General features: G+C 37.0%; 5 protein-coding genes and 1 long non-coding RNA gene across 9 annotated transcripts; 4 read left to right on the top strand and 2 right to left on the bottom strand.

Moving 5' to 3' along the window:
• The first annotated feature begins 1022 nt into the window (after positions 1 to 1022).
• cry1a (cryptochrome circadian regulator 1a) lies at positions 1023 to 16226 on the top strand. The gene is made up of 14 exons (XM_083527830.1): positions 1023 to 2036; positions 7525 to 7633; positions 9049 to 9191; positions 9344 to 9528; positions 9822 to 9910; positions 10061 to 10201; positions 10324 to 10635; positions 11687 to 11838; positions 11957 to 12159; positions 12831 to 12944; positions 13279 to 13359; positions 14428 to 14505; positions 14647 to 14754; positions 16128 to 16226. Exons 1-13 carry the CDS (start codon positions 1879 to 1881, stop codon positions 14748 to 14750), a joined length of 1869 nt encoding a protein of 622 aa, XP_083383956.1. The 5' UTR covers positions 1023 to 1878; the 3' UTR covers positions 14751 to 14754; positions 16128 to 16226.
• Positions 16227 to 18990: 2764 nt separating this feature from the next.
• On the top strand, positions 18991 to 20759 carry tnnt2c (troponin T2c, cardiac). Its single transcript, XM_083528157.1, has one exon. It carries the CDS (start codon positions 18993 to 18995, stop codon positions 19938 to 19940), a length of 948 nt encoding a protein of 315 aa, XP_083384283.1. The 5' UTR covers positions 18991 to 18992; the 3' UTR covers positions 19941 to 20759.
• A 406-nt stretch (positions 20760 to 21165) lies between these two features.
• LOC310718987 (uridylate-specific endoribonuclease C) lies at positions 21166 to 27491 on the bottom strand. Its single transcript, XM_083528160.1, has 7 exons — positions 27396 to 27491; positions 25926 to 26025; positions 24937 to 25048; positions 23387 to 23508; positions 23178 to 23290; positions 22400 to 22550; positions 21166 to 22026 (listed from the first exon to the last, which is right to left on the bottom strand). The coding sequence occupies exons 1-7, from the start codon at positions 27404 to 27406 to the stop codon at positions 21766 to 21768; spliced, it is 870 nt and encodes a 289-aa protein (XP_083384286.1). The 5' UTR covers positions 27407 to 27491; the 3' UTR covers positions 21166 to 21765.
• A 775-nt stretch (positions 27492 to 28266) lies between these two features.
• Positions 28267 to 35073, top strand: cyb5r3 (cytochrome b5 reductase 3). The gene is made up of 9 exons (XM_083528158.1): positions 28267 to 28447; positions 28814 to 28939; positions 29018 to 29090; positions 31348 to 31454; positions 31917 to 32046; positions 32253 to 32336; positions 32508 to 32593; positions 32698 to 32797; positions 34215 to 35073. The coding sequence occupies exons 1-9, from the start codon at positions 28427 to 28429 to the stop codon at positions 34388 to 34390; spliced, it is 903 nt and encodes a 300-aa protein (XP_083384284.1). The 5' UTR covers positions 28267 to 28426; the 3' UTR covers positions 34391 to 35073.
• LOC310718999 lies at positions 29115 to 31341 on the top strand. The gene is made up of 3 exons (XR_014531329.1): positions 29115 to 29586; positions 29791 to 30212; positions 30274 to 31341. It is a non-coding gene; the product is annotated as an uncharacterized lncRNA (long non-coding RNA).
• A 435-nt stretch (positions 35074 to 35508) lies between the features above and the next one.
• ppfibp1a (PPFIA binding protein 1a) lies at positions 35509 to 57900 on the bottom strand. 4 transcript variants are annotated; one of them, XM_083528113.1, is made up of 25 exons: positions 57674 to 57900; positions 51608 to 51680; positions 50131 to 50336; positions 48486 to 48575; positions 48269 to 48382; positions 46995 to 47105; positions 46067 to 46159; positions 45529 to 45646; positions 44389 to 44450; positions 43890 to 43974; positions 43623 to 43735; positions 43297 to 43382; positions 43024 to 43069; positions 42461 to 42632; positions 40065 to 40194; positions 39774 to 39899; positions 38462 to 38612; positions 38247 to 38358; positions 38075 to 38163; positions 37702 to 37824; positions 37500 to 37625; positions 37234 to 37422; positions 36700 to 36840; positions 36491 to 36556; positions 35509 to 36212 (listed from the first exon to the last, which is right to left on the bottom strand). In XM_083528113.1, exons 2-25 carry the CDS (start codon positions 51669 to 51671, stop codon positions 36132 to 36134), a joined length of 2694 nt encoding a protein of 897 aa, XP_083384239.1. In that variant the 5' UTR covers positions 51672 to 51680; positions 57674 to 57900; the 3' UTR covers positions 35509 to 36131. The 4 variants fall into 4 exon arrangements, with proteins under 4 accessions (XP_083384239.1, XP_083384241.1, XP_083384242.1 ...); XM_083528115.1 differs by having other exon boundaries at positions 46067 to 46147; XM_083528116.1 differs by having other exon boundaries at positions 40065 to 40191; positions 46067 to 46147.
• Positions 57901 to 60948: the final 3048 nt, after the last annotated feature.

Raw genomic sequence — 60948 nt, 5'->3', positions numbered from 1 at the left:
GTGCCTGAGCTCTTACTTGTATGCCAGTGAAAATGCAGCCTACTTGTCCCTGGAGAAGCGAGTGAATACATGCAAATAACGCCAATGCCAACCGTGTCTAAAACACTCATCTATTCATTATTAATATTTAATAAACTTAATAAAGACTATTATTACCAATCGACTGCAGCTCATTTGAAGCAAGAAAAGAAAGCCTGGCATTGAAACTAAATGAGATGAGGCAGGGTTGTAAACATTAAAGGAGCAATTCGAGATGAAAACGATGTCAATAACTTAACAAACCTTAAAAATAAAACAAGGAGTAAAACATTCACTTAATGTGAACCTGCTTAACTTCTCCAGGGAAACACGGCTAAAAATAATGTTCAGATGACAAATAAGTTTGGAAACGTCGCTGAAAAGAAGTACGATATTTACAGTATATTTAGAAATTAGCATAGAGCTAGTTGATGCCTCGTGGTCTTGTTCAGCAAGAAGAAACTGGAGCCTTGATTTATTTACATTTATGGCATTTGGCAGACGGCCTTATTCATAGTGACCTACAATCTTAGTTATACAACTTTGCGATGAGGGTTAGGGGCCTTTCTGAAGGGTCCAAAAGGAGCAGCTCGGTGGGTGGTGCTGAGATTTAAACTCAATACTTTCCAGTCGTGTTTTAGCACGACATAATACTATTATTATACTCTGTGATGAAACGTTAACCTTGAGAATAAAGTCACATAAACTAGACAAACTCTTCACACTGACGCGTAAACGTAAACGCGTAACGCGCAACTCGTCGTTTACGAGCGCAGAGAACGCGCACGTCGCTCCAGCGCATGCGCAGCACGGCGCTTCCTTCTTCGTTCATGCCTGATGGCATGTGCTCATCCGGGGACTTTGGCTACAGCCTATCAACGTCGAGAGAGCTCGCGCAACCATTTGTTGAAAGAGCGTTAAAACGCGTATATTAATCAATTGTAATATGTGAAATAAGTTGTATTATTCATATTTGTTATATGAGTTGTTTTAGGGGCGGGTTAATCATTAAAGTGGGAAAATACAACAGACTATTACAATCACACTAGAAGAACGTGACTTTGGGATTAGTGACGTCAGGGTGCGGAGTAGCCAATTAGAAGCCGTGTGGTCCACGTGCGCGTTAGTCTGGGTGGAGCGAGGGAGTTACGTGGGCAAAAAGTGCGCTCTAGCGTCAACGTAGGAGAGACAAATACAACGTTTTACAGCTGGATGCAGTAAATAGAAATACACGCCGAGATTGATTCGGAGGATTTTTCTATATTTTTTCGTGCCTCACTGGACACCGACTTCATCCGTTTAGGGCGTCGGAACTGAGTCTTCTGCGACTATTACTATTTACGTAACCGTTACCGTTTCGGAGAGCGTGCTGGCGTAGCAAGGGAAAGAGTGTGAGGATTTGATTTTAATCAACTAAACACACACGATTCATTATTTTGTCCAAAAGCAGCTACTGGTAACAGAACTGATCGCCTGTTACCTTATTTTATTATCTTATTTGTATGGTTTAGAAATAATAATAATAAAAAAAAACAAGTTATACAACAGGGGAGTACAGCGTACAGCTCGGTCCTAAAGCCTGCCGTGTATACAGCTGCGCGCCTGTTCTACGCACTCTCGTATCCCAATGGTTCAGCTGAGGCCAGTGTCTAAAAGCTTTGACATAATGGCGAGTGTTTTGTTAGAGCAAGGATAATTTTATTTTTCAACAATTTACACTTTTTACACATTTTTACTTTTTAGGGCGATTTGCATAAACCGTTATTAAACCATCCATTTTTTTTTTTGCACTGCACAGACTTTTTTGAGAAGTTTTGACACCTCGAATATTAACATTTAAAGAGATTGTCCGGTGAAGTAATGGTCGTAAATACAATCCACTGGTTCAGGAAGGGCTTGCGGCTCCACGACAATCCTTCCCTCCAAGAATCCATCCGGGGAGCGGACAGTGTGCGCTGTGTGTACATCCTCGACCCCTGGTTTGCTGGATCGTCTAACGTCGGAATCAACAGGTGGAGGTATGGGAGCTGTGTGTACACTCTAACTGCGTTACTATGGGTCATTTTAGACCACTGTAGGTCACTCTAGGTCTTTATGAGTCCCTATAGGCCACTATAAGCTACTGTAGGCCCCTATAGGTTAGTATAGGTCACTATAAGCTAATGTGGGCCCCTATAGGTTAGTATAGGTCACTACTAGTCACGATTATCTAATGTGGGCCCCCTATAGGTTATTATAGGTCACTACTAGTCACTATAGGCCAATATTAGCTACTATAGGCCCCTATATGTTAGTATAGGTCACTACTAGTCCTTATAAGCTAATGTGGGCCCCCTATAGGTTAGTATAGATCACTATAAACTACTGTAGGCCCCTATAGGTTAGTATAGGTCACTATAAGTCTTCATAGGTCACTATAGATCACTATGGGTCACTTGAGGGTCACTGTAGGTTACTTACTGATTTGCATATCTACTGAATCTTCATAGATGAGTTGCATTTCAAAATGTGTTACATAAACTACTATAAAGTTTTATAATAATGTAAAATTATAAATTATACCTTGGTTTTTAAAGAATGAGTTTGTCTTTGGTCCACCAGAGTGATAACATTTGAAGTATAGAGCAACAAGTGACCACCTGTAAACAGATTGAATAAATCAGTTTTATTTATTATATATAAAACAGAAAAAAATAATTTTATAGCAAAGATGTCTGTGAATAAGACTTACAATGATCAATAATTGGTTCTTGGAAACAGTGGTAAATAGTGATTGGAGGTTGGGAAACAATAGAGATAAGTTATTAGTTGTAGAAGACATTATAATGATAGATAGATAGATAGATAGATAGATAGATAGATAGATAGATAGATAGATAGATAGATCTCTTTATTTTCCTAGAAATAAAATCTATTGTTATTACTTATTGGTCAGTGGCAAACAATGTTGCACAGAGATCTTAGTATTTGGTTGTTGGGAATAATGACCAGCCCAATTGCAACTCAGTTTTGGTATTGCACAAATAGTGGTTAGTTAACAGTGTGTGTTTACTCAACTCATATCAGCTCCACAATGAGGTAGAGAGTTATATATCGACTGCAGTAATCTGTTCAGAAAGTCATTACATTTGCTACTTGGAAAAATAATGATAAAGTATAGCAGCAAAGTCAATGACATGAAAATATTGATCATTTGACTGCATTCAGGCATTGCAATTTCACTGCAACCAAAACAACACCCGGTCTGGGTCCTTGGAATCGTTTGGGACAAATTTCACTAGAAATGTCCAATGTACTGATTCAGACAATCGTGATAGGAGCCACATAAGAACAATATCACTGATCATTTTACTGTTTTTTTTTTTTTTTATCACCTGGTCTGGGTTTTTAAAACATGCTTTTCCAGAAGCTTCCAGAGAGTTTGTTTGGTCACATGTGAGTGTGGGTGTGGCTGATGAGTCTTATGTATCTTGGTTATATAACATCATGATCTGTAGTATCGTCACCTTGTGTATCTATTGTACAACCTGTAGAAGTGGGTCAGTGTGACATGAAGGGGCAATAGTAATGGAAGTGACTGATTCCCCCAGTGACCTACTTACTGTTCAGCATTCACTGATCAGTCTGATCTCACTGTACAAAACAGGGATCTTTTCTATAACAGTAAGTAGAGATACTTTATGCTCTCTTTTTCCACAAACTTTCTAATTCCTAAGAATTGTACTAATAATTTTTTTATTATATCATATATTTAATGGGGGGTTCCCTGGTGGTCTAGTGGTTAGGATGCGGCGCTCTCACCGCTGCGGCCCGGGTTCGATCCCCGGTCAGGGAACCAACTCCAGCCACTCTTAGTGCTGGTCCCAAGCCCGGATAAATTGGGGAGGGTTGCGTTAGGAAGGGCATCCAGCGTAAAAACATGTGCCGAATCTAACATGCGGAGGATCCGCTGTGGCGACCCCTAATGGGAGAAGCGGAAAGTAAGTTTATATCATATATTTAATGAACGAGCCAAAAGTGTAATCAAAACTAATGCCATGTACATGAACAGTTTTATTCACTGTTGATGAAAACTGTTAAGGACTGCTGACACACAATCTGTACTTTGAATTTTTTTATTTTTTTTATTTATTTTTTTTTAACATGTATTCATGTGCATTCTACATGTGGTGATTAATGTCTCTCTAATATCCTGAACATGCTAGTGATCTCTTCTTAATCATAGTATATAAGCTTTAAATGAGCAGTGTGTAGACGGCCTTTAAATCACTGAAACTACCACAAGATTTGACATGTTGAACTGTTTTTAAGAAAGTTTTACCAGTCTAATTGGTCTAATCTGGTATTGCGTGTCGTGTGTATGAAGCTATCCGTTCGTAATTGGCAAATTGTTCAATTGCGTGGGTTGAGAAATCTACCTATAAATAAGTAAACCTAATGGTACTTCAAACAAATGCAATAAAATTGTTATCCGTCTATAAAATGAATGATAAAATCAGTTCTTTTGACTTTGACTTGTGTCTCAGCTTCTTGGAAAAGGCCATTAATATAAGATTGTGGGAATCCAAAGCTCCACTATAAAAGAAACAGATGCCTCATAATACCCAGTTATTGCTGTAATAAAAAGTAGAAAAGTTTGAAACAGTTTGCATTTCTCCCAGTAGTGGACACACAAGCAAATAAAACCTGATTACCTCTGCCCAGAGTTTGAGACATGGCTGTAGTTTAGAGCCTTTTCTGAGAAATCACACGTTTGAATCCTAAAACTCTCACAGCCATTTGTTTAATGGGCAGATTATTTTGTTGCAGTTCGGTATATTTCTCTGTGGCACATTCTGGCAGCCGGTTTCACAGAAGCATGCGTTAGCCTTCATCTTGTTTTATGATCGGGATTGAAGAGGGATTGTTCACAAAACGAAATGTGGGAAAGACATCTTAATAGTCTTCTATAGCTTTCTCAACATTTTACAGTGCATTTATTTTTCTTCTATGGGAGGCTTCAGATATACAGCGCTTATATATTATAGTAGAATATGAAGTGTACAGTAGTGCACAGTTAATATTAGTTGCTGCTCATTCTCACACAGGGTGCCAATAAATACTGTAGAATAATGTAGATATGATTGAAATGTTTTACTGTTGTACTTCAGATTTGGTTTGAAAAATTGAGTAATATGTGCAAGAAAGACATGGATTTTCTGGTTTACTCTCACCCACCATGTACCCTGTTATTACCAGGATAATACAGACCACTACTGAGCTCGTTACCTGGCAACAGCAATAATTCATGTCTCTGACTTGTGTCTGTGGGTGTGACTCGGTTAGAAAATACTCTTCGGTTAATGTGGGCAACAGGAGTTCGAACCATCAGTCCTCTTGTTTGTGTTCATGTTTGTGTATGTATGTGGGTTTAATAATCCAGAACCTTAAAGCAGCAAGTTAGAAATGCATTTCCAAGCTTTTGACTATTTAAAAAAAAACAAAAAAAAAAACAGTTAGGATACATTAGGATACATGCCATTTATATAAACCTGCCATTTAGATTCTGTCAGAAGTGCTATTATATAAAATAAATTTTCTAACCAATCAGATTTGAGAATTTAAGCCATGCTGTCGTGTAATATAATGTAGCGAGTGCAATCTCACCAAATTGCACTAAATAGGAAAGAAAGAAGAGAACTACTTGTCACATATACACTACAGCGCAGTGCAATGAATTCTTTGCATATCCCATCTTGTTGTTTTATTTTGTTTTGTTTTCTATTTAAGACTCTTTTATTGTCATTTTAACCATATATATAGCTGATTCAGATTAGTTTTATTTTCAATGCACTGACTGCTTCTTCTCGCTACCCTGCTTTTTTAGTTTCACTCGCTTCTTTTTTAAATATAAATGAAAAAGAAACAAAGAGTATTTTACCGCCCGCAACTGCCTGAATTGAAGAGTAAAGGGGCGGAGTTTAGCAACCGGACAGGACTATCCTGAAGCAACGATGTATATGAACATATTCTGGATTACAGACGGTTTCTGTTATATTATTGAAATATTTATATTCGCATCTATCACAGTATAACATTTTGGTTTTAATTTAAAAAATGCAAAATCCATTTGTATGTTTAGTATTACAGAAGATTTTGCTATAATTTAGAGTAGTTCTAGCAGCTATAAACGGTCATTCAATGGCAAGTGTGTAGTCTATAAACTATTTACTAAATTTGTGAATGCAAACTCCTCATGTAATGAAATATTGATTTTAGGAATCTCCTAAAACATTACTGATTATGCTAGATCAGTTAAAATTTGGTCAGAAGCCATTATGGGATATGACCTAAAGGGGCCATCTTAGTTCATGGTGATATAATCATTTGCTTTATGAAGGTCCATTGCTATTAACAGTTTGGTCAAATATCAGCATTCCCCCCAAAAATGCTAATTTGAATCTGAAACTGAGTCTGAAGGCTGTTGTCAAGTCAAGTGGCTTTTGTCATTTCTACTATACACAGTGGTACACAGTAAAAACGAGACAACGTTTCTCCAGAACCCGGTGCTACACTAAACAACATAGAGCTACAACACACAACATGAAGCTACATAACAAAAAGCTACATAAAGTGCATTGAGTGCAACCTAGTGCAAACAGTGCAGACGAAAAACGGTACAGACAGACAACACAAGACAAAACACATAACCCAAGATAGCGCTGTTCAGTAAACCTACTGTATACTGAATATACAGTACTGTGCAACGAGAACTGTAAAAACTATAACTGAGAGTAAATATAAACAAACACAATGCAGTGCAAAAAACAGCATGTAAACAGTGTAATATGGTCAATTATAAATAATTATAAATAAATGATGGTGGACTGGATTGTGATGAGTAATGTGTGTGTTAAATGTGTGGAGAAGTGGAGAACTGTGTTAAATTTAAATGTCATGTGTGTTCACCAGGTACCTAAATAGTACAGGTAAAACCCTTCTGCTTTACAAAAGCCAGTTATTTAGTAGATTGTATATTAAATGCTGAAAATGTCCAGGGAAGTGATATGCAGGACTTGGGCATGGAATAAAAACATGGAATACAGGGTTCAGTGTGTTTAAATCTACTTTAAGATTTAAAACAGTAAATGAAAATAAATAAGGCACATTTGTGCAAATACCTTTTAAGGCATTGCTGAAACAAAAGAGTGTGATGTCAAAGTTTTTTTGTTCAGGTCCGGGTCTGTGAAAAGCAGAGAGATGTTTCACTGACCTTTATATAAGAATGGTTTGCTTACATAACACTCGTGCTGCATATTTTCAGTTAAGATTTTTGCGTAATACGGAGTACTAATGTTACTGACACCATGCTGATGTAATATAACTCACTGTTAGTCAATCTCTTAAACACAGAACCATCAGTGAGTCTAGTTTAAATCTTTTATAAATGCTTTGGCATGAATGTTTAGAATCCAGAAGACTTCCTCAATAACTCTTGCATACTGTATATCATGTTATTCTGTGCAGGTTTTTACTACAGTGTCTGGAGGACTTGGACACCAGCCTTCGCAAGCTAAACTCCCGGTTGTTTGTAATCCGGGGCCAGCCAACTGATGTTTTCCCTCGGCTCTTCAAGGTACGATGACAACACAGTAAACACGCCTTAAACACGACATTCAAAAGCGAACTTTTTCCATTTGGAAAAATATTTGTTTCCAGACCTGATGCGCAGAAGACAGATTTATAACGGACATATTAAAAAAGATTTTATAAAAACTGAACAAGCAGTCTGGCAGAACTGAAAAAAACAGATGCATCATAATGAATGTGCAGTTAGTGAACTTTGAGAATCCAGATGCTGCTCAGACATTCATATAATTCATTTAATATATATATATATATATATATATATATATATATATAATTACACACATATATAAATACAATTACATACACAGAGACACCATTGTATTTTTATATTGTTTGATGTTTAATATTTAATATTGCTGTAATTTGCCTGGAGCCTCACTTAAGAATTACATTGAGCATATGACAAGTAAAACTTGAATTTTGAGACGGTTCCAAAAAAGTTATAAAAGAAAGGTTATTACATGCTTAAAATATATTGTAATCTATTTCAGTAGTTCATAATATGAATAAACTTCAGGATTAATACGTCACATGATATTAACTAAATTACTAACGTGTAAAGTTTTTTCTTTTTCCGATAGTAAACCAAAAAAAAGCCCACAACAACCAACATGAACCAACACCTTATCTAACATAATTATAGTTACTTTCTGGCAAAGGTGGGGTTTTATTAATAACAGCAATAAACATGATCTACATTTATGTTAATTTATGTTTAAATCCTGAATATTTAAATGTATATTTAAATAAATTACATTTAATAATACGTGTTAACTTACTTTGCTTGTTTGTCAGAATTATTTATTAATGATGATTTTGATTTATTCAGGTTTGCGGTTTGTTAATGTAGTAAGCGATGTCAGTTTATAGAACCTTAAAGTAAATACTTTGGGAATGGGATAAAGAATGGCTTTCAGAATGGGAGAAATAAACTTTTAAACTCATCTTATTTAGATTTTTGAATAATTAATGTCTTGGCCTACATTGTTTGGCCATTTTATAACCTTGTGATAATGAAGGTACAAATGCAGTAATTGACTAATTACATTTAATTACATTTACAATTACTATGTAATTACATTTATTTTTTGCACTTCCTTCTATGTAACAATAAGTCTGTTTAGTTTTTAATAATTTGATCAGTGCTAAATGCTAAAATGCCTAAAATACTACAGTAAATGTTCTATTAATTTTGAACTGTGTTCATTAGCCCTCTAGCCAGGTCCTAAACAAAACCAACAGATCATCGCCATTATGTTTCTTTTTAAACCAGTTTCGTTTTACCTTCCAGTCTCGCTACATCCAGCATTTTCCAAGTTTGTTTTCACAGGAGTTTACTCTCTGTTCATAGCCTTTGTTTGTCTTGTTAATGCTAATAATGTTCTCTTGATCCCCACTCAGGAGTGGAACATCACCCGGCTGTCTTATGAGTACGACTCTGAGCCGTTTGGGAAAGAGCGAGATGCAGCCATTCAAAAGCTGGCCAGTGAGGCCGGAGTGGAGGTGACAGTACGGATCTCCCACACACTCTATGATCTGGACAAGTATGTACCCTGGCAATGGTCAATCACTACCACAATGAGGTCACTGCTGTATCGGAAATTGATACAATGGAGAATTTTAACAGATTTCATAATTTTTCCCACAATCTATTATTCTCACACTTTATTCTCACTCTACTATCTCACACTTTCAGGATCATCGAGCTCAATGGTGGCCAGTCTCCACTCACCTACAAGCGCTTCCAGACCCTCATCAGCAGAATGGAGGCGGTGGAGACTCCCGCCGAGGCCATCACAGCAGAAGTCATGGGCTCTCGCACCACTCCTCTTTCTGATGATCATGACGAAAAGTTTGGTGTTCCTTCCCTGGAAGAGCTCGGTGAGTTTCTTCATATTCTAATTCGTTCACCATTTTTGTTCAATTTGCTTACTTCAGGAATTGATTCCCAATTGGTTTCCTGGTTGTCAAATCTTTCATGCAAGAGCTTATAGAAGATCCTGATTCACTGCCTCACATGCAGCACGTCATTCACACAGTTAACATCAGATATTTTGTTTTCCAACAATCCATCTTAACAAATTGTTTGTACACGTGTAAAGATATTTTAAAATGCTGTGTTGTGACAAATAATTGTAAATGCTCAGTAGCTTGTTTTTTAATGTTGTGTCCAGGTTTTGACACAGAAGGTCTGTCCTCAGCTGTGTGGCCTGGGGGAGAGACTGAGGCCCTTACACGACTCGAGAGGCATCTGGAGAGAAAGGTCAGAAATGAATGTTTTAGTTTTTTTTAACAGTCAGACATAATCTTTTCCATATAAATTGTACCATTCAAATAAAGATCAAAATTTATATAAATTATGCAGTTTGGCACAGTTTTACAAATGGTCACTAATCTATAACGATGCTTCCAGGCATGGGTGGCCAACTTTGAGCGTCCCCGAATGAACGCCAACTCACTGCTGGCTAGTCCTACTGGCCTCAGTCCTTACTTGAGGTTTGGCTGCCTCTCGTGTCGACTCTTCTACTTTAAACTCACAGACCTTTACAAGAAGGTAAAAGAACCTGTCTCTTTATTGTAGATCAGTAAAACTTACGATAATCAAAATACCACTCTTAAGCTATTTCTGGGGTCACACTAATCCAGGCAGATACCTCTCCCGTGTGCATCCCTCAGGTAAAGAAGAACAGCTCGCCACCTCTCTCGCTCTATGGCCAGCTGTTGTGGCGCGAGTTCTTCTATACAGCGGCAACCAACAATCCACGCTTTGACAAAATGGAGGGCAACCCTATATGCGTGCAAATCCCATGGGACCGCAACCCAGAGGCACTTGCCAAGTGGGCCGAGGGCAGGACAGGCTTCCCCTGGATCGACGCCATCATGACCCAGCTGAGGCAGGAGGGGTGGATTCACCACCTGGCGCGGCACGCCGTGGCCTGCTTTCTCACACGTGGAGACTTGTGGGTCAGCTGGGAGGAGGGCATGAAGGTACTGTGTCTTAAGTACTGATCTTTTGTTTACTGTTAGTCATCCACTAATTCAATAAAAGTTATCTATTTTAAAGTAAAACAATTTAGGCTACAATTTATATTTCCAGCTTCCAGCTACAAACCAGTATATGTGCACTTTGGTTTTGACACACATACTGTATCAGCTGAACTCTGCCTGAATCTAAGCAATCGCTGCAACAGAGTGCTATGCAATTACTGGTCATCTATTATCACCATTAATCATAATGATCCGTATTATTCCAGTCAGAACAGATGCGCCTTTGATTAAACTCTGCAGAATCTGAATGTGCAGGTGCGCACGGTTTGAAGCTGGTGGTGCGTTGCTGAGCACCAGTGGCACCTCCTAAATCACTGGCAAGCTCATTTCCTCCTTCAGAAGGCTCTAGATAGCAGATATCCTTACGAAGTACCACCCAAATAAAATTAAAGTAGTTTTAAATTAGCGTTATGTTCAAAACAAGCCTTCTACTTCCCTACTACTTTTTTTTCCTCCCCTAAATTCAATAGCTAGTCTGCTGAAATAATTTTCAATAAGATTAATAATAATCATTAGATTTGTGTCTGTAATTGTAATAATTACTTTAAACTAGTCAACGTAATCTGTATATTGTATATTCTACAATATGTACAATTTCAAACCCATCAAAGAGTAAAGTTTTACAATCATTAGTCTCATATAAGTTTCCTTATTTATATAATTTAGTTTTAGTTTGGTTTTTGTCTGCATGACTGGTTGTACCGCATGATAAATGAGGCCCATTGTTTACACCCGATACCTTTAAGCCGGAAAGAGCCAAGCAAACATGAGCTGAAAAAAATTCAGAGCCAAGCAAACATATAATTACAGTGCATTTTAACAATAACTGTATGACGTTAGTATTTAAGCTGTCTTTTTTAACGTCTTTAACTGGAGAGAAACTACATACAGAATGACAACCCCATAAGGTGTAGTGACATGCTTTACACAGTAGGTGTCACTGCAAGCTTATGTCATTGCTGCAATACAACGTTCACTGTTATGGTACCAGGTGTTTGAGGAGCTGTTGCTGGACGCAGACTGGAGTGTGAATGCAGGCAGCTGGATGTGGCTCTCATGCAGCTCCTTCTTCCAGCAGTTCTTCCACTGCTACTGCCCAGTGGGTTTCGGCCGCCGCACCGACCCCAACGGGGACTACATACGGTGGGTTGGATCAAAAGATTTGTTTGTTTAAGATATTATTGTCTCTGTAAATAAATATTTCGAATAAATAGTTTTCTAAAAGGCACATGTAACTAATTTGCTTCGCTTTCTCATGTAGACGGTATTTACCAGTGCTCAGAGGATTTCCAGCAAAGTACATTTATGATCCATGGAACGCCCCTGAAAGTGTGCAGAAGTCAGCTAAGTGTGTGATTGGTGTGCACTACCCAAAGCCTATGGTGCACCATGCAGAAGCTAGCCGTCTCAACATCGAGCGCATGAAGCAGATTTACCAGCAGCTGTCATGTTACCGTGGCCTGGGTAAGTCTCGTTAGTGTAGCTTGAGACATGAACAGCAATTATTAGCTTTCTTTTGGAGTTTTTACTCTAATCTTGGTTGCTTTTATGATTAATTTACAGTGTCTGCTCTTAATGATGTAAACTAAAAGTAGACATGCTTAAAATGTTTGAAGTTATTAGGATAACTTGGAGGTATTTCAAATAAAGTAACTACAGATCTTCATCAGAGATGAAAACGTCTGTGCTTACTAATGAAGCTGCTGGCATACTTTCAGTCTGACTACATATACACAGTATAACTACATCATATCTGATCTTAGGATGAAAATGACTGGAAACTGCATAGTGTCTGGTCTCATAATAAAAATAACTGGTAAACTAAATAGCGTCCAATCTCAGGATGAACACTACTATTAAACTTCCGATTTCATGATGAAAATACTGGTAAACTACATTGTGTCTGATCTCAAGATGAAAATGACTAGTAAACTATATAGTGTCCGATCTCACAATGAAAATGACTGGTAAACTATATAGTGTCTGATCTCAGGGAGAGGATTAAAACATTTAACTGTATTAGGTCTCTTTGGTGTATACTTTTTAATTTGTGCTAAATTTATATTACAGTATGAACATTCCAGACTGAAATAAAACAGATTTCCTATGGCATAATCAAGTCCTGATTCTTTTAGGTCTGCTGGCAATGGTGCCATCCAACCCTAACGGAAACGGGGAAAAGCATGATGGGACAAGCGTGATGGGAATCCCCAGTGCAGATGCCACTCAGGGCACTTCCGCATCCTCTGGTATACTTAAATGCCTGATGCCTTCCTGCACTTGTTTTGCATAACACATTATTTAGGACCACAGCATTGTATTGCTGTACAAGCATAAAGTACAACAGGCATTTTCTCTGTTTTAAATTGGGCGACCTCAGTTTTTGGTGCATTTTAGGGGTTACCATTACGAAACCATTGTTTATAATTGTTTTAACAATTGCAGAAAGCTGGAGTAACTTATTTGTGTAACTGTACAAACTGACATTCATATTAAAACAAATCCATCTATTAAAACATTTTTGTTTTTATTGCACTTAACATATACAACAACTCAGACGGTCTTTGCTTTACTTTACTTTAGGGTTCCAGATGCCTGCTAACTCTCAGGGGGAGTGGACCAGTGGAATGATGGTATATTCTCCTAGTTGCAATACACAACAAGGTACATAACATCCACACACACATTTACCAACAAGCCTTTTTACGAGCACTTGTACACAATTTCTAGATCATTGGGCAGTTAAGCTCATTGGTTAAGACATTTGATGTCTAATCGGAAGGTTGTTAGTTCAAATCCCAGTATGCTACATTTGGGCCCTTGTGCAAGAGTCTAAATAAAATAAATGTTGCTCTGGATTGGGTCTGCCAAATGTTATAAATGTATAAATGTAAATCATGTGGCTTAATTACAGAAAAAAATCATGTAGAATCTTGTACAGGTGAAACATTTCTGGCTCTAATAACCTGGTCATGGTCAAGTCATTGAAATCACATCCTGTTCTCACTGAAGAAAAATAAAAATGCAGAAATAATATGTGGAATTAAAACTGGAGATTCGAAGATAAAAAAAAAATGGGATAGTGTTTTTTATTTTTTTATTTTTTTTATTTTTTTTTACAGATTTAGTGAACCTTTCCCCATTCTAGCCTTAGATTCCTCTTCATATCTGATCCAATCGTGGTTTTTTGCTGTTGTAGTTCATCCACCACAAGGTTCACCATGTCGAGCATTCTGAGAGGCATTCCTGTTCACCACACTTGTAATGAGCGATTATACATCCATTACCTCGGTTTCACAGAATCCCCGACCATTAGCCATTTCTGATTTACTTAAACCAGCTCATGTGGCACCAACTTGAATGCTACAATCAAAGTCCCTGAGGCCACATTCTGATGCTTGATGTGAAGATGAACTGAAACTCCTGCACTGTGTCTGCATGTTTTTAAGCACTGTGCCATGAATGGCTGACTGTATTATTCAAAAATGTTCATTCAATCATTGAGAATATACCCACTGCAAACATGACTAAGATGTTAATAAGTGATGAACAATATTGCTGTAATTTGTAAAGATGTTAAATGCATTGTAATACTGGGAGCCTCTGGAGGGCCATGGAGATTAAGAGGACTTTTGAGATTTTTTTTTACAGCTCTAACCCACTCAGCGTATGTGAGAATTGGAATCTCACCAAAGTGTGCAGCTTGTTTATAATGATGCTTAATGTCTCTAGGTTATTCTGGCAGCAGTAGTGGAATGGTGTGTTACAGACAGGAAGCTCAGCAGATCCTTGGTCCTGTGTTACAACAAGGTAATGACTTCAAGACCCAAATTATAGTTTTCAATTGTCTTTGATTGTGTATTATATGTTCTTTGAAGAAAGGAGTTAAATTTCTGTGTTCTGTACTGAGTCTTTTTAGACCTTATGTAGAAATGTCTGTGTCTTTTCCAGGGCGGGGACATCACTGCAGCACTGTACAGTCATCTGGAAAACGTCACAACGAGGATTCTGGTTGTAACACAAGCTCAAAAGTCCAGAGACAGAACAGTCCTTGAACAGGTTTGTTTTCTTCATTGAAACTTCTCTACTACTATTTACAGAACAGGGTGGATTTCACTATCAAGAATGAAAATAGGTTTAAGCGATTTATGGATCAGAAATCTGTTTTCATATGATTTGGATTGTAAATATGCCTGAACAAGTCAGTAATTAAATTCGTCCTCCCTAAGATTCTGATTCGTCTGCAAATGTTAACACCCTGTTACGTTTAAGATCGTTTTCAGTGCCTTTCCTCTGCATTATTACAATATTGAGTTACTTCCCAAAAAAGTAACTAATTACGTTACTTAGTTACTTTTTAGGAAAGTAACGCGTTATATTACTTTTGCGTTACTTGTATTTCTTTCACGCCTTACAGGTGTAATATAGATCGTTGCCATTAAGAAATAAGTTATATTAGGGCAAAAGACGTGTGGGCTGCACACCGGTGATGTGGAGGTAGAACATCCCTTTCGCTGTCAACTCATAAAACATCGTGCAATTCCGTAAATATGACCTCGTCCTCGTCTACATCATTCTCTGCTTCATCATCAGCTTGAAACATTCTGAACACTTTTACAAAGTTTGCGCTATTATCAGTGACCGTGGCAGTTTATCTTCCCACAAAGAGCAAATGAGCTGTGAATTTGCTCTCTCTCTCCGCTGTAATGGCGTCGTACATGTGTCTCCCACTGGAAACTTTTATTCTGAGCAGTCAGTAGATCTGCAGTTGTGGAACGTCGGCAAAAGTTTTCTATATTTCTGTCTCCATTTCCATATATTCAACATTGCATAATATCAACATTATACACACACACACACACACACACACACACACACACACACCTTTGCACACATAATCTACACTTAACCATTATTCCTTTCTCCTTCCTTTCTCCTTTTCCTCGACTATTTCAAAATAATAAGAATACTTCCATCGCAGTAATGTAATTCTCTGGTTTGCCATCTTCGCTTCTGACCAGCTTCTGTTCCCGCGGCTCGCACGTATGAGTGCACGATTCTACGTGACTACGTTCATTTTAATTCAGTATTTATTTTATTATGCAAAATAATTTAACTGAAAAGTAACTCGCATTACTTTTTTCAAAAAGTAACTCTGATATTAATGTGTAAATTTATAAAGTAACTTTACTCGTTACTCCAGGAAAGTAATATTATTACGTAACGCACGTTACTTGTAACGCGTTACCCCCAACACTGCTTATAACAGTAAACAATTAAATAAAGAAAACAGCATAAGACATTTTTTAATGAAATTTCTCTCTTTTTTTTTTAAATCATCATGAATTAATAAAAAAAAAAAAAAGATTATTATATATCACATTGCCTGCATCTAAAGAAAACGTACTGAAATGTTGTGTTTGTATTCACAGGTTCTCACATGTGACCATCGCATCCTGGAAATCACATACTGGTGCGTGTGTTAAAAAAAACAATTTGTTTTATATATATATATATATATATATATATATATATATATATATATATATATATATATATATATATATATATATATATATATATATATATATATATATATATATATATATATATATAATTAGTTTTTTTTTAAATACAAACACTATAATTAAAGGAACTTAGAGTTTTTTGTCAGGAGTGCATGATCCTTTCTGCAAGCACTCCTTCATATTATCACTTGGACTATACCCAAGCTTACTCTGGTACTCAAATTTTTGGAAAAATAATAAAAGAAAAAAATATATATATTCTCCTCGCCGAGTTTTAATCTCAGTGAGCTTCAGGACTTCTTTTGGCACAGAACTTTTGCTGTATATAAGAATTTGTTTAATACGTGCATACAAACTGTATATTTGCCATTGTATGTGCTTTTTCTTTCATTCAGTCTCAGACCCACTGATATATTTTTGATATTATATCATTGTGAAAGCATATATATTAAAGAACATTTGTAGATTGCATTTATTGTACTCAGTGAGACTCCTCGCCGTCTGTCTGTCCCTCGATCTCCACGTTTCCTTTTCATATCCAAAAATTTTTATGCTGCATTTTTTGTCATCTGTGTAATTGAAACAGGTTGTTATTCATCACTTTGTGCTAACTGTGTACTCCTGTGCTTGTTTAATAAATACAGTGTAAATAACAATGGTCTCTGTCTTCAGAACACAAGTCTGGTATTTGGGACTAAATTTAGTTTAGTCCCAAAAACACCTTTTCTTTAGAACTATATAAAATGGGGTTTAGTTATAGGGGAATAATGAGTGACAGGATCGGGTAGATTTTTTTTTCTTGTAAATGTAGGTTTATTTTATTTATAATATAGAAATTTGCCAATACTACATTTTTTTTAATGAATAATTGGACATTAAAGATAAGTATTCCTAAACACCACAAAGCAGGACACAGCATGTCAGGTCTGCTCTTGTAATGGATCATTTGTTTATGTTTAAAAAAAACCAAAACAAACACTGGTTTTTAAATGGTGCCATTACAATTATGTTCTATGGAAGTGCATTTCTTCAAGGTACAGGATAATTATGATGATGTGTAAAGTAGAAATTCTGGAACTGGGGACTGGTTAATTTTGGCTCTTATCTGTTATCACAAGTGCTTCTATTGATAGCCACAGCTGTCCTTCACTACTTGTGTCCTAACAGAGGCTGGGTTTAAAAGCAACCACCACCTGCCACTTGCAAATGACGCACAGGCATGGCGTGAGTCTGATGGGATTTCTCATGATAACAGAAAGTTATTTGTGGCACGCAATAAAGCTATTGTATGTCCGGTTTTTTTTATTGTCTGGTAGCAAAACTGCAGCTACAGATACACACTTCTAAGCCAGCGCCATTCCAGCATTATTGCTGCACTCAATACAAGAGTAATATCAGATTCTTTGGTGGTCTCTATCCATTGACTGACATGACAAAGGTGGGGTCTGAGAAACTGAATAACAACAGGTGGTCTTCAGTCAGCAACTGCACTCCTACAAAGTGCATCTATTAATGGCTTCTAAGTGAATTATAATGCTGTGAATAGAAATGTTTCAGGTAGATCAAGGAAACTTCAGGATGTATCCAACGTGATGTCAAAGAAGTACTGATAAAAACGCTTTCCTACCGCAGCTCTCTGGGACCACTGAACTGTCTGCAGAAAGGATGTTCATAAAATTTAATCATTAAAACATCTAAAAACAAGTCAACTTTTCCATGATGAATAGTAAGAGCTTTTTTGTGTGGCACTGTTCCCACAGGTCCATTGCAACTTGATCATATTCAAGACCTATTTATTGCTCTCTTTTCCATGCTAAAGAAAAATGACTTTGGAGAGTAGAACAGAACCAGCTACGAACATATCCACAATGGTGGTACCGTACAAATCTTTTGGTAGCCTTCTCCTAACCTGTGCCTTTTGAAAGCACTTTTCCCAACCATGGTAAATTCATTGTAGTATCATGCAATGATCTGAAGTAATCAAAACCACTACAACTGATGTCACGTGGGGCAAATAGCCTGGTGTTCGATCTGGAAGTTGACTGGTTGTATCTAAGCGAGTTTCTAATAGTATTCTCTAAGGGGCTGATCACCAAAACAGATTTTTCACAAATGTTTTAATGTTATTTTCACTTTGAGGGATATGTGTACATACGGCTCAAAATGTATTAGCCAGAGTGTAACGTGACAAAAGGTAAAGTTGTTAGGGCATGATGAGTTTCTATAGGCACTGTCTGTGTTCCTTATGATATTGCCTAAAGTTCAATCATAAAGGTTATTCAATTTTACTTTCAGTCTTCCCTCTTTGAGACTGGTGTCTCTGTTGGCTGGAATGTAGAATACCCCATGTTATGAAAGGCACAGTGCAATTTGCAAATGCTATTAAAAATGAAAGGAAATGGATCATAAGAAACATTTATTCCTGGAGTAAAATCTACATTTACATTGAAGAACTACTATGATTGAAAAAATTAATTATGCTAAGCTCCGTGACTTGCCTGATTAAAAAAACTTGCAAAAGAAACTATTATGGGGTACAAATGGGTACATCTGTTATGTGACTCAAAAAAGAACTTGGTTGACATAGCAGGAAGCACATGCCACAGGTCAGAGTGTGTGTATGGGTCCTAGAGAAACTGAAAAAGTCTAAAGAAGAAAATAGCTCTGCGTGCATCTGTCCAAAAATCTCCCTTCACAGTCTAAGGCGTGAGGGGTTTCACTCAAGAGGTGTCACATGGTCCAGGAGGACTATAAAAGCACACGGCGTCCATGTACGACAGCTCACTCCCTTCAGTCTTCTTATCTCCAGCTGGAGTAAGTGGTGAGGCTGTTCCTCAACCTTCCATTCTCTCAAAAAAAGGGCACACCATAGCTACAATGTCTGACACTGAGGATATTGTGGAAGAGTATGAAGACGAGGAGGAAGAGGAGGAAGTAGAGGAAGAATTTGAAGAAGAGGAGAATGTAGAGGAGGCCCCTCAAATAGAATATGAAGAAAATGAGGCAGATGAAGACAATGAGGTACAGGAAGAAGAAGAGGAAGAAGAAGAAGACTCCAAGCCGAAGCCAAAGTTGTATGTCACCGCCATTGTCCCTCCCAAACTCCCCGATGGAGAAAAGGTGGACTTTGATGATCTCCATCGTAAACGTGTCGAAAAAGACTACAATGAGCTTCAGAGCCTCATCGAGGCACACTTTACCAACAGGCAGAAAGAGGAAGATGAGCTGGTAGCCCTAAAAACACGGATTGAGCGAAGACGTGCAGATCGCGCAGAGCAGCAGCGCATTCGAACCGAACAGGAGCGTGAAAGACAGACCCGTTTGGCTGAAGAAAGGACACGGCGTGAGGAAGAGGCAGCTAAACTCCGAGCTGAGGAGGAGGCCAAAAAGAAGAAACTACTCACAAATAAGGGCTATGGAGGCTACCTGCAGAAGGTGGAGCAGAAAAAGGGCAAGAAGCTGACAGAACGTGAGAAGAAAACCAAGGCCCTTATGGAGCGCCGCAAGCCACTCAACATCGACCACCTTAACCAGGAGAAACTGGCTGAGAAAGCCAGAGATCTCTGGCAGTGGTTGCAGCAGCTCCATGCTGAGAAGTTTGACCTGAGTGAGAAGCTGAAGAGGCAAAAGTATGATGTGAATGTGCTGCGCAACCGTGTCAGTGACCATCAGAGGTACAGCAAGACAACCAAGACCGCCAGGAAATCCTGGAAGTAGATATTTTGGATTAGGGAATATATGATTATGGTATAGACTCTTCACGGTTTCATTTTATTGAATAAGTATCAGATTTTTATTATTGATTTACAGTGAATTGTACTGGTAAAAAAGATCAGCCAAGACCATGTTAGTTGCCCCTACAAGACTGACAGTGTTTAAAGACTCCAGTTCATCCTGGGTTTCTCTGTTTAACATACAACTGAGAGCAAAGGTTTGCATTCCCTATTGTGTGTGAAGGGAACCAAAGAAAAATTGTGTATTTCCGAAATGTATTTCCCAAAAAATTTATAAATGTTATTCCAAGATGTTAAACTTGAAAATGTGGGCATATACAAGGATGGCATAATGATGCAAAATTATATATATATGTATAAAAAAAACACTGTAGTATAAAAAGTCATAGTTTGCCATCTGCCTTAGATAGAATTTATATCCAGAAGAATGGGCAAAGAAGTGAAGAAATGTCTGTGTTACATATCAGGTATCTCTTCAAGGATATATAAATGAGTGGACATTTGAACATTGTTCAAAGGATTTAGACCAGAATAAAGGCAAAGTGTGGGCAGACAAGTTATTTAAAAAATAATACACAATTTGTTAAACAAATCCCATTTCCCTCTAGCTGACATTTTTCATATTTGTAATAAAGAGGGAACATTGTGAAACTTATTATACCAAATGTCTTGTTGCTATAACTTGCTCTTCTTTTCCATCCTACAAGTAAACAAACTTACATTCAACTGTATGGAATAGACTTGCCAGTTTTGTTTCCTGCTGAAATTCTTTTGTCACATTAAAGTAGAGAACTGTTGTAAAGTGTTATTTTTAACCGTGTTATCCACTGGACATTTGCTTTATCTACATGCTGGAATGGAAGGCATGTCTGCCTGGACATGGTGTTATCTCAAACTCGACAGCACACACACACACACACACCAAACTGAATGTTAAAATACATGAAGACTTTTACAACAATTAAAATCTTATTTTATTCACTTTTAATTAAATTTTTTTTGCCTTTTTTTGTATTCAGAACAATAAATTGCCAATAATGCCAACTAGGATCAGTTAAATATATTAAAGCTTTTCTGGACAGTAACTAAACTGCTAATAGGTTTTGATTCATATTGGTGTTTTAGGCTACTGTAGCTAGAATTAGGTGTTTATACCTTTACTATACTTATTTACATCTATAAAAAGCAATGACAACAAAAACCTGGTGTTTAAATGAAAAATTCAGTTTATTAAATTCATCAAAATATAGATAGGCATTCAGAAAGTATTTCAACTACATGACCTGCATATATCCAACAACAAGTAATATTTCTGGACATAAAGATAATTGTACTGTACTTAATAGAATTTAATAAATTTAAATAGTCCATTAACAAATATCCAGGACTACAATGTAAAATTGCCATATTAAAAAAACAAAAACAACAACAATTTGCTACAACAAACAGAAAACTAATTTAAACCTAAAAGGTTTGTCATGTTTGTGCTGGTTTATTTAAAAAACATTTTTTCCCCTCAAGTGTTCAAAATTTAACCTGATATTTGCTTTGAAATTAACATTTAAAGCAGCATAATATAATATAGACTGAATTTGAAGCAATTCGTATATACGAATAACAGCGTTGGTTTTTCAGATGCAATAAAATCTGTGAAAATATTAAAAAAAAAAAATGTAAACAGAAAAACAGCACTATAGTACCTGCTGGAGGTTGTGGTTCTGTAACAATTATTCAAGGAAAAATTTTCAAATAAAATGTAAAGGCAGGTTTTGAATAGTGGTGTTCGTTCCGAGTACATATGGAAGTATCTACACATCCCTGTTGTTGCTGCTGAGCAGTTTGGGGTAGGATGTTCCAATAGCACGTCCATGTCGACAAACCACAACCTCCAGCAGGTACTCGTCCACTTTGACGATGGCGTTGGTCACACGCTCGTTGCTCTTTAGGAATATAATGGTGAAGAGCGCAATCTCGAACTCGGGGCTGACGCCAATGAATGAACTGCCCATTGGCTTCACCAGGCCTTTCCAGCTGAACTGCAGGTTAATGACGTGATCGTTCGCATCCGGCTGTGACCATTAAACACGACTCAAGCAGATGAGACACCAAGTACAAGTAGTATTAAAGATATACATTTTAGAAGACACTCATAAAACTTTAATCGGTGTTAGAAACTACATTACTACCCAAAAAACTCAAACCTGTAGCTCGCGAATGATTAATGAAATCATTAGCGCATTATGCAGTAGTAAAGTTTATTGCTCTATTTTACTACCTATAGTGAACCATCTTCATTTTTAGGTCAGATACAGTCCATGAGACACAAATTTAAAAATGTGCTTCTCACTGCTGCTTCATTCCACAATTATTGTATGTTACTCTGTATTAGACTCATTCGCCCATAACAGACATTGATATTGTACTATCAATAGACCTACATACCATGTCCTTATCTTTGGCTTTGTAGCCCTTGTAGTCTACAAAGTTCAGCTTCTCCTGCAGGTAAAACTGAACCCAGTTATGAAGGCCCATGATCACTTTCCCGTACTTGGTCTCGCCAACAAACACATGTTCAAATCCACAGGAGTCTTCACTGTAATGGGGACAAAAAAATAATAAAAAAACACAAAAAAAACCAACCTAAATGCAATGTATGGGCATCTCTGTATGACAAAGGACTGAGGCTATCGAAGAAAACATTTCATTCATAAGCATTCATTCAGTGATCTTCCAGAAAAGGGGTTAAGAAAAGTCACATAAGGCAATGAACAATATTTTTTACATCATGTACATGCTGTGACCTGCTAGTGGCTATAATTTGAAGTAAGTACCGCCATCTAGTGGACATTTCACATTCGTAGCAACTCAACATTGAGTATTCTGAAGATATTGGGTTTATTATTTTTATTTATTCAACTTTTTTTAACAGTAAAATTTAAAAAAAAGAAAATAAGGTCAGTGGTCTAAGAAAGAGGCAAATAAATAAATGGGGTTACACTGTTAATGCTTATGAGATCAGAACATCCATTGATCAGCTACAGATGTTCCTCCTGCATTCTGCATTTGGATGAACAATCCAAAAGTACCATCCAAATTGCCTTATCTAAAATTATAAAACTATATTTACTGTGCTGTGAATGAACACTGTAGGAAAGGAGATGATTGGGGCTGTTGAAATACTATGTTCTCAAAGTATGAGGTCAATATTTTTTGTACTCACCCTCCACTTTTGTCTCTGTGGTAAAGTTTGAACCAGAGGTCAAAGAGCTGCTTTTTAAACTGAGTTACATCAGATGGGGATTGTCCTTTACTCACTAAATATCCATGTGCACGCTGAAAGACAAACAGCTGAGAGTTAGGACAAGGACAAGCTCCTTCTAAAAATGGCTTGTGTCACTAAGTAACCCTTGTAGACTGTTGGAGATGTACCTTCATGACCTGGGTCTGTAAGACGGCATTGAGGAAGACGTTATTCTCCTCCATCTCTTCATTGGTCACTTTCTCCGCCACACCTGTGGACATCTCATAGTTGTCCAAGAGCTTTATAAAGCCTGAAGAGAGAATTTTGGACAGATTGTAGACAACCCTTCAGAGATTTCTCACCAGTTTGAGTAAACATGCTCCATTTTAGGATTTTAAGCGATCATGAAAATAATTTATTTAACAAAATGTTCCTTCATAACAACACTCATTTGTTAAACACGCTGATTTTCATGCCCAACTGGTGTTGTCCTATACAAGCTTTTTTTATTAGGCTGACTCACAAGTGGTAATTAAATCTATTTACCTGTGGTAAAGCTATTATGTAATTAGAAACTACATTAATGTTTGGATTGGATGGAGTTAAAAAGATTCCAAAATGTGATCATTTCAATTGCTAAACAAACAAACAAACAAACAAAGTATCACCACAACAACAATAAAAGGTTAATTCACTGTGGTATGAACACGTATTGCTTTTGTGTAGTTTTACTTTTCCATGAAAACAAATATTTTACTATTCAAATAATAAATAAACTATACATCCATTGCTATTTAGGGAACAATATGACCCAGAACACCTAGTAAACAAATTTGCCTTTGTTATTATTAACAAGCTATTAATTAAAACAATAGACAAGCATTCAGATATACATTATAAGAATGCACAAACAAAACATACATGCACACACATATATACACACACACACACACACACACACACACACACACACACACATATACATACACATACATACACACACACATTTTCTTTATTTTCATGACTATGAAAATTGTAGATTCACACTGAAGGCATCAAAACTATGAATTAACACATGTGGAATTATATACATAACAAAAAAGTAAACTGAAAATATGTCATATTGTAGGTTCTACAAAGTAGGAATCAAGAGAATGCCAAGAGTGTGCAAAGCAGTAATCTAAGCAAAAGGTGGCTACTTTGAAGAACCTACAATATGACATATTTTCAGTTGTTTCACACTTTTTTGTTATGTATATAATTCTATATATAATTCCACGTGTGTTAATTCATAGTTTTGATGCCTTCAGTGTGAATCTACAATTTTCATAGTCATGAAAATAAAGAAAACTCTTTGAATGAGAAGGTGTGTCCAAACTTTTGGTCTGTACTGTGTGTGTAAGTAATATATATATATATCACACACACACACACATACACACATACACACATACACACATACACACATACACACATACACACATACACACATACACACACACATACACACACATACACACACATACACACATACACACACATACACACATACACACACATACACACATACACACACATACACACACATACACACACATACACACACATACACACACATACACACACACACACACACATACACACACACATACACACACACACACACACACACACACACACACACACACACACACACACACACACACACACAAGAAATGGGTGGATTGGTGGTACTTACTGGCATATGTGGGTAAGCTTTTAAGTTTATCCTCGTTAACGTATGTGAACAGAGGATTGTTGGCTTTGTCTCTAGCACTGTTACTGCCCTGGGCCACATAATCTGCTTTTCCCTGGGAAAAAATAAAGAATAAAACATTTCTCATTAAACAAGTGACTTAAGATTTAAATTCATAATTGGAAACATAAATGCAAACTTTATTTAATTATCTTATTTATTATACTTGTTTATTTATGTAGTTCATGTATTCTAATACAAACATATACATTAGAAATTCCTTTGCTAAAGAAAGAAAAAAGGAATTTAATTTATAGCATGTTTAAAGCTTTACAGATAAAATGCTGTTTTTAAGATGATAATTATTTAAAAACACTAAAAGTATTCCCTTACTGAATATGCCCAGAGACTCTTTAAAAAGTTGTTTTTGTTTTTACACATAAATGTACATTGGGTAATAGTAGTAGTAGGTTTGCCAGATCAGGTGCTACAGAACTTTGTTTATCAGAACTGCCAGAAACAGGAACAGTTTCTTTCCCCAGGCAATCAGCCTCATTAATAACTATATTTCCTGCTTCATATCTATAAGTACTGCACTATCAGAACTGTTAGTCATTACATCATCCGTATGTTACACACACTATTGCTGCTTTATATTGTTCTAAAAATGTATTGCTTTATATTGTTCTGTATAAAGTTGTAAAGTAACTATCTAGCCTGATGCACAATACTGTTATTTGCACTACCATGCACTCTCACACTATGTACATTACTGAGCCGTCATATACTCTGTATCCCTATTCAATACTCAAACTGTCTATATTGTCTTGTATTGTCTGTTTTGTCTTGTATAGTCCAAGCTAAAAGTATAGTGTTATTTATGTCTGTACTTTTGAGAGTCACTAACAGCTGGAACCAAATTCCTTGTGTGTGTCAACACACTTGGCCAATAAACCTGATCAGGATGATGCTGTTTTAAAGCAAACTCTCACCTGTAGATTGATGGTATAGTCTTTTCCTGGCTTCAAGCGGTTCACATCCAACTTCCACAACTCATTTAGGATCGCAGAAAGCTCTTGGTCTACATTAGGACTGGCCCAATCAAATATGACAACAGTTTGAGCATGTAACAATGCATCCAATCAACACAGAACATTAACAAGTCAGGTTCAACACAGACACTATCGAGGCATGCTTACTACTTGCATTTTAATCATTTCTATGCATAAGCAGTCTCTCTTGCTCTCATTGTTTACTTTAAGGATTATAAAAGAAACAAATGAATAGGGAACAACAGCACCAGGACAGTAAATAAATACCAATGCTCTTGTATCGGGTTTCATATCCTGGCATACATGTTTTTCCTGCTTGGCAAATGTCATGAGTATACTTACTAAACAAAACTGAGCTTATTGTTCTAGGAAAATGGATATAGGGTCTTTCTATGGCATGCTCAGGTGACTGGCAGAATGCTGAACTGTGGTATGAACACCTAGGGCTTTTGTGTGAGTTTACATTTCGCATTTATTCTAAGAATTTAGAAACACATACACACACGATGAAAGATTTTAGAGTTGTTGTTTTTTGAGGTACAAAGGGTATTCAGATAAAATCTTAGATAAGTATTTACAAAACACAAAGTGAAAAATCGTTATAAAACCACTTTATTGAATAAAACCCTTTATAGAATACGTTTATAATAAGTGTGAAGCAGCTTGGTAGTACACACACCTGCACATGCCCTCGGGCGTCGCATAGTTGTTTTTTAATTATTATTATTATTTTTGCGACACTTTGTAATCATTTCAGGCAACTGCAGAATTTCCCCCTACAGGCACAATAAAGTCAGACAAACTGTCAACACAGAAAGTAGTCAAAGTCACTACTGTCTGTATAAACTAGTTTAGTTTTAAAAGAAAAGTAAATTATTTGTCATATTTCATCGAAGAAATACGGTTTTAGTAGATTTCTCCCCTCGTGATCCTTCTCACGCAACTTCCCACATTTTAACATGACAATCTAAACAGACCCCGGATGTCCGTCACAAATCTCTAAATATAATTATAATTAAAAACGTGCTTCAGTATTAGCAATAAATAACTTTACAGTTGTACATTTAGTTCATTTCCTTCAACCACATGTTTGTTTGTTTGTTTTTTTCTGCTATTTTACTTGTAATTTTTTTTTGTCAAACTTAGTTAGAAATAAAATAAACACCTAGCAGATCTGAATACATACAAACGAATTTAATATAAGATCACCAGTCTATTTTACTGTAAGAAAATGAATCCTGCATTTGCATTAATCTACAGCCACCACACCTGCTGCAACCCTATTTTAATTGTCTAAGTATAACAGAACAATTTTACTTGTAAAAACGCCCACAATGACACAGAGCTCTGTTATAAACACTATTCGACTGTATTCCTGCATTTCAAAGTTTTATTAAAAGTATATCTTACCTTTTAGCCATTGTTAAACACAGACGCGCACTTTCCACTTCTCTGCTTTTATTCAGTCCGTTTCTGCAGGAAGTTTGTTGACCTGTCAATCAATTTTTCTATATGTATAATCTGACCAATAGGAGTTCAGAAAACAAGACTTGCCCACCAATGTACTCCGTTTGTAACACGCGATTGGCTGTGAACATCGAGTAGGCGTGTTTTATTTGAAATGTAATAACCACAATAATGTATGAAAATTTGTATAAATATATATCAGTTTAATGTATTCAAGCAAACGGTGGCTGTGGCCCAGGGTTTGTAGTTATATAGTTTTTGTTTTTTTTATATTTATTTTTATTATACAAGCACATCCTAATAATATAGTATGTTAACACATATTTTTATCAATGTATTATATTATTATTATTATTATTATTATTATTATTTTTTTTTTTTTAAATTAATATTAATATTGTGCAACAGTCGCAAAACAAGATATTTTCACTTCAACGCTTTTCCTTCCCCTTTTCTCAAATAAACCAGATAAAAAAATAAATAAATCTGTTGATCATGATACATATTGAGGAGCTTTACACTGTGTGGTGTGAAAAAAAAAAAAAAGGTTTTCTACGGAAAAGCAAACTTTAATGTACAAAAAATTAAAAATAATAAAAAATAAAATAAAATAAAATAAAAAACGTTTGTTATGCAGGGGCGCATCATGTTTACCTTTTACACACTCATTCTCCATCGATGCAGGAACTTGGATGATCAAGCTGCCAATCAAGTTTACTAAATGTCAAATCTAGCCAATAGGAGTTAAGAAAACCATATTGCCCGCCCATATTTAGCCGTTCCACTACGTGGTTGGTTATTGGAATATAGAGGGCGCGTTTTTACAGAAGAACCCGGAAGCGTTGAGGAGGGTGGTGACGGAGACCTTTCTGCTTGATAGTTGCATTGTAATAGTGCGTCAGTCAGTGCGAAGACTTCATATTGCACAAAATTAATTTAAATATCATATATATAAATCTCGACTAGAAGAGAAGATGCTGTCTTACATCTTTGGTGTATGTATAATCTTGTTTAATGAGTATAATAAAGCTGTAGCTGGCTGGGTTTGGTCGCTAGCTGGGTTTTTTTCTTGCTGGGTGGAAAGTTTTTTGTTGCCTGCTCTGTTTTTATGAAGTCTGTTTCAATTATGTTTCGCACTGCTTAATTAACAACCGTAATGGATAGATCGAGTGTTTACCACACAATATGTGAGGTTTCTATAGATACTGTAAGCGCAGGAGCTTAGTTTAGCACGGTGATGAGTTTGTTTTTGCAGTTTTGCTGCTTGCACATTTTTGGGGGATTATTCATCCAGCTATGTTCAGAAGCAAGGCCTTAGTGCAGCTGTTCTGCAAAACTTGTCTTTGCCCCAATGTCTACAGCTTATTCGCGGTACCTATGAAGGCATCATTGGACTGATCATGAGGCTTCTGGGTTTAAAAAGAAAACTTGCTATAACCCTGGAGGATCCCAACGAGAAATATCCCCTGCGTCTTATAGATAAAGAGGTCAGTTGAGTGAAATGAACCGGTTTACATTTTTTCCCCCATATCAATATATGTAACCCTTGTTTTTATTAATTTTAGATCATAAGCCATGACACCAGAAAGTTTCGCTTTGCCCTGAGGTCCCCAGAGCACGTGTTGGGTCTTCCTGTGGGTAAGTCAAGTTCAGTCATGTAGGCTTGTGTCATTCCAACCATATACAGTAAAGTAAATAGTGACACAAACAACGTTCTCCCAGCAACAAAGTGCTACACCAGACAACATAAATTAACAAAAAGGATCACAGTCCTACACAAAACGAACTGGCACTGCATAAAGTGCAAAGGATGGTGCGAGAAGACAGTGAGATGGTAGACACAGTGACATCGCACCAATGACCAGTGCACAAGACTTGTGATGGTGCAAATGATTTGTCCATATAATAATAAACACAATTGTTTTCACAGCATTTTGTGCAATACAGCAATTTTCTACTAACAGTTAGAGTATGTGTGTGTTTGTTTGTGTGTCAGTCCACTCTGTTTGTATTGAGTTGTCAAATGGCTTGCGGAAAGAAAGCGTTACACACTGAGGGCCTGAATAAATTTTTTCCCAATGGCAGGAGAGTAGTGTGTGTGTGTGTGTGTGTGTGCGAGAGTGTGTGTGTGTGTGTGCGAGAGTGTGTGTGTGTGTGCGAGAGTGTGTGTGTGTGTGCGAGAGTGTGTGTGTGTGTGCGAGAGTGTGTGTGTGTGTGCGAGAGTGTGTGTGTGTGTGCGAGAGTGTGTGTGTGTGTGCGAGAGTGTGTGTGTGTGTGCGAGAGTGTGTGTGTGTGTGTGTGTGCGAGAGTGTGTGTGTGTGCGAGAGTGTGAGATCAGCCACAAATCTGGTGACTTTGCTCATGCAGCGTTTTGGGTAAATGTCCACGATAGAGGGTAGAGAAATCACGATGATCTTCTCAGTAGTCCTCACCATTTGCTGTCAGGTCTTGCGATCCAAAAAGGTGCAATTCCCAAAGCGGGCAGTGATTCAGCTACTCAGAATACTCTTGATGATCATTTTGTTGAATGTCGTTTAGTCTATTTTTATTAGTCATTTCATTACACATGCAATGCAGCATACATGCTCAATATGACTCTGTTTCTTTTTTCCTGTCGTTTTTTTTTTTTTATACTGTACGGCATGCTGGCAGACATCGACTTAATAACCGAGATGACTCAGTAAGCGGCTGTTGACTCGGGTTTATATTGTTTATATAAAACGCTTTTAACAGGACATACTGTCAGACAGCAGCTTTGCAGTAATCCATTTGTAGATTAAATGAGTTAATGAGCATGCAAGATAGGGTTAAAGTTCCTGAGGTAACGTTAGGAAGAAACCAGAATTCAGGTGTGGAAGAGTTTTTAAGTGTTTTGAAAAGATCTTCAGTTTGAGCAGGCTGTAAGTAAGAGGCCAATGATGAGCACAGTATCATCATTATGATTAAATCGGCAGTTTTTAGGTGCACATGTACAGTATCCAGGTAAGGCACTGAGACTTCTGAATTGTTGGAAACTGCATTCGTCAGAAATCCTCTGATCAAAGATCGGTCTAGTATCAGTGCCTTCATTACATATTATACATAGTAGATCACATCATGAACAAGCATAGCCTTTCAAAAAGCTTGGAAACATCTTGTCTATTATTGTTTTTGAGACATGGTACTGTATGCACTTTTGGTGTATATGCAAATAAGTAAAAGGCAAAAACATTTGAGAATTGGAAAGTGAATGGCAAAATCAGATATTTTTGGCTTTAATATTAGAACTTATGTCAGATGAAGAGAAGGAGAGAAAATGTTAGCAGACAGGCCTCACACCCAGTCAGACATGGAGGTGGAAGCTTAAATGTTTGTTGTTGTTTTGGAGCCAGGACGGTTGGAGGCCTATTCCAGGTAAAAGGAATATTGAACTAAAATGGCTACTATTTCATACTTCAACAGCAAGCAATTTTGCTGGAATTTGAACCAATTTCACCATACAAAAAGTCAATGATTTGAAGCATATGTCCAAGCTCTGAAAGTGTTATTTATAGAGCAAACAGTTGGCTGAAGCGTTGTCTATCTATCATGGAATGACCTGCCGAGTCACTGCACCTAAATCCTATTGAACTGCTCTGGGATTAACTGGATCACAAGGTCAGAAAGAAATCTCCAACTAGTGAAAAAACCTTTGGCAAGTTTTAATAGAGGCATGGCAGTGTATTCTAAAAAATATTTAAAGCAACAAACTGTCCAGATGCTAAGTTTGTCTTAAGCTGTTATTCATACAATCATTATTGCAAATCTTCCTACTGCTATGTTACCTAGCTTGTTGCATATAAACAAAAGAAACTTTCGATAGGCTTAAATACCCAAACTCATACATATGAACATGTTCATTCTTCTCTGTTTGCAGGCCAACACATATACCTGTCTGCTAGAATAGATGGTGCCCTGGTGGTGAGACCCTACACTCCAGTGTCGAGTGATGACGATAAAGGTTTCGTGGACCTGGTGGTCAAGGTTTGTTTTCATCAAATGCAGAAGAGTTTAAAGCAATTTTAAAAAGTCTATTTTTTTATAGATCTGATTACTAAAACTGATATTAAATATATCCGTAATATTTGTGTTTAATGTCATGGAATGTGTGAAACAAATGTTTTTTGGTGTTAAAGCAACTGTTCCTGCACCAGCCTGTTGGTTTTCCTACCTCTCTTTAAGTTGACGAAATCTTCAATGTCCTGTTTCAGTTTCTGTGTACTTTGGGGAGTGCCAGGGAATGAAAAGATACACAGTCAGATTTGTGGCATAACCTATTGCAGAGTTAATGAGAAGGGTGTACAGGGAAAATAAACACCTATAGACATGTTTAGTAAAGATTTTAAGAGACAGAGATCAATCAAAGTTGCACTTATTAATACGCATGTTCTGTAAAATACTACATTAGTCTGTGTGCGTGCAATTTATTTATTTTTTTTCTTTCAGATTTACTACAAAAACACTCATCCAAAGTTTCCTGAAGGTGGAAAGATGTCTCAGTACCTGGACAGTCTTCGCATCGGTGACACAATTGACTTCAGGGGGCCGAGTGGACTGCTTGTTTACAAAGGCCAAGGTGAGCAGTTTCTCTGAGCACTGCACAGTTCGGGCATTGGAATGAAGATGTGTATGATGGGGTTAAGGTTAGATTGTTATTAAATGATCGATTTAAATATATACATAACAGGACACAACATACCTTCTATTTTCTAATTGAAGGAGCTGAATGAATTCTCTGCTGTCTGTTTTGGTGTGTTTATTGTAAATAATTACTGATTTCAGGAGTGTTTGATATCAAACCTGAGAAGAAAGCACCTCCAGAGGTTAAGATTGCAAAACATCTGGGGATGATCGCTGGAGGGACAGGTAATCTACCTTCAGACACACACACACACACACACACACACACACACACACACACACACACCCCTCTCGCACTAAATTTATAAATAATTTGAATATCTGAATTCATACAATAATTTGAGCGCTTTATAAAACAAACTTTTCCCCCCAAGCTTATGCTTTGAATCTCTGCAGGTATCACTCCTATGCTGCAGATCATTCGGGCAATAATGAAGGATTCTAAAGACAAGACCATTTGTCACTTGCTCTTTGCTAACCAGGTGAGTTCCTGTCAGCCCTATTAATAAATTAACTAAGGTTGATGACTGAGGGGGAAAAAATGCCCAATCACTAGGAAAATACTTTTTCTTTATTGCTCAAACAGACAGAAAAAGACATCCTACTGCGCACAGACCTGGAGGAAATCCAGGCTAATTACCCAGACCGATTCAAACTGTGGTACACCCTTGACAAGGTTCCTGAGGGTGAGTCGAACCTGGTTTGTTTTTCTATTATTCACTGAAAATATCAGTGTGGAAATGAGACAACCCTCTCCATTTATCCAGCCTTGGGACCGGCACTAAGAGTGCACTGGCTTGTGCAACTCTAATAGCTGGGTTAGTTTGGAAATGAGATAATGTGTATGAAACGGAGTAAACAGAGTAAAATTAGACAGTCATGCTGTTTACAGGAAAACAGAATGAGTTATTTAGCATTTATAATTAACGTTAGTATTGCGGAATGCAGTGGCGGGCCGTGCATTTGGTACCTGGGCCTTCGGTGAGGACGTACCCGACTTAATCCACCTCTTAATACCACCACTATCACGTCGCGATTATAGAAACCATCAATACAATACAAAAACGCAATATAACAACGTGTGGCATTACAGAGAGAGAGACATTTCACATATAGAGGGTGGATACCATTTTACTGAAGCAAGAAACCCAGTTAAGACTCCAAACCTCTACACTATCACCACAACTGTGCACCTACATCATCTGAAGCAGTTTAGAATCAATATTTATAATAACATGACAAAAACATTAGAATTTGAGAGATGCAGACTCTCCAATTTGCACTGCTCCTCAGAGGCTGTAATCCAGTGGTACCACTCGTATTCACTGGTCTGGAAGTGGAGAACAAACCCTTTCCCAGACTGACACAAGCTAGCTAGCTTTGGGGTTGGTGACCTCTTCATGATGTGATGTGTAGCTTTTCTTCTAAATGTATTTTTAAGTTTGTCCGTGACCAAATCTATTTCTCTTCCTCCGTAGGCATAAAAAAGTCTAACTCTGATGTATTAATGTGTGCAGAGCTACACACGTGTTTTGCCAGTCGACCTGTTTGTAAATGTAGGTCAGTGCTTCTGATAGTGTTTAGGACAGCAGAAAAGGCTTCACTGACCCTGACCACCCGCCACTGACAGAATATCCATAAGTTAGATCCTCACACTCTTACTTATGCTATAGCAGCTGTAAACATTTATTTTTTTTAGTTCCCAAATTCGAGTTCTGGTTTTAGAGAACAACCTGTCCAACATATGTTAATGTTTTTCCTGCTTTTAAAACCCCTGATTCGAGATGGAAGTGTTCGAGCAGGGAGAACACTCAACTGTGCAGGACAAGATATTTCCAAGTAGTCCATTTTCTCCACTGGGCTACCACATCCCCACAATGCCTGATTGATTATATAAATGCTCACATTACAAAAAGCACATTTATAGAAACCAGCTATATAAATAGTCTTGGATTACTGTTGGAGCTGCAGTTATGGCAAAAAAAAAAAAAAATCTATACTTGTTAAGCTAACCAATGAGAAGCAAGAATGAACAGCTCTGTGGTATAAAAGGGACCATTTTACTGAATAAATCAGCAACCACTGTTGTCATTTATCTGACAGACTGGGAGTACAGCCAGGGGTTTATCAATGAGCAGATGGTGCAGAACCACCTTCCTCCCCCCAGTGCTGATGACACACTCATCCTCATGTGTGGCCCTCCACCCATGATCCAGTTTGCCTGCAACCCCAACCTGGACAAAGTGGGCCATTCCCCAAGCAGGCGTTTCATCTTCTAGAAAAAAACCACACACACACACACACCCATACTAATCCTGACACATACGCAAGCAGCACCAGTGCTTAAAGCAGCAGCCAGCTTTCACAATCATCATAGTGTTTCCAAGTACACACGTGTGTTGTTATGCAATTATTAGTCCTTGCAATATTATGCATTTTGGTTTTTGCGTTTGTGCCGTTTTGTCACATTGAATATTCTTGAGCAAAAGCTTAATTCAAAAAGAAAGAAATTGCAACTAGAACATGGATTTGTTTTATTTTTATTCTGCCACATATTTTGTGATATTTGTTAAATATCCTTAAAATGGAATTGCAACTTTTGAAGTTACTTTTTCATTTAATGTGATGAATTGAATTGTTTTAGAAAGTGCCTTATTACCACACAGTGCTTAGAACACAGTACAGTACATTAGCTGCAATGTGTAAAAAACAAACAAAACAATGTCAAAGCAAAAGATCCGTTACTGCGAGCTTTAATCAATTCAATGTAATCGAAAGCTTTAAAAGCTGCATATTTGTATTATTTAAACTGCCGACCTGCAGTAAATGGTTAATAAATGGCATAATAATCCATCTTAGTGCAAAAATGTTAAGCGTCACCTGCCATAGTTAAGCTCGTGTTCTATATCGCATCAGATTGTACTGTATCGAGTTTGATGAATAAACGAAATGCATCCACCAATGAACGTCTTTTCATGGTCCGTTTGAAAGGTTTTTTTGTGAAAACAAACAAACAAAAAAACAACAGGATTTTGTGCCAGCACTTATCTACTTTATATCAGCACGAGTCAATGGCATATAAACGAGTTGTAGTTCCTTCCTGACTGTCAGGTTACGAAAAGTTTGCATGTCCTAATTATTAAAAGAAAGCAGTGAAGAAGCTTTATTTACAAAAAAAAGAAAAGATAATAGACATTTTATTATGCCGAATAATAAAATGGTGTAATTGTGTATGGGAAAAATTAATAGTAAAAAGAAAGTGTGTTTCCTGTTTACTCTTTTCCTGCTGTATCTTTTTGCTTATAGGTTTTAGGCTGGTGATATTAAGAAGCTGATTAGCTTCTGTCTTCTTACTGAAATGTGTTAATACATTTACAATTTACAGAATGTTGCAAGGTTTTTGGGGATAAAACAACAAAAGTGCTTTAATGACCAATAAATATACAGAAGGGTAAAAACATGCATCAGCTACATATGAATCATGCGTAAGTAACAGATTAAGAAGATTCACAGAATTTTATTTAGTTCAATTCATAAAACCATACAGCACATGGACATTATTGGTTAAAAACAAAAAAAACAACACCACTGATGTGAAGACTAAATGCTTTTAAATGAGAATATTATATATTATAAATATACCCAAATGTACCCCAGGGCAGTAAGTGTCTAATTTTAGTACAAACTAATGCATGCAATTATATGCAGCAGTCAATGTATACATTTAAACAATATAAGAATAAGGATGTAATCCAACTGAAACCAGATTAAAAATATTTTTGGTCATCATTTACAGTCTTTGGTATGCTTTCTCATGAAAAATGTTATGCTGGAGACAGTAAAAAAGGAGAATAAATAAACACATTTCACACTTGTCAATTGCTTTGGATTGTCAGACGCAAACGTAATACCATCACAGGGAAAATTTGTGAAATGATCTTCACAGGTGGAGCTGCGTGGAGCTGTTTCGTAGTAAAAAAGAAAAATCACAGTAAAGGAACCGAGGCTGATTCTTTAGGATCATGTGCTGGAGTCAGTGTAAGTGGCATCAGGAGAATGAGATGGCATCTCCCTGAATAGCTCGTCCTTTTTCAGCATGCTCTACATAACACACAAAATCCAAATCAGAAAGAAACTTGTTAGAAAGAAAATTTCCCCGAAATGTCAAGTTAAATGTCTGATGCACACTGAATTGCAAAAGTTTGCATTCCCATTGCTTTCTGAATTGCCAAGGCGAGTGTGTGTCTGTGACTACCCGAAACTTCACAGGAGATTCTGTCATGAATTTTGTATATTTGGTATGCAAACCTTTGCACTCAACATTTGCAATAATGTCAGATGTCTATCCTGCTAATTAAATCTGTATTTGGAAATCTTACAGTGAGGTTGTTGATCCCGTCAGAAAGGGCTCCTATCTGTTTTACTGCACCTTCCGAGTCCTCCATCTACCAGCACGGAGACATTATAACAATTACGAGGCAGCGGCATTTGTGCACAGAGACAAATATAATCCCCAAACTATATCGCATTTAAATTTAAGACCATTAGGTAAACTGTATTAACAGTTTTAGGTGAAAAGGTGCAGCACCTGCTCCAGTTTGTCCTCACTGATGCACTGTTCTCCATTGTTCTGGGCTTTCTGCACGTCCAGAGGGCAAAGAAATTCTTCACTGTCCTCCTGCCGCTTTCGCCTCAATGTTCCAAAACCCCCGAAGGACAGACGTCTCGGCTAGACAGGACAGATAAAAAAATAAATAAATTACTTCAGGCCCACCTCTACTTCCATTGAAGGATGGCTCCACTTTCAGTGTGATTGCTCAGTCAAGATATTTTAACCTTTACATTTATACAAGTTTATGTCATTAGGACTTTTTAGTTCCGTTAAAGGAATAGTTTGGCAATAACTACTATTGACATTGAGTATAAATGTTTTATATTCAATGAAATGAAACAAAAATAATCTTAAAGCTTAAACTGATTAGCGGTTTTAAAATGATATGGATAATTTAGGTAAAAATGGTCTTTTAAAACCTGCAGAATTGAAGTTATCAAATTGAAAAGAAATGGGTTACACAATTCTGAATTTCTGACACAAATACTGTATTAATGATGCCTTTTCTACCTTTACTTTCGCTGTGGCGGTGAGCAACGTGTAGTCAGGATGCTCGAGACACTCCTGCTTGAGTCTCTCTGCTTCAGCACCGATCAGTAGGTGAAAGTGTGTGGCCAGGTGACGCCTCAGGAGCGTTTTATTTGGCGGGATGTTCAGGAGGAGAGCCATTGTCTCAACACTGAACCGAGGCTCCAGAACCTGAGGTGATTAAACACAAAACCTGAAAGCTAGAACTATGCTTTGCTCATTTTAACTCGATCATTTTCTTTCCGTACCATCAGTCCACCGTGCACTCCGCTTCCTCTGAGGTTCGGCGCATACTCTGCCAGGTCTACAGAGCGCAGCCACTCCATCACTCTGTGATTGGTCCACTGGCACACCTCTGCTGGCGTGATGTTATTCTAAGCACAGAATCTTAGTATTAAAAAACACATACTGGACTAAAAAGTGGCGTGTATGTGGAGGAACGAGTCGAACCTCATCAGATGGTCTGCGTCGGAGGCAGTTGGGCTCGTAGTTGTTAATGCGCAGCACCTGAATGGCCCTTTTGATACTGAGATGGTGGAGCACACTGCCCACTTTCAGACCCAGCAAATCATCCTAACACAAATTGTGCAGTGTAAATTTTCATGTTTGTGTTATATTCAATAATCAAACATACATTAATAAAAAATTCAAGCCCAGTGATGAGAGAGTGAAACATAGGACAATGTGTGAAGAGCATGTGTGTTATGTAGACGTAATTTCGCTCAAGGAAGAATTGGACCTTTACAGCTCTAATTACAGATGTCCATTTTTGTGTGAGTATGACTCCATTATTCACTTCCTTTTGGTTTTCAACCCTACATACCACAGTCATGTAGTGAAGCACGCGTGCATCCACACGGCCCTCTTCAAACTGGGCTTTGTACTGAGGCAGGCCGATGTCATCAAGCCAGCCTTAACCAGACAGAAACAGTCAGTGATTCACTCTTTTTGCTTTCATTGATCATATTGACTGTTGCTTTGTATCAGTGACTCACGATTAACCCAGTTAAAGTCCAGTTTGCTTTTAGAGTCACCCTCCTCTGAGCCCAGAGCCTGAAGTGCCAGCAACAGCTTCTTTCTGTGAAGAGGATGCCTAATGCCCAGCTCCTACAACACACACATGCCATGTACATTAAGCACTAATTATTTACAGTACCACTACTATTATTTATTTGTATTTATGAGTTTTTTTTTTTTTTGCTGCCTTTACCTTTTCAAGGTCATTTTGTGAAGCGTTTAATAGTGTTTGCCCAGAGCTGACCCACTGCTGAGCCTGACCCATGTACAAGCCCAAATCCTGCTCCTGCAGCCACTCACACACCTGCTCTGTACTCCAGCTTGCGAATGGGGTTTCTAGCTCACTACAAACACACACAAAAGAGATATAATGTAGACAACTTCAAGATTATTGACATCATCCAAAACACTTACAATTTTACACTCTGGCAAATAACATGCCTTTCCCCAAGCTGAAATATTTCTTTAAACTTCATATTATTACGAAAAAAGTATTTATTAAGAAGTATGCATCAAAATTATTGACTGCCTTAAACACTGTTCACAATGAATGTGATGTTTAAAAAAAACAGTTCTTTAATCTGACAGAGAGTTCCATTTGAAGCAGTAATAAAAATCTTTTACAGACTGTGACCAATGTCAAAATGATAAAAATCGGCAATATCGCACAAGGTTTCACATCGATAAACGAGCTTTGCTCAGTCTGTACAATTGCACAATCTTGTTATGCCTGTTATGCTGCTCATCAACTATAGCCTACTGATCACAGACATTACTAACAATGGATTTTTATCAGAAAGGTTCTGCTGCCAGGGCTTTATGTCATGCCCTGTGTGTCAACACTTTTCATGTCACAAAAAGTTTTGTACAAAAGGTCAGATTTTCCTCAAGCCTTATCTATTAAACAATGTGTTCAGTTGATCTAAAATAGATTGTAAGCTTTTATACAAATTCCATGGCAGCTTGAGTGAACTGTTCTTGAAGCAAAAAAGGGGATTTACTAAATGTAAAAAAAAAAAAAAAAAAAAAGTATTATTTTAAATATTATTTTAATTATTTTAAATATTTTCTAAAATGTTACTTTTCACTCAAGATATTGCTGATAATCCTTCATAATAAATCTATAAATTCTCAAAACAGGAACATTGGTGTGTTTTTAGACATGGTCCATCTCTCAATTTAAATGCAGCTGAAAATCTCTAGTCTGAATGACAAAAGGAAGCTCACTCTATTCAGTGCAACAATTTTGAGAAAACTAAATATCAGCATAGCAGACAGTTCAAAATCCTCTACAAGTGACTCGAACATTGTTAATCTGGCATTCAAAGGCCTCACCACATAAACTAATATCTAGGAGTTTGTAAAATAAAGTTTAAAGAAACTTTAAAATTACACATGATTCTGATGAAAAAATATATATATTTTTTTTTAGATGGGCCTAATAATCCTGGATAAATTGCAATTTACAAAGTTATACATGCTTGTAAAATATATAACCAACTAACTTGTTATTGCTGCGCTGCGAGTCACGTGACCAACCAAGTCTAGGCCCGGCTGTGGCTCTAAGACCGCCCCTCTTGAACTCTGACTCATCGCCCAGGTTAGACGAGGTAGACTGGCTTCTCCTCATCCTAGAAGAAAGGATTAAAATACTTGTATTTAGGTGATTTTGCAAGAATAAGATGTAAATACTTATTGCAAATGCAAATTGAACTTTTATATAAACACTTATATAAGACATCACAATGTCTGAAGCTTCTGGCCACAAACAAGCAGCGAGAATAAAGAAGACTCACATTCCCAAGAACTTGCGGAATCCCTTCGATTTCTTCTTGCCCTCAGGTGAGACTGCATGCTCTTTTGGCTCGAGAGATGGAGCTCCTGCTAGATCCAAGTGCTCAGTCCTTTTCCTCTCTGCCTCAGCTGCTAGAACATACCCCAATAAGGCACATGGGCTTACAAAGTTTAGCTTTCTATTTTTGCTTTTCTTTTCTTTTCATGCAAGTACTCATGCAAAGCATATTGGAAATCAAAATAAATTTCTTGTATGGAATGAATAAAACATGAGGATGTGTTGCTATAGGAAAATATTCAGTGATGGGGTTTAATAAGATATGAAATCACTATAATCCCCTATAACATAATTAATTCTGTTTGGCCAATAATTAGAGTATTTCTTAAAGAACAGTCATTTAGGCCATTTCTAAATACATTTAACTTCATCGAAAGAATGAAAGTTCACTTGTGTGAAGAAAAGCAGCTGTAAACAGTCAACCATTCAACTTCTTATCTCCCCTCCCCCCAATAAACAAATTAAGTTAACTAGAAACTGCACTTTTCTATGACAATCGAACATTAAAGCTTTACATCACTGGAAACTCCTTTCACACATATGTTCACCAACTCCTCACAGAAAAGTCCTCACACATTTCTAAAAAATGTGTTTGTCAAGTCCGCCATACAAGTTTGTGCAAGTTACTATAAAAACAAACATTTTAATAAATGCACTGATAAAGTTGTCTTATATCTGCTGCTGTTAATAAAAATAAATTCAGTGGTGTAAAGTATTCAAGTAAAACTTTGTCATGTCTTTGTGACATGATACTGTAATTTTATATGTTCATTGAAGATACCTTTTTGAAAGCGTGCTTCACTACTTTGTCTTTTTTTTTGACCAACTTGTTTGGTATTTGTTTCATTCTGGAACTCTGAAGAAGCTGCTGTGTACAATTTGATTTGTATATATATTAAAAAAAAAAAAAAAAAAAAAAAAAAAAAAAAAAAAAAACTCAAATCAACTGTTTTAGCTTTTCACTAACAAGAGTCCTGTTGTTGAGAATTAGTGCATCTTCAAGCCTACGCTTAGTATAAAAAAAAAGACTACAGTCCTGTTAAAATCAGATACTCTAAGACTTACTCAAATCATACTGAAATTGGCAACAACTTGTACTGGAGTACGTTCTGTTCTGCTGTACGGTATATATATATATATATATATATATATATATATATATAAAGCTCAAATACCACTGACTGACTCACTCACTCATCACGAAATCTCAAAAACCACTGAACGGATTGCAATGAAATTTGGAACATACCTTCCTCTTGGGTCTTAGGTGCTCACTAAGAAAGGGTTTTGAAAAATTCGCCCTGGATCGCGGCTAACTCGCGAAAAACGCGATTTCTCACGCATTGTAAATTCTTGGAAATAACATTACGGATCCTAATGAAACTTACTACATTGTTTCTTATTAGATGTTAGATGCACGATAAAAATTCATTCAAAGTAGTTTGCCCTGTATCTGTACTACAAAGGGGTAGTACGTTATTTGTTGACGTTACGTTCTGATCTCTGATCATCCAGTCCTGCTCAGTGCTTACTGCCATATTGCTTAGAGTTCTGCCTTCCGTAGCGAAGCACGGGTACTTTTAGCTAGTATAATATAAATTTAAGTATGATTTTCAGGTACTCTTTACACCTCTGATATAATTTAACATCTTATGACATGAGAACCAGTTATTGTTGTGGTGCACTGACCTCAAATGAATAAACATATATTTTAAATAAATGCAATCTTTTGTTTTGATGTCTTTATCTAAAGCTGATTTTCCATGCAATCCAACTGATTTTTTTTATTATTTTTTTTTACATGCAAATCAAAGTGATTACTCGATCTACAATATAAAAAGGTAGTGACCATGTGATACAGAGGACAAAGTTAGCACTAAAAGGATTTCTACAGCCTCAAGATATATTTACATCAGCTGTACAAAACATCTGTAGTTGTAGCCACTGTTTATGATTCTCTTTATGCCTAAACTGAACTTTCTTTCGGCTTCTCCCATTAGAGGTCGCCACAGCAGAAGTTAAAATATTTTTACTCCTCACATTTTACTCTGTACTTTTTTCATGTCCTTGTGTTTAGCATCATATGCTCCTAATTACCTGCCAATTTCCTGAGCGGTATTAATGCTTTTAGTCTTCCAGTCCAAACTACAGGCTACTGATTGCAATAAGCCTTTACATTAGGACCAACATTCTGCAGACACATTACTAATGTACTGCACATAACCTGTGGTCACTCACACTCCGGGCTGTAGATTTCTCATTATCTCACACGAGACAGGACCATAAAATTACTGCACATTTAATGAACTATGACCTATAAACTACAAAATCAGAGCAAACCTAAATCAGGAGAGCTGGTTGTTCTCTTTCCACCCCGAATCTTGAAGAAGCCCCGTCCAAACGAGGAGCGTATTTTTTTGCTGCCGAAACGTTCACTCCCGCCTGGGCTGAGCTGAGAGGGGGACACTGTGGGAGAGCTCATCATTTTATCTGCACTTTCACTAGACTCAGCCTGAAAGACAGGATATTATTATTAGTATCATCATTATTCAAAAATGATTAGTCTTTCTGTTTTAATTAACATGAACGATGCTGATGGCATACAAGAGCTTATTATACCCAGATCCATGCGTTATTGAATTTATCAGGCTGTTGATCTTTTACACAGTCTACTGGAAAGAAAGTCTGTAACTTAACTGCTCTTAAATGAATGGCAAGAAACATGATGATTTTTTTCCTTTTTTTTTTTAAAACACAAACAGGGGGCGCTAAAGACAATCCTTTGACATTCAAAACATGGACATTCCTGTCATCTAAAAATACTCAGTCCTGCTGATTAAAACTAACTCAGAGAGACAAGCACAGATAGACACACACACGTCCACAGAGTAATACACACAAACCTCATCTCCGCTAGACAAATTTTCTGCTCCATGCCTCTCAGAGAAACTGTAAACAAAAACACACGTTACACACAAGCAGAATTCGGAATAAAAATATAGTATAGAAAATTTAAGATTCAGAAAAGCTACAGCTGTGCATACATTAATCTAATATTTCTAACATTTTGTGCACAGTATATCCACAGTAAATCCAAATTCCATCTACTGCCTGGTCTAAGTAAAGCCTCTTGAGGAGAATTCAGGCAAATGAGGGACTTTAGAAAGGGATCAGACCTGGGTGTAGGGAAGCATGGATCTGCATCAGCTGCTGAATTGTGTTCAGACTCGGAGATAAACTCAGTGCATGGAATCACCTGAGGCTGTGAGATAACCAAAACAGGGAGAAAAAAAAAATGTAAAAGTAAAGTAACATTAAAAAAGATTTGTGGATTATTTTCCTTTCTTATAATTTTTTCCAATGCAATTTGCAGTAAAGAGAATATTCTCAAGAAGAAAAGACAATAGAGCTGAATATGAATGTTGAAGCCTGGGGGACATCCTGTGTACACAGAAGTGTTTGGGTTTGTGTGTTAGTGGCTTTGAGATATTATATTCCATACCTCATCAGTCTGCTCCGGGCCTGTGGGGGAAAGAGTCTTAGTAACTGTTGTGGTTGCAGATTTGGCTGAACTTTCACTTTGTCCTGTCCTAGTGTCCTCTTCATCATCTCTGTCTGAAAGCACACAGTCTTTTTATTATTTTTTTTATTTTATTTTACAAAACAGAAACGGAAAATTATGCACGAAGATGGATTCAAACCTAAATCCAGGACAAGACTACATGTTCGTAAGCATACTGTCTTCTGTTCAACATGGCTAATCTCTTACCTTTACTTTCCTGTACCAGAATCACCATGTCCTGGATTTTCCCACAGTTTATCAGGGACTGCTGCAATTCTTCAATCTTACGGTCCTGGGCAAAATACCAACACATGAATATTGAATGTATATTTTTTTTTGCAGAGAAAAATGTTTTATTTAATAAGAAATTATGCCTAAGGATAATTTTCAATACAGAAACTTTCAAAGCAGATCTGCTATAATTCTACACGTTTTAATACTATTTTAGTCTTTTTTTAAAAACAAATATAAATTAAATAACGCATTATTTTGTGGCCTAAAAGGTCCGATAAAAACTTGTTAATTGGGATACATTCACATATTGCCCACTCTTCATTAGAAGTACTGTATAGCATTCAATCAATTTCATGTTTATTTCTATAATGCTTACAAATTACCATTGTCAAAAAGTACTAGGCACTAAGGTTAGTGTTTACCATCACCATACAAAAACAACCAAGTTCCCACATGTGTGTATTTTATTTACCTTTTCATTGTTGCATGCCATTAAAGACTCAACAGTCTGCTTCATTTTTTGCACTTCCAGATCTGGAATAAAACACGATGCATCAGATAACACTAAACAAATATTTTAATCTGACTTCATGCTGAAGGAATTAAGTTGAAGTGTGATTCATTATAATTGAGATCCCTAATATTAATATAACAGTCACTTCAGAAAATACCAAGTTGTTTCCAGTGCCATACAAACCGCATATATATCCCTAATTGTACAGAAGCGCTGTTGGTAGTGGAACAAACAAGTTTGCTAGATTATTTAAGAATGCAGGTGGTGTCATCTGTGGTGCAACAATTTCTCCAGCTGTAGAACTCTTGTCTAAACACGTAGGACATGAACCGACCTATATGCATTCTAGAAAGTGTTTTTTAAGGGATGTCTGGATGGTTGACAGCTTTCTAAAAAGGAACTTGGAAATTTCTTTCAGAGACAAATGCTACTGGATGCCTTTAAACTTTTGGTAGACACCCTTATCCAGAGCGATTTTATACAATTGAGCAGTTTGTGGTTAAGGGACTTGCTCAAGGGTCTAGCAGGGGCATCTTAGCGGTGGTGGGATTTGAACTCGATCTTCCGATCAGAAGTCGAATATCTTGACTACCACTTCTCTGAGACATTGATGGAACAGAAAATGCTATCCATACTAATCCACATACATGAGCTTACATATGCTCAACACACTGTCTACTGTGACTGGCTCTCTTGGCCCCTGGATGTCTGTGACATCACCAGGATTCACAATTGGGAACTCGGGATGACAAAACAAAATATTGTTTTTGTTGTACATCTTGGCAACCCACTGAATTATCAACACCTGCTCATTTTGTTTACTATGATCAACAAAAAGTCAAATGACTGATTTAGCAAATTGTTGAATAGACCAAAATGGCAAATGGTGAAGAAAAAAAAATTAGATATTAATAATTTAATTTAGTACTCATACAGGGTGGAGATTGTCTTTTCTACTATATAGAAATCTGATCATGCCTTCCTACCCATGGGGAAAAAAACCCTTAATTACCCAAAGTAGTAAGAGCATACATACTGAGGAGGGAATTCCCTCAGGAAAGACTATTTTGGTCGACCAAAAGAAATTGCAACACAGACCTTTCACATTGCTCTGGCTTCCATCTGAGGTCACGGCCTCAGCTCCAGCTAGTTTTTTCAATTTCCTCAGATCCTGCTCTTGCTCCTCTAGCTGCTTCTGCAGTGCCACCAGTTCTTCCTGACAAATAAGAACCACATGTTCACAATGTTAAACTGTAACCAACACAAAGAAATTATTACCAGTAATGTACATAGGCTTTTTGGATAGATTTTATGCTGACTGTTAAAATGTTAAACCCCAAGAATAGATATAAAAAAACAACTATAATAAGAATACACGAGTGTATTTCTCATATATGTATGTGCTTCACCTTTAACCCAATACAACCTATTGATTATAATGAACAAAAGTATGTGTCCTATATAAAACAACCATGTACAAGTGTGTATGTGTATAGTCTGATCAGCCAGAAAGACAGATTACTGCAATTACAGGTTAAAAATGAGAGTGGGACAAAAGGAGATTGCAACGATGAGTACTAGTCTCACTGTTTTTGAATAATTTATGTGTAATAAAATAATTATATAAAGTTCATACTCTGGTTGATTTTAGGCTTCCTTCCTGCTGCATTCTCTCTTTCTCTGCAGTAGCAGCTCTGAAGCGCATTTCACTCAGCTCCTGATAAAAGGCCTGGGGGGGGGGGGAGAGAGAGAGAGAGAGAGAGAGAGAGAGAGAGAGAGAGAGAGAGAGAGAGAGAGAGAGAGAGAGAGAGAGAGAGAACGGGAGAGAGAGAGAGAACGGGAGAGAGAGAGAGAACGGGAGAGAGAGAGAGAGGCTTATCAGAATAGTAAAAAGTTAAGAATGCACATAAGCAGAGTTGTGGGAAGAGGGCATTTCACCTTTCATTACACCACATTCTGATATAAAAAAAAAAAAAAAAGATATAAAGCTGCTGTTAAAAATTCCTACAAACACGCCTTAAACAAGACCCATATTTCCTTTGTGTGGTATTTAGATCCCATTCTCTCCAGTCCTGTCTGAGTTTACAATATATTAAATCTACAATTTTGAGCTCAAATCCTGTATGTCTTAGACAGTGAATAGCAGTAGCATAGTCTCAGTCTGAGCTTTATGGCAGGAAATGGCTTGAGAGCTCAATAGCCGGACAGAGTTAAGGTTTTAAGTGGTTACACATGGCTTCATAGAAAAAGCAGCATAATGGCCTAATCTAAGTGTATTAAATCTTAATGTTATGTTGAAAAGTGATCATGTTCTGCTGTTGATTAATTATTAAAGACTATATATTTAAGTTAATGCTTGGGCGTGTGTTAAATTGCTACTTCAACGACAATATTAGTAAAATTACGACATTATTTATCAGTAAATTACACTAAGAAACCTAAACCTGTGTCTTAAAAAAACAGGCAACAGCTAACGGCACAAGATTGAAAATGTGCATTGTGCAAACCTAGCAGAAGACATTTATTATAGTTTTTAGATGATGCAGTGGCTGCACCTCTGTTACCTCACTTTCCTTGCTTTCATGATCTGCAGTTGTAAGCTTTAGTTTCAGACTGGAGATCTCGGTCAACAGCTCCAGTTTCTGGGTCTCTAACGTGCTCCTGCTCAGCAACTCCTAAAAACCACATTAGATTAATGGAGCAGTTGTTCAAGTGTGAAAACTCCTGTTTAAAATGAGTTCAATTATTCATTTTCATATCAATCCATTGATGTACACATAAATCAAAGCTGTTATGAAAAACATACCATTCAAAACACTTAGCAGTACACTCTTTGAGAATAAAGGCATACAATAGAAATTAAAAGAATGGGTTCCTGTAAAGCAGAAGTACCCAAAATGTTTCCACGGGCAAAAAACTTTGGGACTGTGGGCTGATTGTAATGATGCAGTATAACAAACTGTATTATATTAAAATTAAAGTCCCCCTCATTTATGATTCTTATATTTAGAAAGAAATGAATCAATAGAAAACACTACTCTACACTTAGATACTTATAGTACAATAAACACCTGTAGGAAAAAAAAACATTTATATTTCAATTGAGTTCAATGTCTAATACAGTTATTCAACCTATAAGCAATACAGCAACATGCTTGTAATATCCGTTATCGCTAGTAAGAGACACGATCTTTATCCTAGATCCTTAATTTTCAAAAGGTTTTTCCAAACTGGGCTTCAGCTAACTTTCTGATCAAGTCAGGTCAGTTTACACTTGTATAATTGTATCAGAAGTAGGTACTGCTAACGTTTCTGCAGCTATAAAAAAAAAGCTAAATTAGAAGTGACGATCTGTGTTAAATGGTATTCCCACTTCCCCCCACGACCATCTATGGGATGGCAAATGCCAAATCAAAGGTCACCATGAGTCAACGTTGGCCTGTGGGCCCTAGTTTGGGCATGTCTGGTCTATAGATTTCGTTCTGAAATAATCCTAGTTCAGGTGACTGTTACTGGCTCTCTAAATACTGTCTAAATAAAGATAAGAAGCTATGCAGTTAAATAATTTAAGCAAGGAATAAAAGGACAACACGAGATTTAATTAGGTAAATAATCAATGTGAAGTGTTGTGATGAGGCAGCACACAAAGCGCTTTCCCTTTAATCAACCTAAAGTTGATTTTCCTTTAAAAGAAAATACACTACAATTATCTTTTACATCTTGTCCACATTTAATACTAAAAAAAAATTAAATAAAAGGTTTTGACAGTGTCAGTCAGTTAAAAAGGAAAATTCTTGGAATATTTTTGCTGTGTAATGATCACCTACACTCAACACACCTGCTGTAGTAATTCTTCTGTGGCATTAAGTTTCATCTGGTGTTCCTCAAGGCACATCTCTAGGTCCCTGATCTTTTCTCCCTGCACCTCCACCTGGTCTGTCAGAACACTCACCTGAGGAAAAGAAAATGTAACGAAACAACCACAGAACAAGAATCAACAAAACCCATTAGACGTTTATAAAGGAACTGAAAACATATTTCTGTATCTTGCATACCTGCAGCACCAGACATTCCTTGTCACTCTCTAGCCGAGACAGTCGCTCCTGATATGCCAAATCCTTTGCTGCAAATCCATGACCGTTAGTCTGCAAACACAAGAATTTTTTCCATACAGTTACATTTAAAAGCAGGGATACAAAACAAGGTGATTCTGATGAGCAGAAACTTGGCAATGCGATATGTTCTATGCAGGATGAAAGCTATACGGTACATATTCCTGCCAATTTGCTACTATAAGAACTTTCACATATTTCACCTGCTTTCTTAATAAGTAGAGTTTTAAAAGAAACAAGCACACTAAAAATATTATAAAGAGATATAATGCAGTTGCCATGTAAAGGTAAAACAAAAAACAACCCACATTTTTGTATATGTAGTCTCTTTCAAGATTTTCATACAGTGCTATAAGAAGTTATTGAACTTATTTGGAAGAAACAGCAGCAATGCTATAGTCAGACAGTATCCAAGGGCATTTAAATAGTTAACCTGCATCAGTATCAGTATTAACAACAAGCAGGTTACATGCAGGTCAGACAGCAATAAAGTATTTCGGATTCTAGTGCTGAAACACTAGACAAATACAAGAGATTCCACAAGTCCATGGAGTGCATTATATCACAGTGATGCATACAATATTAGAAATTCTTCCCAAACATCAGAGTTAAAAATGCATAAAAGATTTTTTAACTGTGCCCATTAGTTTGTGCAATTCAAAGCATTCAAAGGCGAGTAATTTAATATAAGCTCAAGCAGAAATATATAGCACACGGTCTCTCTGTGTTGGTTACCTCTCGAATACCCCGATTTGTTTCACCTTTCAATGGTGCTTTGACTATACTAATCCCCCTAGAATTGTAAATGTATGCATTTATGTGCATAGTGCAAAGTTAAGTCCTTAATAAAGAGGAGCACAAATACAATTACAGCAGTCTGCATTTATAATACTTCAGTACGTTTAAAACAATAGGAAAATAATCTTCTGGGTGAACTCATTTTGATGTTTAGTTCAGATTTTTCTTTGTCAAAATGGTTTGTAAATGATACAAAATAGTGATGTAGCTGTATGAAGTGATCACAGATTAATTGTTATAATGCAAAATATACACGTGAATGCTCCAAGCTGCAGATTATGCAGGTGCAACCTTTAATTGCAAGCAAATAACAGCAAACGTGTACGTGTCCACATCTGAGTAACATATGTAGGCCACAGCATTAAACTAACCGCTGGTGCTACTTAGTACTTTACCGTTAAATAAAATTTTCTGAATAACTTACTGGCTTTTTCTTTTTTTAACCTAGACTTAAATATAATATAACCCTAAATATAACCCCGTAGCTATGCGGTTGTGTCGGCTTACATAAATAATTACAGTTGTATTTTTCATACAAGCAGTGTTGCTTTGAAATTTGGCCAAAATAACATCTAAATCTGAGAAGGCTGACACAAGGCCTCACAGTGTGGTCTATTTTGGCATCTGTTTAAAAATGGAATCCAGAAACAGTATGCATGCTGTATTTGTACATAAATAAATACAGTCCTAATTTATTCAAGTAAAATTTAAACTTTCATTAAACTACTTTTCCATATCCTGCAAAGCCTATCCTAGAATCCTATGACAAAACAATCCATGTCCTATTTACCAGTCTGGCTTGCAGCCACTCCACCAAGCTCTCTGCAGTGTTATCGGGCACATGGCTACGCAGGTTCTCTCGTTCATCTGCATCCATCAGCTCCAGTGCCCCCCGCAGATCCTCTAGTAGGTGGACTGCACGCAGGCTGCCAAGCAAGGGCGAGCTGGGAGACTGGCAGTCGAACAGACCATTGGAGAAGTTTATGGCCTTGGAGCCTATGGGGCGAAATTAAGCACATCAAAGGAAACGTTCAAATAACAACGGCAAATAGTTTGAGTCAAACTTTCCATCATAAAAACTCATTTTCAAAAAAATCATAACGAAGTTATTTGTGCATTAGGATAAAGTATATATTTTAAACCAAATTCTGACCAAGTAAAATCAAACGAAACTTTAAACAGAGTTATGGTCATTATGGTCCATTAGGCTAAATGATTTACACTTTGGCACATCAAGACTGCAATTACAGGAGCCGGTGGAGAGCAGACGCACAGCACAGCTCTAATTTTAACAGCTAATATCTTAATTCTTCCTGCAGCCTTGCCGATGTTCCCAGAGATGGACAGTATTGTGCAGCCAGTAAGAATATAAAGTAACATATTTCCTCAGTGCTTAGCCAGTGGAAAAATCTACATCAAGTCCCACAGTCAGCCATTAAAGCCTGGACAGTAGGTTTTAGTGCCAGACCACTAAAATCATGACTGCACCGCTTCAGTTGTTTCGGAGATAAGTCATTTGCAAGACCATGATGCAGAGGGCTTATTTGCTCTCGGATTTTCCACACTGAGTGGGATGTCATACGGTAATACATAACTGAGGGATCATTAACTCAAAATGGTGAATAACAATGGAGCAAATACGAAGGTTACTTGCTGCATGCATCTACAGTGCACTGTATAAGTATTCAACCTCTGAAGATGGTGTAATGTTAAAACATTAATAAAAATGGTCATGCTTAGTTGATTTACAGACTAATCTCCTCTTTACACAGTTATTGTATATTGGTGGATGAATGTCAAGAGTCATTGATGTGCCATATTCTTTAACAGTTTTTAATAACAGATTTATTAGTGCTCCATGGAATGTTTAAAGTTGGGAATTTTTCTTTTATCAAACCAATCCCTGGCTAATTTCACAGAACTTTGTCCTAGATTTGTTTGGTCTCCATGGTGCGGTTTGTTTAGGCATGTTATCTAATCAAACTCTGGACTTTCAAAAACAGGTCAATTTTATTCTTCTGAGTGATTAGTTATAGTAACTCATTTAGAAGTTTATATTAAGGTGGTTGAATACTGTTAAAATACAAATTCAATATAAGGGCTATGTTGCATAGTCTCATGACCTCTAATCCAATCAACTCCAGATCAGTTCCAAATTTTTACAGTAGATGTGGTTCAAGCAGGGGTTATGGGGTGGGTTACTTAAACACAACACTGTACATGGTTTTATTTCCCCAGCTAACTGCTGAATCTCTACAGTAGCATACCTGCAATGATTCCATCCATCTGCTCCAAAGCTGCTGCCAACATCTCACTGGCGTCTGACATCATCCTGAAAACCTGCACAGTGAATGCAAAAGCCATCAGAAATGACCAAATTTGAAACACATAATGGTGGAAGAGCTTTTGGAAAAATATATAGGGTTCTTTTAAATAACTTTTACTCATCTTGATTTGTGCAAATGAATAAAGAGTACATATCCACTTCTCTTAACTTCATACTGAAACCAGGATGTTTTTTTTTTATTTTTAAATCACATCAATCAAATGGTGCATAATTAGTAAAATATGCATATGCAAAATGTGCAAAGAGCGACGTTTTGGTCCATCAAGCACCTAACCCTTCCGTTTGCTGTAATAATCTGAATTTTCAACTCTAAAATAAAGCAAAGTACTGGTGTGCCTGGCTTCCTGACGCCCTGGGATTAATACTCCACGGAAGTATGGTTACTTCCCATCCTTTCCTGGTGGATCAGATAGCCGAACATCCTGTGATTATATTAAATCTGCTGCACTGGTTTAAGACTCAAGCTGCCTTATACAGCTCACTGCCCAAAAATATTATATGTATGTAATTTAGGTAATAATAATAATAAAGTACAGCAAACATACTTGTTTTTATTATTTGTTTCATCCAACCAGTTCTTAACACTGGATTACATCCTTTACAGACACAGTAATTGTGCCAGTTATGTCTTAAACAATGCACTGAAATGTTTTGATATTTTTGTCCAGCAATTACATTTATATATACACAAGTCAGAAAATGAACAATTACATTTTGAATTGAAAGTCCATGCAGTTTCAAAGGAGGTACAATAGCATGCATCTAAACATGACAAGGATATGTAGAAACGACTAAATCATTATCTTTTTATATTACAATATCAAAAGCATATCATATTGCCCTGTCCTTCCAGATTACCTTTTTTTTAAATACTGCAAGGCTACATAACACAAACAAGAGAACAAATAAATGATAAACTCATTAGCTAACCAATCAAGCATTGAGCTGCAGTCTCATTTGTCGGTTTCCTTCAACACAGTTTTAATGTAACGTGTTATTTCTGGGTAAATGAAGCTGAAGGCACAAGAATAAGCTACAGAACAGATTGAAGTACAGGTAGAGTTGTATTCAATATCCAGACATAGGGTTTTTGGGTGAAGGTTTATCTCACATAAGCACTGTGGCTTTCCCTCTTCTACTTCAGGTGTTGTCAACTTTTTCAGTTTTCTGGTCGGCTGCCAGAACAGTACACTTGTGGATACCTTTCAACTTTGTGGTCGTGGGGGAAAAACAAAGACGGTTTTCAAATAGAATAGCTTCAGGCTGTTTTGATAATGTCAGCTTGAATTTAAAAGGACCAAGGGACTTGCATACTTCTCTGAAAGGCTTTTTCCTTAAGAATCAAACAAGTTTAAAGTGTAGCTAAGAAAGACACTTATGCTGGAGGACTTTCTAAATGAGCCTTCCAGCTCTCCAAGAAAGTGTGCAATGGAAAAATGATTTAATTGAAAACGAGTCATCTCAGATGCTGAGTGATCTCTGGCTTGCAACAATACTTTCCAGTAATAACTTTGACATTATTAAGGCACAAAATACAAGCACCTTTCCAAGAGGTAAAGAGAACACGGGGATCCTTCCCAGTTCAGAGAAGCTAAAACTGGAGTCTCTCACTGATTAGGGGTCTGATTAAGCTCTGTACCATGCACCATTTTCTCTGACACTCTTACGACCTGCTCTTCTAATACTGAGACCTCCCCCCTTCCCTTTGGGATTCCTGGAAAACTCCTCCAGATGTGCTCTTGCTCACATACCTTACAAATCACACACTGCGCATGTAGGCCCCCCACTTCATATAAACATACATAGCGCACAACCCTAGCAGCGACGCAGTTTTAAACTCTATACAACTACAATAATAGAATATCCCATTTCCTCGCTATGGGATTCTGACTAAAATCTGACTGCCTCACTTGGCTCAGAGCCTGTGGTCCCAAAAGAGTACAAAGGTAGATCTGCTTCTGGTTTATTTACATAGTTTGACATTGGCCAGATGTGTTAATGGGTCAGAAGGAGGGCAGTCTAAAAAACAAAACAAACAAAAAAATCCACTCTCTCTCCATTTCCCCACGCTGCTCTGTGTCACAGACATCAACATGTACATGCTGAGCTAGAGGTTTAACAAAACTGCAGATGTGTTACATATGTGGCACGAAGCACAGAAATAGCTAACACTTGAACTTATATATAAATAAAAGAGAGAGAGAGAGAGAGAGAGAGACCATAAACTGACTGATGTTTCTGACTGACTGTATAAATTCATTATATTTCATGTTTTTTACTTGGAATAATAAAAAGCGACAAATTATTGGTTATGCTTTTGGGGTATTATACGTTAATGGTTTGAAGCATGTCATTGCAAATCAATCAAATGCTGTTCAGAACGAACACCTCACCTTTACTCCTTACAAAAAAATAAATAATAAACAACTTCTATCCTGATGGGAGTGGCCCTTTTCCAGATTGACCTTACACCCAACCATAGTGCAAGAGGGTTTACTCACTGTGCAAAAAAAAAATAATAATAATCCCAGCGTTCCAAAATGTTTTCTTTAAAAGTGTAAGAAGACCTGTTGTAAATAACAGACAAAAGTCTATTATTGATAATGTCTAAACAATGTCTTATTTAGATAGACTAAAAAAACAGACACACTACAGATATCGCAAGGAAATGCAGGTATCGATTAAAATATAAATCAAGAAAATAAAAGTCTTTATTTCTCGTGAGTGAAACAGTGAGTAAGCAGGAATGCTACCGAGCATCACACACACAGAACAAAACGAAAAAGAACAAAGGAAGTGGGGGGGGGGGGGGTTATATATGAGGATCCCAAACAGAAGCTGAGGTCAGACAGGATGAGCCTGGCCTAATGACGTATTTGATCTTTGTCTGTGTATCTGCATTTCCTATTATGGCTGTGTGCATTAACAACTAACACAGTGTCCCACTCCGTTCCAAATTGACCATTTAGTGCATGATTGAATGGTTTTCCAAACGCCCTTGACAGTTTAATACATAAATCCCCAAATAGTGCACCATTAATCTTGCGTACAACAAACATGCACTACTGCCACACTAAAGCAATGCAATACATAGCGATCTGTTTCTGTTTCACTACCAAACATGGATAATGTAAATAAATAAAAAATGGTTTCAATTTAAATAGTAGTTTAGAGTAGGTTTGGGAGGGTCAGGAATACACGTTCTCTTAGTCACTGCTGCCCTAAATATTTATACAGAAAATATATGAGCCTAAAGGTGTATACAAAACAGTCTTTCTGTTAATGATCAGTTAAGTGGGCTAAAGGACGATTTCTGCCTTTTATGTGGAATCATGTAACCATGTTCCATTGGCCCACAATATAATGTATATTACAGGTCAATTCATATTATGCCGTTGTAAAGGTTTACGGCAGTCTTTCAAAAGACCGAGCCTATTTGCACATCTGCGATGCCTGAGTAACAGTTCTGTTTTCTAAAAGTCTAAAACTGGTTTTAGGTGGTGCTTAAAAGCTTTATGTGTAATTAACGTAGGTGTGTATGAAGCATATAATCTAATCCACTCCATATGGGCCACAGCAGTGCAGCATGGTTAAAAGCTGTTAGCATAAATGTAGGATGCAGAGGAAAAAAACATGAAATTAAATGGTACGTTGGAGGCATCCAAAATATTCACAGAAAACAAAAAGTGCCAGGAAAAGGAAGCCATTAATGGCAGGCAAGGTGGCACATGCTGTTGGGCTAGCAAACTGTTGACACACATGGAGAATAATAATAATAATAAAAAAAACCCACAAAGAATTGGAATGAAATGAGAGCAGAGCGGGCATCTTGTGTACTTGAGTGTTATGTTATAAAGATGGATATAAAAAAAAAAAGAGATAAAATCATGCCCTTTCTTAGCAACTACTTACTGCCTTTCAGATCCATGATCCATCTGTGCTGAGGCTAAATAGTACACTTGGATCCCTTCTTTAAAATATTTGATACAACCTATAATATATTACACTCAGGTTCCATACTCCAGTGGTTCCTCTCACTTTTGTGACTCTTAAAATATGTAGATTGAATTGTACTCCCTTCCTCTCCCTCTGGACTCTAAATCATATTACAGCAACCTTCGGTTCCGCTCCAGGAGATGTGGCCTGCACTACAGTCTTTTTGCGGTTCAATCTGCTAGTGTCGTAAACACGCAAACTTAATACCCTCGCTGCTATTCCTGGTTCATAATTTTATCATGCACCTCAGCCACCAAAAACAGATAAACAATATTTATTTTAGTGTCAGTGTGCAGCTGTTCCTCACAGCCAAGCTTCATTTTCCTGCTAACAACATCATGAATTCTAAGAACACTGAACTGAAAAACCGTTCATTGTTGAAGATTTTCGAGCAACCCAATACGTTTTCGTCCTTCAAGAATGCGCGTACTTTTGTACAAAGGTTTTTGCGACCCAATTTGATCAATCCACTAGGTTGTGCATTTCAAACAGCCGATTAAAATCATAAAACTCCTAGTTTATGCGAAGTTATTACAAAAAAACCTTTTCCCCGTTAGTCTTGTTATTTCATCCCAAACTGTAATGCTGTTTCTATCTTATGCAAAAGTTACTGGATAACTTGTTATAAATGTTATGAAACAGAACTGACTTGAATTAAAAACCTACCTTAAAACTCATGAGATTAGTCAAGATGCTATTTTATTGTATGAAATAAACTGGGTAAAGGGCAGCAAAGATGCACAGACACTACACTACACTAAACACACATCACATCATAACCTTGTGCTCCAGTACATCTGATCACATGCACATTATCAACTTGTGCTGCTAATATCATGAAGAGCAGCTACACTAATTCCTCTCCACTGCTTCTCTTTCTCTACCCATCCCGAGGCATCCTGAGGTTGCTCCAGCCCCAGTCACGTCCCACCTTATAAAGATTGTGGACTTTTAAAGAAGTAGATGGCGACCCCGCAAACATCCCGAACCATCTAGAGACGTACCAGTGACTATTGGATCCCACTACATGTGTGGAGTTTTGACACTGGACCTTCTTGAGTGTTAAAGGCTCTGGCATGGAGAAGCTGGTGTTGGATCTGTGATAATCGCAAATGTTGAGCTTATGAGTTGCCCAGTAACTCCTAATTTTTTAACCACAAATGACTGTAATAGACTGTAGGAAGGACATTACTCATAATCTTACATTCCAGTGCTCATGTTAGTTCTCACTCTCCAGTGTTCTGTATTGGTTTAAAGACTATAATCAAACTCTTGATGTCACTCAAATGAGGATGGGTTTTGAGTCTGGTTCCTCTCAAGGTTTTTTCCTCATAACATCTAAGGGAGTTTTTACTTGCCACAGTCTCCATGGCTGCTCATCAGGGATAAATGTCTGTTGTGAAAAGTGCTATAGAAATAAACTTGACTTGTATCTCTGTACGGTGTTGTGTGCTTACAGAAAACTATAAGCATTGTATAGAAACAATTGTAAGAAGAAAGCAGCAGTCAGGCAGCTCAAGACTTTTCTTCCCTGCTGGGTTTCAGTGATTTCACCCCTAAAAGCACAAGCGCACCACCAGGTACAAATATTCTAGCACCGTTAGTGCTAGCACCGTTAGACACGAGCTGCTTTTACTCCAAAACCATGTCTCCTGGAAATAAAGTTTGTGCAGAAAACAAACCGCTCGCTTTAAAGGAGCTGAATATAATCACTGGACCGCCACAGCTGTTTCCACTTAACGCACTAAACTATGTAACCGCGCGCGCGTGTTACATTTACAGAGTATATCTAATGCAAGTACCAATAGGATGTAATGTAACCTGTGATTGCATGCACAAAAAAACTTATTATACAAAAGCATCGTAAACGTAACAGAAAATAGACCAAAATGCAAAATTAAAATGACTGATGGCTGATTAAATTATACAAACAGGAGGAAACAAAAAGTTCATTTATTCTTCCCAACTTCAATCATAGGAAATGACCCACCTTTTCCTCTTGACTTGGCACCCAAGAATCACCTTACGTTATATATAAATATTCTCCAATGTTTATCCGTTTGTCTCTTCAGCTTTCCTACAGCTCAGGTCGTTCATACTCATTTATTTCTTTTTTTTGTGGGCACTTAATAAAGCAGCCTGCTCCTGACTACGCGCGTCCTCCAAACTTCTGAACGGCTTCCTGCGCATGCGCCGCAGCAGCAACAACTCGGGAAAGTTTCTAAAGTTTTAATTGCCAACTGCGCATGCGCATATTTAACATCACAACATGGCTTTGTTTGAGTTCGTTATACTTTTACCGCTTTTTGTCATGTTTTTTTTGTGTATGTATATATGATTATATATACATTTGTCTACTTTTTGTTCATAGATTGAGCAGGCAACTCAGCACATTATCTTTAGACTACATGATTACAATATTTTTAAGTAAAACGCAATGTCTCCCCTTGTGGTCATATAAAGAATTACATGTCGCCAGAAAATAACACAAATAGGCATCAGGTGTGCTGTTTAGTATCTGGTTCATTCTCTTACTCTCCCTCTGCAGACTGTCACTAACACCCGATAAAGATTGCTTTATTAATCAAATTTGTTGAACTAAATTTGTTCTCCTATTACATTTGTAGACGTAAAATATACGGTTGAATTTGACCACTGAAATAACCACTGAATTGTTAAGAGTGTAATTGTAAACATAAAAAAATCTGGATACTTTTTGAAAAACCCGATTTTAATAACAGTTCCCTGAACACTAAAAAACAACCAAAGTATTAAAACTACTAATTAATTATTTTGCACGTGATGAAAAAGACAGTCCAGGTAAACAAATACTTTATATGAATGTTATCTCCATATTCATATTCGTTTTTTTATATAAGTAATTATGTTATATATGTTATATGTGTTATGGATGTAGACAGCAAAAATTCATTCATTCATTCATCAAGTCAAGTCAAGAAGCTTTTTTTTTTTTTTTTTTTTTTCATTTTCTCCCGCTTATCCGTAATTCGGGTCGCGGGGGCAGCAGTCTAAGCAGGCCTCCGCCTTCGACTGCTGCCCAATCCTCATAGCACCGTCCCTTACGGTCCCTCCTGCAGGTGGTGAGCCCACGGGAAGACAGCAAAAATTATGATCCATTATTTGGTAGATATTTGTGTGCTTCCACATTTGTGCGCTAGATGGCAGAAAAACATAATTACTGTTTTGCATTCTAAACCAGTAAGAACAACTTTGTGGTATATTCGTTGGTTTCTGACTAAAAGTCTCTAAAAATAAATAAAAAATATTTAAAACAAATACATTTTCTTTCCCTCCTCATCATTTCATCTTTTTATTTCTTCTCAACATTCCCATTCTCTTTTTCTCTCCAATTGACCATAGAACCCCTTCTCCCCCTCCTTCTCTTCTTCTTCTTCTTCTTCTTCTTCTTCTTCTTCTTCTTCTTCTTCTTCTTCTTCTTCTTCTTCTTTACCTCCTCCTTCTAGTCCTGCTGCTTTTTAATCTTCGTGTCCTCCCCCCCCCCCTCTTCTTCTGCTGGCATCAACTGTTCCTCATTTCCTGTCCCTATTCTCCTGCTAGCTCTTCCCCTCCTCTTCCTTGTTCTCACTATGCTCAGATTTCCCCCCCGTCATCACCATTATCATCTTCTCCTTTTGCTTGTCATCCTCCATTCCCTATTTTTAAGAACGTGCACTTTGAGGATGGATTGAACTGTAGTTAATGTCAACAGTCTGCTACACTGACTTAGGATACAGTTTGCTTCTGATCATCATCACTGTACCCCGCAACATTGTATATCTGCTTCAAATGGACATTCGGTGCAACCCAGATGAGGATGGGTTTCCTCTTGAGTCTGGTTCCTCTCAAGGTTTCGTCCTTATGCCATCTCGGGGAGTTTTTCCTTGCCACAGTTGCTCATCAGGGACAAACTTACTTACAAAGAACATATTTACTTTTAATCACCACATTATCTGTGTAAAGCTGCTTTGAGACAATGTTCATTGTCAATGTAAGCAGATTTCGCTTGTACAGATGACATTTTGATCTGCCTTTGTAATGTTAATCCTGTTCTCATGTCCTTATCAGTGAGCATAAATAATTCCAGATATTTACATTTACATTTGCGGCATTTAGCAGACGCCCTTATCCAGAGCGACGTACAAAAGTGCTTTGAGTCTCTAGCAATGAATAAATCTACACTGGTATGCCAGATTACAAACTTAATATAAATATAACCCTTGAATTCTACAAAGCAAACTTGGAAAGTGCTAATTTAAGTGTTTCAGGAAGAGGTAGGTCTTCAATCCTCGCTTGAAGATAGCCAGGGATATTATTTACTGATTAAAATGTCATCATGTCTGTATTTGGAAAGTGCTCATTGTACAGTATAGTTGATGGCATTATCTACCCTTTAACGAGTTAATGAGTATTAAAGAAACAGCTCAAAAGTTCAGAGGAGATACCTAAGATAAACGGAGTTAGTGTGTGGCTTCAGTCTTCAATTATCGGGAACAATTGACCTTTCCTGTTTAACTAATGTACTAAATGGAGGTGAACTTAATATACAAATGTTCTTGTTAAAAATGACTCCAACCAGTGTGGGTTTGAGCGGTGCTTGGTATGCAAAGTGGTTTACCTCAGCACCAGGTCATTTTGTGCAGACACTAAATCCTCAAGTAAACAAACTCACCTAATTTTAGACCAAGCATTCTTCACATGCAGCTGGTCTATAGATTATTGTCTATTACAGTTTCTGTTGTAGAAAAATCAGTCTTTGTATCTGATGCCACGGTTTGTTAAAGATATATATTAATAAATATTTTAGTATTAATTTTGACGTGGTTCTGTTGGTAAACAGTAAACTGATAATGAGGTCTGTGCCAGGCTGATGGAATAATAGATAAGCCTAGAAGAGCAGGGTTCTTCGTCCACTTGAGAATGGGTTGTTCTAAAAATAGGGTAGATGATTATAGAACAAATACCTACAGGGGTAAAAAAATGAAAATAAAATCATACACCATTATCAAATTTACATTTATTTACATGAATTTTAGTTATGAATTAAATAGATTTGATCCAAATACCAAATGCAAACTAATTTGTTCATAAACATATTCAAGAATAAAAAGCTTTATGAGGCTAAATAAAAGAATTGCAATATTGGTGCACACATTTCAATTATGTACAAATATATCGATTATGTTCATACAATTTATCACGTACTAAGAGGGGTAATATGGGTGTCACATATATTTTGAAAACAAT

Source organism: Silurus aristotelis (genome assembly GCF_946808225.1).
Source record: "Silurus aristotelis genome assembly, chromosome: 24".
Classification (NCBI taxonomy): Eukaryota; Metazoa; Chordata; class Actinopteri; order Siluriformes; family Siluridae; genus Silurus; species Silurus aristotelis.
The sequence above is the reverse complement of the archived record's forward strand: the minus strand, read 5'-3'. Positions and strand labels throughout refer to the sequence as shown.

Bases quoted from the DNA above. Each gene is read 5' to 3' on its own strand.
- cry1a (XM_083527830.1), top strand. From the start codon at position 1,879: ATGGTCGTAAATACAATCCACTGGTTCAGGAAGGGCTTGCGGCTCCAC. The intron at 11,839-11,956 runs GTGGGTTGGATC...TTTCTCATGTAG, and splicing joins CCCAACGGGGACTACATACG to ACGGTATTTACCAGTGCTCA. The intron at 14,506-14,646 runs GTAATGACTTCA...TGTCTTTTCCAG, and splicing joins TGGTCCTGTGTTACAACAAG to GGCGGGGACATCACTGCAGC.
- tnnt2c (XM_083528157.1), top strand. From the start codon at position 18,993: ATGTACGACAGCTCACTCCCTTCAGTCTTCTTATCTCCAGCTGGAGTA.
- LOC310718987 (XM_083528160.1), bottom strand. The intron at 25,049-25,925 runs GTGAGAGTTTGC...ATTTTTTCCCAG, and splicing joins ACTATACCATCAATCTACAG to GGAAAAGCAGATTATGTGGC. The intron at 22,027-22,399 runs GTATGTAGGTCT...TAATGGTCACAG, and splicing joins AAGCCAAAGATAAGGACATG to CCGGATGCGAACGATCACGT.
- cyb5r3 (XM_083528158.1), top strand. From the start codon at position 28,427: ATGCTGTCTTACATCTTTGGT. The intron at 32,047-32,252 runs GTGAGCAGTTTC...TACTGATTTCAG, and splicing joins GCTTGTTTACAAAGGCCAAG to GAGTGTTTGATATCAAACCT. The intron at 32,337-32,507 runs GTAATCTACCTT...GAATCTCTGCAG, and splicing joins GATGATCGCTGGAGGGACAG to GTATCACTCCTATGCTGCAG.
- ppfibp1a (XM_083528113.1), bottom strand. From the start codon at position 51,671: ATGATGTCAGACGCCAGTGAGATGTTGGCAGCAGCTTTGGAGCAGATG. The intron at 47,106-48,268 runs GTGTGTTGAGTG...TGTGGTTTTTAG, and splicing joins CAGAAGAATTACTACAGCAG to GAGTTGCTGAGCAGGAGCAC. The intron at 43,736-43,889 runs GTAAGAGATTAG...GTGTGCTTTCAG, and splicing joins TCTGGTACAGGAAAGTAAAG to ACAGAGATGATGAAGAGGAC.